Genomic DNA, 72,089 nt, shown 5'->3' on the forward strand with positions numbered 1-72,089 from the left:
AATTGAAGACCCAGAAATGAACCCACACACGTATGGTCACTTGATTTTTGACAAAGGAGCCAAAACCATCCAATGGAAAAAAGATAGCATTTTCAGCAAATGGTGCTGATTCAACTGGAGGTCAACATGTAGAAGAATGCAGATCGATCCATGCTTATCACCCTGTACATAGCTTAAGTCAAGTGGATCAAGGAACTCTACATCAAACCAGATACACTCAAAATAGTAGAAGAAAAACTAGGGAAGCTTCTGGAACACATGGGCACTGGAAAAAATTTCCTGAACAAAACACCAATGGCTTATGCTCTAAGATCAAGAATCGACAAATGGGATCTCATAAAACTGCAAAGCTCCTGTAAGGCAAAGGACACTGTGGTTAGGACAAACGGCAACCAACAGATTGGGAAAAGATCTTTACCTATCCTACAACAGATAGAGGCCTTATATCCAAAATATACAAAGAAATGAAGAAGTTAGACTGCAGGGAGACAAATAACCCTATTAAAAAATGGGGTTCAGTGCTAAACAAAGAATTCACAGCTGAGGAATGCCGAATGGCTGAAAAACACCTAAAGAAATGTTCAACATCTTTAGTCATAAGGGAAATGCGAACCAAAGAACCCTGAAATTTCACTTCACACCAGTGAGAATGGCTAAGATTAAAAACTTAGGTGACAACAAATGCTGGTGAGGATGTGGAGAAAGAGGAACACTCCTCCATTGTTGGTGGGATTGCAGACTGGTACAACCATTCTGGAAATCAGTCTGGAGTTTCCTCAGAAAATTGGACATTGTACTTCCTGAAGATCCAGCTATACCTCTCTTGGGCATATACCCAAAAGATGCCCCAACATATAAAAAAGACACGTGCTCCACTATGTTTCTAGCAGCCTTATTTATAATAGCCAGAAGCTGGAAAGAACCCAGATGCCCTTCAACAGAGGAATGGATACAGAAAATGTGGTCCACCTACACAATGGAATATTACTCAGCTATCAAAAACAATGACTTTAAGAAATTCGTAGGCAAATGGTTGGAACTGGAAAATATCATCCTGAGTGAGCTAACCCAATCACAGAAAAACACACATGGTATGCACTCATTGATAAGTGGCTATTAGCCCAAATGCTTGAATTACCCTAGATGCCTAGAACAAATGAAACTCAAGACAGATGATCAAAATGTGAATGCTTCACTCCTTCTTTAAAAGGGGAATAAGTATACCGTTGGCAGGGAATTAGGGGCAAAGATTATAGCAGACAGAGAAGGAACACCCATTCAGAGCCTGCCCCACTTGTGGCCCATACATATACAGCCATCCAATTAGACAAGATGGATGAAGCAAAGAAGTGCAGGCCGACAGGAGCCGGATGTAGATCGCTCCTGAGAGAAACAGCCAGAATACAGCAAATACAGAGGCGAATGCCTGCAGTAAACCACTGAACGAAGATTGGGACCCCCGTTGAAGGAATCAGAGAAAGAACTGGAAGAGCTTGAAGGAGCTTGAGACCCCTTATGAACAACAATGCCAAGCAACCAGAGCTTCCAGGGACTAAGCCACTACCTAAAGACTATACATGGACTGACCCTGGACTCTGACCTCATAGGTAGCAATGAATATTCTACTAAGATCACCAGTGGAATGGGAAGCCCTTGGTCCTAATAAGACTGAACCCCCAGTGAATGTGATTGTTGCGGGGAGGGCGGCAATGGGGGGAGGATGGGGAGGGGAACACCCATAAAGACGGGGAGGGGAAAGGGTTAGGGGGATGTTTGCCCGGAAACCGGGAAAGGGAATAACACTCGAAATGTAAATAAATAATACTCATGTTAAAAAAAAAAAAAGAATGGACTCGGTCTTGTGAGAATGAGAGCAGCGAGCAGCTTGTGCTTAGGTCTCCTTTCATGGCCACTTCCTTCTCATTACAATTTATTTTCACAGTCCAAACAAAATACTTACCGGGAAAAAAAAAGCCTATATTTAACAAAACTTGAAAATCTGGAGGAAATGGACAACTTTCTAGATAAACCCATATACCAAAGTTAAGTCAGGAACAGGTACACGATCTAAACCACCCCGTAATTCCAAAAGAAATAGAAGCAGTTATTAAAAGTTTCCCAACAAAAAGGAGCACAGGACCAGATAGGTTTAGGGCAGAATTCTAACAGAACTTCATAGAAGACCTCATAGGAATACTGTCCAATATATTCCATATAATAGAAATAGACAAAGCACTACTGAATTCCTTCTATGAAGCCACAATTACTCCTAGTCCTAAACCACATAGAGACCTCAACAAATAAAGAGAATTTCAGAACAATTTCCCTTATGAATATCGATGAAAATGCTCAATAAAATTCTTGCAAACAATATCCAAGAACACATCAAAAGAATCATCCACCATGGTCAATAGGCTTCAGCCCATGGATGCAGAAATGGTACAGAAATTCATCAACATAATCTACTTTATAGGCAAACTCAAAAAGAAAACCACACAAGCATCTCATTAGATGTAAAAAGCAAGCTACAGATTCAATGCAACCCCATCAAAATTCCAACTCAATTCGTCATTGAAATGGAAAAAGCAATTTGAAAATATATTTGGAATAAGAAAAAAACAAGATAGTGAAAACTATACTCAACAATAAAAGAACTTTTGGGGAAATCACCATCCCTGACCTCAAGTAGTATTACAGAGCAATAGTGATAAAAAACAGTATGGAGCTTCCTGGTTGCTACTGCCGCAGAGAGCTCGTGGGCAGCACCCTGTGAGCAAACTTGAGCCTCGGGACCACAGGTAAGACCAATTTTCTGCTGCAAGAGATCTGCCTGATGAACTCAGGACACACAGAGGCAGAATTCCTCTAGGACCGGGCACGTCCTGTGTTTACCAGGAGTCCCACACCCGCAGATCCCGGCACGCAGCAGCTCTCTGCTCCCAGACCCCGTGGGAGAGAGACCCCACCGCCTGGTCAGGTGAGCACTCCTGAGGCTGCAGAGCGGAAGAGACCACCAACACTGCCCACCCCTGCCCACATCCCTGGCCCAAGAGGAAACTGTATAAGGCCTCTGGGTACCCGTGGGGGAAGGCCAAGGAGCGGCAGGACCCCTGCACCTGAGACACCGCCGGAACCTGAAGGAACAGACCAGATAAACAGTTCTCTGCACCCAAATCCCGTGGGAGGGAGAGCTAAACCTTCAGAGAGGCAGACACGCCTGGGAAACAAGAAGAGACTGCACTCTGCACACATTACTGATTAAAGAGGAAAACACGAAACACCATCTGGAACCCTGGTGCACTGAATCTCCAGGAAACGGCGGCACAGATCTTCCTGGTTGCTGTCCCTGCAGAGAGCTCGTGGGAAGCACCCCGTGAGCAAACTTGAGCCTTGGGACCACAGGTAAGACCAACTTTTCTGGTGCAAGAGACCTGCCTGGTGAACTCAAGACACAGGCCCACAGGAACAGCTGAAGACCTGTAGAGAGGAAAAACTACACGCCCGAAAGCAGAACACTCTGTCCCCATAACTGGCTGAAAGAAAACAGGTAAACAGGTCTACAGCACTCCTGACACACAGGCTTATAGGACAGTCTAGCCATTGTCAGAAATAGCAGAACAAAGTAACACTAGAGATAATCTGATGGTGAGAGGCAAGCGCAGGAACCCAAGCAACAGAAACCAAGAATACAAGGCATCATCGGAGCCCAAATCTCCCACCAAAACAAACATGGAATATCCAAACACACCAGAAAAGCAAGATCTAGTTTCAAAATCATATTTGATCATGATGTTGGAGGACTTCAAGAAAGACGTGAAGAACTCCCTTACAGAAACACAGGAAAACATTAATAAACAAGTAGAAGCCTACAAAGAGGAATCGCAAAAATCCCTGAAAGAATTCCAGGAAAACACAATCAAACAGTTGAAGGAATTAAAAATGGAAATAGAAACAATCAAGAAAGAACACATGGAAACAACCCTGGATATAGAAAACCAAAAGAAGAGACAAGGAGCTGTAGATACAAGCTTCACTAACAGAATACAAGAGATGGAAGAGAGAATCTCGGGAGCAGAAGATTCCATATAAATCATTGACTCAACTGTCAAAGATAGTGTAAAGCAGAAAAAGCTACTGGTCCAAAACATACAGGAAATCCAGGACTCAATGAGAAGATCAAACCTAAGGATAATAGGTATAGAAGAGAGTGAAGACTCCCAGCTCAAAGGACCAGTATATATCTTCAACAAAATCATACCAGAAAACTTCCCTAACCTAAAAAAAGAGATACCCATAGGCATACAAGAAGCCTACAGAACTCCAAATAGATTGGACCAGAAAAGAAACACCTCCCTCACATAATAGTCAAAACACCAAACGCACAAAATAAAGAAAGAATATGAAAAGCAGTAAGGGAAAAAGGTCAAGTAACATATAAAGGCAGACCTATCAGAATCACCCCAGACTTTTTGCCAGAAACTATGAAGGCCAAAAGATCCTGGACAGATGTCATACAGACCCTAAGAGAACACAAATGCCAGCCCGGGTTACTGTATCCGGCAAAACTCTCAATTAACATAGATGAAGAAACCAAGATATTCCATGACAAAAACCAAATTTACACAATATCCTTCTACAAATCCAGCACTACAAAGGATAATAAATGGTAAAGCCCAACATAAGGAGGCAAGCTATACCCTAGAAGAAGCAAGAAACTAATCGTCTTGGCAACAAAACAAAGAGAAGAAAAGCACACAAACATAACCTCACATCCAAATATGAATATAGCAGGAAGCAATAATCACTATTCCTTAATATCTCTCAATATCAATGGCCTCAACTCCCCAATAAAAAGACATAGATTAACAAACTGGATACGCAGCGAGTACCCTGCATTCTGCTGCCTACACGAAACACACCTCAGAGACAAAGACAGACACTACCTCATAGTGAAAGGCTGGAAAACAACTTTCCAAGCAAATGGTCAGAAGAAGCAAGCTGGAGTAGCCATTCTAATATCAAATAAAATAAATTTTCAACTAAAAGTCATCAAAAAAGATAAGGAAGGACACTTCATATTCATCAAAGGAAAAATCCACCAAGATGAACTCTCAATCCTAAATATCTATGCCCCAAATAAAAGGGCACCTACATAAGTAAAAGAAACCTTACAAAAGCTCAAAACACACATTACACCTCACACAATAATAGTGGGAGATTTCAACACCCCACTCTCATCAATGGACAGATCATGGAAACAGAAATTAAACAGAGATGTAGACAGACTAAGAGAAGTCATGAGCCAAATGGACTTAACGGATATTTATAGAACATTCTATCCTAAAGCAAAAGGATATACCTTCTTCTCAGCTCCTCATGGTACTTTCTCCAAAATTGACCATATAGTTGGTGAAAAACGGGCCGCAACAGGTACAGAAAGATAGAAATAATCCCATGCGTGCTATCAGACCACCACGGCCTAAAACTGGTCTTCAATAAACATAAGGGAAGAATGCCCACATATACGGGGAAATTGAACAATGCTCTACTCAATGATAACCTGGTCAAGGAAGAAATAAAGAAAGAAATTAAAAACTTTTTAGAATTTAATGAAAATGAAGGTACAACATACCCAAACTTATGGGACACAATGAAAGCTGTGCTAAGAGGAAAACTCATTGCGCTGAGTGCCTGCAGAAACAGGAAAGAGCATATGTCAGCAGCTTGACAGCACACCTAAAAGCTCTAGAACAAAAAGAAGCAAATACAACTAGGAGGAGTAGAAGGCAGGAAATAATCAAACTCAGAGCTGAAATCAACCAAGTAAAAACAAAAAGGACCATAGAAAGAATCAACAGAACCAAAAGTTGGTTCTTTGAGAAAATCAACAAGATAGATAAACCCTTAGCCAGACTAACGAGAGGACACAGAGAGTGTGTCCAAATTAACAAAATCAGAAATGAAAAGGGAGACATAACTACAGATTCAGAGGAAATTCAAAAAAATCATCAGATCTTACTATACAAGCCTATATTCAACAAAATTTGAAAATCTACAGGAAATGGACAATTTCCTAGACAGATACCAGTTACCGAAGTTAAATCAGGAACAGATAAACCAGTTAAACACCCCCATAACTCCTAAGGAAATAGAAGCAGTCATTAAAGGACTCCCAACAAAAAAGAGACCAGGTCCAGACGGGTTTAGTGCAGAATTCAATCAAACATTCATAGAAGACCTCTTTCCAAAATTATCCAAACTATTCCAGAAAATTGAAACAGATGGATCACTCCCGAATTCCTTCTATGAAGCCACAATTACTCTTATACCTAAACCACACAAAGACCCAACAAAAAAGAGAACTTTAGACCAATTTCCCTTATGAATATCGTCGCAAAATTACTCAATAAAATTCTGGCAAACCGAATCCAAGAGCACATCAAAACAATCATCCACCATGATCAAGTAGGCTTCATCCCAGGCATGCAGGGATGGTTTAATATACGGAAAACCATCAACGTGATCCATTATATAAACAAACTGAAAAAACAAAACCACATTAACATTTCATTAGATGCTGAGAAAGCATTTGACAAAATTCAACACCCCTTCATGATAAAAGTCCTGGAAAGAATAGGAATTCAGGGCACATACCTAAACATAGTAAAAGCCATATACAGCAAACCAGTTGCTAACATTAAACTAAATGGAGAGAAACTTGAAGCAATCCCACTAAAATCAGGAACTAGACAAGGCTGCCCACTCTCTCCCTACTTATTAAATATAGTTCTTGAAGTTCTAGCCAGAGCTATCAGACAACAAAAGGAGATCAAGGGGATACAGATCCGAAAAGAAGAGGTCAAAATATCACTATTTGCAGATGACATGATAGTATATTTAAGTGATCCCAAAAGTTCCACCAGAGAACTACTAAAGCTGATAAACAACTTCAGCAAAGTGGCTGGGTATAAAATTAACTCAAATAAATCAGTTGCCTTCCTCTATACAAAAGAGAAACAAGCCGAGAAAGAAATTAGGGAAACGACACCCTTCATAATAGACCCAAATAATATAAAGTACCTCGGCGTGACTTTAACCAAGCAAGTAAAAGATCTGTACAATAAGAACTTCAAGACACTGAAGAAAGAAATTGAAGAAGACCTCAGAAGATGGAAAGATCATCCATGCTCATGGATTTGCAGGATTAATATAGTAAAAGTGGCCATTTTACCAAAAGCGATCTACATATTCAATGCAATCCCCATCAAAATACCAATCCAATTCTTCAAAGGGTTAGACAGAACAATCTGCAAATTCATCTGGAATAACAACAAACCCAGGATAGCTAAAACTATCCTCAAAAATAAAAGGACTTCAGGGGGAATCACTATCCCTGAACTCAAGCATTATTACAGAGCAATAGTGATAAAAACTGCATGTTATTGGTACAGAGACAGGCAGATAGACCAATGGAACAGAATTGAAGACCCAGAAATGAACCCACACACGTATGGTCACTTGATTTTTGACAAAGGAGCCAAAACCATCCAATGGAAAAAAGATAGCATTTTCAGCAAATGGTGCTGGTTCAACTGGAGGTCAACATGTAGAAGAATGCAGATCGATCCATGCTTATCACCCTGTACAAAGCTTAAGTCCAAGTGGATCAAGGACCTCCACATCAAACCAGACACACTCAAACTAATAGAAGAATAACTAGGGAAGCATCTGGAACACATGGGTACTGGAAAAAATTTCCTGAACAAAACACCAATGGCTTATGCTCTAAGATCAAGAATCGACAAATGGGATCTCATAAAACTGCAAAGCTCCTGTAAGGCAAAGGACACTGTGGTTAGGACAAAACGGCAACCAACAGATTGGGAAAAGATCTTTACCAATCCTACAACAGATAGAGGCCTTATATCCAAAATATACAAAGAACTCAAGAAGTTAGACCGCAGGGAGACAAATAACCCTATGAAAAAATGGGGTTCAGAGCTAAACAAACAATTCACAGCTGAGGAATGCCGAATGGCTGAGAAACACCTAAAGAAATGTTCAACATCTTTAGTCATAAGGGAAATGCAAATCAAAACAACCCTGAGATTTCACCTCACACCAGTGAGAATGGCTAAGATCAAAAACTCAGGTGACAGCAGATGCTGGCGAGGATGTGGAGAAAGAGGCACACTCCTCCATTGTTGGTAGGATTGCAGACTGTTATAACCATTCTGGAAATCAGTCTGGAGGTTCCTCAGAAAATTGGACATTGAACTGCCTGAGAATCCAGCTATACCTCTCTTGGGCATATACCCAAAAGATGCCCCAACATATAAAAAAGACACGTGCTCCACTATGTTCATTGCAGGCTTATTTATAATAGCCAGAAGCTGGAAAGAACCCAGATGCCCTTCAACAGAGGAATGGATACAGAAAATGTGGTACATCTACACAATGGAATATTACTCAGCTATCAAAAACAAGGAGTTTATGAAATTCGTAGGCAAATGGTTGGAACTGGAAAATATCATCCTGAGTGAGCTAACGCAATCACAGAAAGACATACATGGTATGCACTCATTGATAAGTGGCTATTAGCCCAAATGCTTGAATTACCCTAGATGCCTAAAACAAATGAAACTCAAGATGGATGATCAAAATTTGAATGCTTCACTCCTTCTTTAAAGGGGAACAAGAATACCCTTGGCAGGGAAGAGAGAGGCAAAGATTATAGCAGACACAGAAGGAACACCCATTCAGAGCTTGCCCCACATGTGGCCCATACATATACAGCCACCCTATTAGACAAGATGGATGAAGCAAAGAAGTGCAGACTGACAGGAGCCAGATGTAGATCGCTCCTGAGAGACACAGCCAGAATACATCAAATACAGAGGCGAATGCTAGCAGCAAACCACTGAACTGAGAATAGGACCCCCATTGAAGGAATCAGAGAAAGAACTGGAAGAGCTTGAAGGGGCTCGAGACCCCATTTGTACAACAATGCCAAGCAACCAGAGCTTCCAGGCAATAAGCCAGTACTTAAAGACTATACATGGACTGACCCTGGACTCTGACCTCATAGATAGCAATTAATATCCTAGTAAGAGCACCAGTGGAAGGGGAAGCCCTGGGTCCTGCTAAGACTGAACCCCCAGTGAACTAGACTGTTGGGGGGAGGGCGGCAATGGGGGGAGGGTTGGGAGGGGAACACCGTAAGGAAGGGGAGGGGGAGGGGGATGTTTGCCCGGAAAACGGGAAAGGGAATAACACTCGAAATGTATATAAGAAATACTCAAGTTAATGAAAAAAAGAAAGAAAAAAAAAGAATAGGAAAAAAACAGTATGGAATTGGTACAGAGACAGACAGACAGATCAGTGGAATAGAATTGAAGACCCAGAAATGAACTCACAAACCCATGGTTACTTGATCTTTGACAAAGTTACTAAAACCATCCAATGGAAAAAAAAAAGAATTTTCAACTAATGGCGGTGGTTTAACTATTGGTCAGCATGTGAAAGAATACAACTCAATCCATTATTATTGCCCAGTACAAAGCATAAGTCCAAGTGGATCAAGGAACTCCATATCATACCAGATACACTGCTACTAATAGAGAAAATTTCTGGAAACATTGGCACTGGTAAAATTTCCTGAACTAATCATCAATGACTTATACTCTAAGATCAAGAATCTACAAATGGGACCTCATGGAACTGCAAAGCTTCTGTAAGGTAAAGGACATTGTTATTAGGAAAAAACAGCTACCTTCAGATTGGGTAAAATTCTTTTCCCATCCTACATCTGATAGAGCGGTAATATCCAAAATACACAAAGAACTCAAGAAATTAGACTCCAGAGAGCCAAATAACCCTACTATAAATGGGATACAGAGCTAAAGAATTCTCAGCTGAGGAATATTGAATGGCTGAGAATCACGTAAAGAAATGTTCAACATCCTTACTCATCAGGGAAATGCAAATCAAAACAACCCTGAGATTCCACCTCACACCAGTCAGAATGATTAAAAATGACTATGATTAAAAATCTCAGGCAACAGCAGATGCTGGCACAGATGTGGAGAAAGAGTTATACTCCTCCAGTTTTGGTGAAATTGTAAAGTGGTACAACTACTTTGGAAATCAGTGGGGGGTTCCTCAGAAAATTGGATATTCCATTACCTGAGGACCCAGCTATACCTCTCCTGGGCATATACCCAAAAGTTGCTCCATCATACAACCAAGACACATGCACCACTATGTTCATAGCAGCCTTATTTATAATAGCCAGAAACTGGAAAGAACTCAGGTGCCCTTTAACAGAGGAATGTATTCAAAATATGTGGTACATCTACACATGAAGTACTGCTCAGCTATCAAAAACAATGACTTCATGAAATTCATAGGCAAATGGATTGAACTAGAAAATATCAATCTGTGTGAGGTAACCCAATAATAGAAAAACACACTTGGTATGCAATCACTGATAAGTGCTTATTAGCCCCAAATCTTGAATTACCCAAGACACAATCCCCAGACCTTATGAAGCTCAAGAAGGTTGACCAAAATGCGCATGCTTCACTCCTTCTTAAAAGGGGGAACAAAATTACCCATAGGAGTGGATATGGAGGCAAATTTTAGAGTAGAGATTAAAGGAACTACAATTCAGGGCCTGCCCCACATGTGGCACATATACCAAAACCTGATAAGACTGATGAATCTAAGAAGTGAATGCTGACAAGAACCGCATATGTGTCTCCTGAGAGACACACCAGAGCATGTCAAATACAGAGACGAACTCTAGCAGCAAATCACTTAACTGAAAACGGGACCCCCGTTGGAGGAATTAGAGAAAGGGTTGAAAGAGTTGAAGGGGCCTGCAACCCTATAAGAACAACAATGCCAACCAACCAGAGCTTTCAGGTACTAAACCACTAACCATGAACTGACCCATGGCTCCAACTGCATATATAACAGAGGATGGCCTTGCTCCCACTAGGGGAATGAGAAGCCCTTGGTCTTGCCAAAGTTAGAGCCTCAGTTCAGGGGAACGTCGGTGGTAGTGATAATGTCATGTGGATCGGGGGTGACAGTCTTATGTGGGAGGGGAGGCAGAGGGGATAGGAGGCTTATAAACATGAAAAAGGGAAAGGGAATAACATTTGAAATGTAAATAGCAAAATATATTCAATAAAAAAGAAAAAATAAAGATGTAGAAATTTAAATTTCTAGTAAAGTTAAGTTAATAGGTTTTTGTTAATGGCTTTGATATAGCAAACCTTGAAGAATAAATTAAAAATTCAGAAAGGAACACTTTTGATAATTTTTTTCTTTTTTTTTTTTTTTCGGAGCTGGGGACCGAACCCAGGGCCTTGCGCTTGCTAGGCAAGCGCTCTACCACTGAGCTAAATCCCCAACCCCCACTTTTGATAATTTAGCAAAAGATGTTTTGAGGACAGGGAATAAGGACAATGGCAGCCAACCAGTACTAGCACATGGGCTCATGATGTTGGTGATGATTAATTTCTTGTACCCATTTTTACCCTTAGCTTCCTGATATGTTTTTTTTAATGTCAGTGTGGAGATGGGGACAATAGAACCATAGGGGGGGCAGAGAGGAGGTATGGGATGTAGAACTCTTCGGGGGTGGACCGGGAACAAAATCTGGAGTGTAAAAATAGATAGATAGATAGATAGATAGATAGATAGATAGATAGATAGATAGATAGATAGATGGAGCATCTCATTTTCTCACTAATTTTTATTGCATGGATCCATTTGTACTATAAACATATATTCCTAAATATAACCTGTTCATTACATACAATGTTACTTGTATGTATGTTTTCAGAGATAATTGTTTGTCACTACAAAACAAACTGGTGTACTTCCCTAGGGATACATCTTTCCTGTACCCACCTCACCTCAATTGCTTCTAGTTGGTTTTTTTTTGTTTGTTTGTTTGTTTGTTTGTTTGTTTTATGATTGAATCCTCCTGGTGTTTTTCCAGTCCATAATGGCATGTCCTTTGGTTCTGTAGTCATATGCTTTTCCACCTGGCCATTTTGTTCCTAGAACAATGAATCTAAGACTAATCATTTTTAATTAATGGCTAAGTCCTAAGCTTTGGCTTGTTTATTGACTAGCTTGTAACCTATTGAAACCATCTATTCTATTTTCTGTCTTCCACATGGCTAGTTATCTCTCCTCAGTTTCATGCATCCAATCCCTCAGAGTCCTTAGGTATCCCTAACTCTTTCTCCAGTCTCTTCTCTTCTCTCCTCTTCTCTCTCTCTCTCCTTCTAATACTGCTTCTTCTCATTGTCTATAGATTTTTTATTGACAGTTGACGCTTCCACACAATACACAAGGAATTCTTTCCACAGTACCATCTTTGTTGAGCTTAGTCTCGGTATTATTTCAGCGAGACTTCATTGCCTTAGCATCTGATCTCACAGCAAACTATCTTTACCTTTGGCTCCTACTCTCTTATAATCCACTCATTCACAATAGAGTCTGACCTGAGCCTTAGGCAGGGGAGAGTCTTATACATGTCTCCCCTGAGACTGGGATCCTTCCTGTTCTTTTTTTTTTTTTTTTTTTTTTTGAATTGGTTTTTTTTTTTTATTAACTTGAGTATTTCTTATATACATTTCGAGTGTTATTCCCTTTCCCAGTTTCCGGGCAAACATCCCCCTCCCCCCTCCCCTTCCTTATGGGTGTTCCCCTCCCAACCCTCCCCCCATTGCCGCCCTCCCCCCATAGACTAGTTCACTGGGGGTTCAGTCTTAGCAGGACCCAGGGCTTCCCCTTCCACTGGTGCTCTTACTAGGATATTCATTGCTACCTATGGGGTCAGAGTCCAGGGTCAGTCCATGTATAGTCTTTAGGTAGTGGCTTAGTCCCTGGAAGCTCTGGTTTCTTGGCATTGTTGTACTTTTGGGGTCTCGAGCCCCTTCAAGCTCTTCCAGTTCTTTCTCTGATTCCTTCAATAGGGGACCTATTCTCAGTTCAGTGATTTGCTGCTGGCATTCGCCTCTATATTTGCTGTATTCTGGCTGTGTCTCTCAGGAGCGATCTACATCCGGCTCCTGTCGGTCTGCACTCCTTTGTTTCATCCATCTTGTCTAATTGGGTGGCTGTATATGTATGGGCCACATGTGGGGCAGGCTCTGAATGGGTGTTCCTTCACTCTCTGTTTTAATCTTTGCCTCTCCCTTCCCTGCCAAGGGTATTCTTTTTCCTCATTTAAAGAAGGAGTGAAGCATTCACATTTTGATCATCCGTCTTGAGTTTCGTTTGTTCTAGGGATCTAGGGTAATTCAAGCATTTGGGCTAATAGCCACTTATCAATGAGTGCATACCATGTATGTCTTTCTGTGATTGGGTTAGCTCACTCAGGATGATATTTTCCAGTTCCAACCATTTGCCTACGAATTTCATAAACTCGTTGTTTTTGATAGCTGAGTAATATTCCATTGTGTAGATGTACCACATTTTCTGTATCCATTCCTCAGTTGAAGGGCATCTGGGTTCTTTCCATTTTCTGGCTATTATAAATAAGGCTGCGATGAACATAGTGGAGCACGTGTCTCTTTTATATGTTGAGGCATCTTTTGGGTATATGCCCAAGAGAGGTATAGCTGGATCCTCAGGCAGTTCAATGTCCAATTTTCTGAGGAACCTCCAGACTGATTTCCAGAATGGTTTTACCAGTCTGCAATCCCACCAACAATGGAGGAGTATTCCTCTTTCTCCACATCCTCGCCAGCATCTGCTGTCACCTGAGTTTTTGATCTTAGCCAATCGCACTGGTGTGAGGTGAAATCTCAGGGTTGTTTTGATTTGCATTTCCCTTATGACTAAAGATGTTGAACATTTCTTTAGGTGTTTCTCAGCCATTCGGCATTCCTCAGCTGTGAATTCTTTGTTTAGCTCTGAACCCCATTTTTTAATAGGGTTATTTGTTTCCCTGCGGTCTAACTTCTTGAGTTCTTTGTATATTTTGGATATAAGGCCTCTATATGTTGTAGGATTGGTAAAGATCTTTTCCCAATCTGTTGGTTGCCGTTTTGTCCTAACCACAGTGTCCTTTGCCTTACAGAAGCTTTGCAGTTTTATGAGATCCCATTTGTCGATTCTTGATCTTAGAGCATAAGCCATTGGTGTTTTGTTCAGGAAATTTTTTCCAGTGCCCATGTGTTCCAGATGCTTCCCTAGTTTTTCTTCTATTAGTTTGAGTGTGTCTGGTTTGATGTGGAGGTCCTTGATCCACTTGGACTTAAGCTTTGTACAGGGTGATAAGCATGGATCGATCTGCATTCTTCTACATGTTGCCCTCCAGTTGAACCAGCACCATTTGCTGAAAATGCTATCTTTTTTCCATTGGATGGTTTTGGCTCCTTTGTCAAAAATCAAGTGACCATAGGTGTGTGGGTTCATTTCTGGGTCTTCAATTCTATTCCATTGGTCTATCTGTCTGTCTCTGTACCAATACCATGCAGTTTTTATCACTATTGCTCTGTAATACTGCTTGAGTTCAGGGATAGTGATTCCCCCTGAAGTTCTTTTATTGTTGAGGATAGCTTTAGCTATCCTGGGTTTTTTGTTATTCCAGATGAATTTGCAAATTGTTCTGTCTAACTCTTTGAAGAATTGGATTGTTATTTTGATGGGGATTGCATTGAATCTGTAGATTGCTTTTGGTAAAATGGCCATTTTTACTATATTAATCCTGCCAATCCATGAGCATGGGAGATCTTTCCATCTTCTGAGGTCTTCTTCAATTTCTTTCCTCGGTGTCTTGAAGTTCTTATTGTACAGATCTTTTACTTGCTTGGTTAAAGTCACACCGAGGTACTTTATATTATTTGGGTCTATTATGAAGGGTGTCGTTTCCCTAATTTCTTTCTCGGCTTGTTTCTCTTTTGTATAGAGGAAGGCAACTGATTTATTTGAGTTAATTTTATACCAAGCCACTTTGCTGAAGTTGTTTATCAGCTTTAGTAGTTCTCTGGTGGAACTTTTGGGATCACTTAAATATACTATCATGTCATCTGCAAATAGTGATATTTTGACCTCTTCTTTTCTGATCTGTATCCCTTTGATCTCCTTTTGTTGTCTGATTGCTCTGGCTAGAACTTCAAGAACTATATTGAATAAGTAGGGAGAGAGTGGGCAGCCTTGTCTAGTACCTGATTTTAGTGGGATTGCTTCAAGTTTCTCTCCATTTAGTTTAATGTTAGCAACTGGTTTGCTGTATATGGCTTTTACTATGTTTAGGTATGGGCCTTGAATTCCTATTCTTTCCAGGACTTTTATCATGAAGGGGTGTTGAATTTTGTCAAATGCTTTCTCAGCATCTAATGAAATGATCATGTGGTTCTGTTCTTTCAGTTTGTTTATATGATGGATCACGTTGATGGTTTTCCGTATATTAAACCATCCCTGCATGCCTGGGATGAAGCCTACTTGATCATGGTGGATGATTGTTTTGATGTGCTCTTGAATTCGGTTTGCCAGAATTTTATTGAGTATTTTTGCGTCGATATTCATAAGGGAAATTGCTCTGAAGTTCTCTTTCTTTGTTGTGTCTTTGTGTGGTTTAGGTATAAGAGTAATTGTGGCTTCGTAGAAGGAATTCGGTAGGGCTCCATCTGTTTCAATTTTGTGGAATAGTTTGGATAATATTGGTATGAGGTCTTCTATGAAGGTTTGATAGAATTCTGCACTAAACCCGTCTGGACCTGGGCTCTTTTTGGTTGGGAGACCTTTAATGACTGCTTCTATTTCCTTAGGAGTTATGGGGTTGTTTAACTGGTTTATCTGTTCCTGATTTAACCTCGATACCTGGTATCTGTCTAGGAAATTGTCCATTTCCTGAAGATTTTCAAATTTTGTTCAATATAGGTTTTTATAGTAAGATCTGATGATTTTTTGAATTTCCTCTGAATCTGTAGTTATGTCTCCCTTTTCATTTCTGATTTTGTTAATTTGGACACACTCTCTGTGTCCTCTCGTTAGTCTGGCTAAGGGTTTATCTATCTTGTTGATTTTCTCAAAGAACCAACTTTTGGTTCTGTTGATTCTTTCTATGGTCCTTTTTGTTTCTACTTGGTTGATTTCAGCTCTGAGTTTGATTATTTCCTGCCTTCTACTCCTCCTGGGTGTATTTGCTTCTTCTTGTTCTAGAGCTTGTAGGTGTGCTGTCAAGCTGCTGACATATGCTCTTTCCTGTTTCTTTCTGCAGGCACTCAGCGCTATGAGTTTTCCTCTTAGCACAGCTTTCATTGTGTCCCATAAGTTTGAGAATGTTGTATCTTCATTTTCATTAAATTCTAAAAAGTTTTTAATTTCTTTCTTTATTTCTTCCTTGACCAGGTTATCATGGAGTAGAGCATTGTTCAATTTCCACGTATATGGGGGCATTCTTCCCTTATTGTTATTGTAGACCAGTTTTAGGCCGTGGTGGTCCGATAGAACGCATGGGATTATTTCTATCTTTCTGTACCTGTTGAGGCCCGTTTTATGACCAATTATATGGTCAATTTTGGAGAAAGTACCATGAGGAGCTGAGAAGAAGGTATATCCTTTTGCTTTAGGATAGAATGTTCTATAAATATCCGTTAAGTCCATTTGGCTCATGACTTCTCTTAGTCTGTCGACATCACTGTTGAATTTCTGTTTCCATGATCTGTCCATTGATGAGTGGGGTGTTGAAATCTCCCACTATTATTGTGTGAGGTGCAATGTGTGTTTTGAGCTTTAGTAAGGTTTCTTTTACGTATGTAGGTGCCCTTGTATTTGGGGCATAGATATTTAGGATTGAGAGTTCATCTTGGTGGATTTTTCCTTTGATGAATATGAAGTGTCCTTCCTTATCTTTTTTGATGACTTTTAGTTGGAAATTGATTTTATTTGATATTAGAATGGCTACTCCAGCTTGCTTCTTCTGACCATTTGCTTGGAAAGTTGTTTTCCAGCCTTTCACTCTGAGGTAGTGTCTGTCTTTGTGTCTGAGGTGTGTTTCCTGTAGGCAGCAGAATGCAGGGTACTCGTTGCATATCCAGTTTGTTAATCTATGTCTTTTTATTGGGGAGTTGAGGCCATTGATATTGAGAGATATTAAGGAATAGTGATTATTGCTTCCCGTTATATTCATATTTGGATGTGAGGTTATGTTTGTGTGCTTTCATTCTCTTTGTTTTGTTGCCAAGACGATTAGTTTCTTGCTCCTTCTAGGGTATAGCTTGCCTCCTTATGTTGGGCTTTACCATTTATTATCCTTTGTAGTGCTGGATTTGTAGAAAGATATTGTGTAAATTTGGTTTTTTCATGGAATATCTTGGTTTCTCCATCAATGTTAATTGAGAGTTTTGCTGGATACAGTAACCTGGGCTGGCATTTGTGTTCCCTTAGGGTCTGTATAACATCAGTCCAGGATCTTCTGGCCTTCATAGTTTCTGGCGAGAAGTCTGGTGTGATTCTGATAGGTCTCCCTTTATATGATACTTGACCTTTTTCCCTTACTGCTTTTAATATTCTTTCTTTATTTTGTGCGTTTGGTGTTTTGACAATTATGTGACGGGAGGTGTTTCTTTTCTGGTCCAATCTGTTTGGAGTTCTGTAGGCTTCTTGTATGTCTATGGGTATCTCTTTTTTTAGGTTAGGGAAGTTTTCTGGTATGATTTTGTTGAAGATATTTACTGGTCCTTTGAGCTGGTAGTCTTCACTCTCTTCTATACCTATTATCCTTAGGTTTGATCTTCTCATTGAGTCCTGGATTTCCTGTATGTTTTGGACCAGTAGCTTTTTCCGCTTTACATTATCTTTGACAGTTGAGTCAATGATTTCTATGGAATCTTCTGCTCCTGAGATTCTCTCTTCCATCTCTTGTATTCTGTTGGTGAAGCTTGTATCTACAGCTCCTTGTCTCTTCTTTTGGTTTTCTATATCCAGGGTTGTTTCCATGTGTTCTTTCTTGATTGCTTCTATTTCCATTTTTAATTCCTTCAACTGTTTGATTGTGTTTTCCTGGAATTCTTTCAGGGATTTTTGCGATTCCTCTCTGTAGGCTTTTACTTGTTTATTAATGTTTTCCTGTGCTTCCCTAAGTGTGTTCATGTCTTTCTTGAAGTCCTCCAGCATCATGATCAAATATGATTTTGAAACTAGATCTTGCTTTTCTGGTGTGTTTGGATATTCCATGTTTGTTTTGGTGGGAGAATTGGGCTCCGATGATGGCATGTAGTCTTGGTTTCTGTTGCTTGGGTTCCTGCGCTTGCCTCTCGCCATCAGATTATCTCTAGTGTTACTTTGTTCTGCTATTTCTGACAGTGGCTAGACTGTCCTATAAGCCTGTGTGTCAGGAGTGCTGTAGACCTGTTTTCCTCTCTTTCAGTCAGTTATGGGTCAGAGTGTTCTGCTTTCGGGCGTGTAGTTTTTCCTCTCTACAGGTCTTCAGCTGTTCCTGTGGGCCTGTGTCTTGAGTTCACCAGGCAGCTTTCTTGCAGCAGAAAATTTGGTCTTCCCTGTGGTCCTGAGGCTCAAGTTCGCTCGTGGGGTGCTGCCCAGGGGCTCTCTGCAGCGGCAGCAACCAGGAAGACCTGTGCCGCCCCTTCCGGGAGCTTCAGTGCACCAGGGTTCCAGATGGTCTTTGGCTTTTTCCTCTGGCGTCCGAGATGTGTGTGCAGGGAGCAGTCTCTTCTGGTTTCACAGGCTTGTCTGCCTCTCTGAAGGTTTAGCTCTCCCTCCCACGGGATTTGGGTGCAGAGAACTGTTTATCCGGTCGGTTTCCTTCAGGGTCCGGTGGTGTCTCTGGCAGGTGTCCTACTGCTCCTGGGCCCTCCCCCACGGGAGCCCAGAGGCCTTATACAGTATCCTCTTGGGCCAGGGATGTGGGCAGGGGTGAGCAGTGTTGGTGTTCTCTTCTGCTCTGCAGCCTCAGGAGTGCCCACCTGACCAGGTGGTTGGGTCTCTCACTCACCGGGTCTGGAAGCAGAGAGCTGCTGCGGGCCGGGATCCTCGGGTGTGGGACTTCCGGTAAACACAGAACGTGCCTGGTCCTAGAGAAATTCTGCTTCCGTGTGTCCCAAGCTCACCAGGCAGCTTTCTTGCAGAAGAAAATTTGGTCTTACCTGTGGTCGCGAGGCTCAGGTTCGCTCGTGGGGTGCTGACCAGGGGCTCTCTGCAGCGGCAGCAACCAGGAAGACCTGTGCCGCCCCTTCCGGGAGCTTCAGTGCACCAGGGTTCCAGATGGTCTTTGGCTTTTTCCTCTGGCGTCCGAGATGTGTGTGCAGGGAGCAGTCTCTTCTGGTTTCCCAGGCTTGTCTGCCTCTCTGAACGTTTAGCTCTCCCTCCCACGGGATTTGGGTGCAGAGAACTGTTTATCCGGTCTGTTTCCTTCAGGGTCCAGCGGTGTCTCTGGCAGGTGTCCTGTTGCTCCTGGGCCCTCCCCCACGGGAGCCCAGAGGCCTTATACAGTTTACTCTTGGGCCAGGGATGTGGGCAGGGGTGAGCAGTGTTGGTGGTCTCTTCTGCTCTGCAGCCTCAGGAGTGCCCACCTGACCAGGCGGTTGGGTCTCTCTCTCCCAGTCTGCACTTCTTTGCTTCATCCATCTTGTATAATTGGGTGGCTGTATATGTATGGGCCACATGTGGGGCAGGCTCTGAATGGGTGTTCCTTCACTCTCTGTTTTAATCTTTGCCTCTCCCTTCCCTGCCAAGGGTATTCTTTTTCCTCATTTAAAGAAGGAGTGAAGCATTCACATTTTGATCATCCATCTTGAGTTTCGTTTGTTCTAGGGATCTAGGGTAATTCAATCATTTGGGCTAAAAGCCACTTATCAATGAGTGCATACCATGTATGTCTTTCTGTGATTGCGTTAGCTCACTCAGGATGATATTTTCCAGTTCCAACCATTTGCCTACGAATTTCATAAACTCCTTGTTTTTGATAGCTGAGTAATATTCCATTGTGTAGATGTACCACATTTTCTGTATCCATTCCTCTGTTGAAGGGCATCTGGGTTCTTTCCAGCTTCTGGCTATTATAAATAAGGCTGCGATGAACATAGTGGAGCACGTGTCTCATTTATATGTTGAGGCATCTTTTGGGTATATGCCCAAGAGAGGTATAGCTGGATCCTCAGGCAGTTCAATGTCCAATTTTCTGAGGAACCTCCAGACTGATTTCCAGAATGGTTTTACCAGTCTGCAATCCCACCAACAATGGAGGAGTGTTCCTCTATCTCCACATCCTCGCCAGCATCTGCTGTCACCTGAGTTTTTGATCTTAGCCAATCGCACTGGTGTGAGGTGAAATCTCAGGGTTGTTTTGATTTGCATTTCCCTTATGACTAAAGATGTTGAACATTTCTTTAGGTGTTTCTCAGCCATTCGGCATTCCTCAGCTGTGAATTCTTTGTTTAGCTCTGAACCCCATTTTTTAATAGGGTTATTTGTTTCCCTGCGGTCTAACTTCTTGAGTTCTTTGTATATTTTGGATATAAGGCCTCTATCTGTTGTAGGATTGGTAAAGATCTTTTCCCAATCTGTTGGTTGCCGTTTTGTCCTAACCACAGTGTCCTTTGCCTTACAGAAGCTTTGCAGTTTTATGAGATCCCATTTGTCGATTCTTGATCTTAGAGCATAAGCCATTGGTGTTTTGTTCAGGAAATTTTTTCCAGTGCCCATGTGTTCCAGATGCTTCCCTAGTTTTTCTTCTATTAGTTTGAGTGTGTCTGGTTTGATGTGGAGGTCCTTGATCCACTTGGACTTAAGCTTTGTACAGGGTGATAAGCATGGATCGATGTGCATTCTTCTACATGTTGCCCTCCAGTTGAACCAGCACCATTTGCTGAAAATGCTATCTTTTTTCCATTGGATGGTTTTGGCTCCTTTGTCAAAAATCAAGTGACCATAGGTGTGTGGGTTCATTTCTGGGTTTTCAATTCTATTCCATTGGTCTATCTGTCTGTCTCTGTACCAATACCATGCAGTTTTTATCACTATTGCTCTGTAATACTGCTTGAGTTCAGGGATAGTGATTCCCCCTGAAGTTCTTTTATTGTTGAGGATAGCTTTAGCTATCCTGGGTTTTTTGTTATTCCAGATGAATTTGCAAATTGTTCTGTCTAACTCTTTGAAGAATTGGATTGTTATTTTGATGGGGATTGCATTGAATCTGTAGATTGCTTTTGGTAAAATGGCCATTTTTACTATATTAATCCTGCCAATCCATGAGCATGGGAGATCTTTCCATCTTCTGAGGTCTTCTTCAATTTCTTTCCTCAGTGTCTTGAAGTTCTTATTGTACAGATCTTTTACTTGCTTGGTTAAAGTCACACCGAGGTACTTTATATTATTTGGGTCTATTATGAAGGGTGTCGTTTCCCTAATTTCTTTCTCGGCTTGTTTCTCTTTTGTATAGAGGAAGGCAACTGATTTATTTGAGTTAATTTTATACCAAGCCACTTTGCTGAAGTTGTTTATCAGCTTTAGTAGTTCTCTGGTGGAACTTTTGGGATCACTTAAATATACTATCATGTCATCTGCAAATAGTGATATTTTGACCTCTTCTTTTCTGATCTGTATCCCTTTGATCTCCTTTGGTTGTCTGATTGCTCTGGCTAGAACTTCAAGAACTATATTGAATAAGTAGGGAGAGAGTGGGCAGCCTTGTCTAGTACCTGATTTTAGTGGGATTGCTTCAAGTTTCTCTCCATTTAGTTTAATGTTAGCAACTGGTTTGCTGTATATGGCTTTTACTATGTTTAGGTATGGGCCTTGAATTCCTATTCTTTCCAGGACTTTTATCATGAAGGGGTGTTGAATTTTGTCAAATGCTTTCTCAGCATCTAATGAAATGATCATGTGGTTCTGTTCTTTCAGTTTGTTTATATGATGGATCACGTTGATGGTTTTCCGTATATTAAACCATCCCTGCATGCCTGGGATGAAGCCTACTTGATCATGGTGGATGATTGTTTTGATGTGCTCTTGAATTCGGTTTGCCAGAATTTTATTGAGTATTTTTGCGTTGATATTCATAAGGGAAATTGGTCTGAAGTTCTCTTTCTTTGTTGTGTCTTTGTGTGGTTTAGGTATAAGAGTAATTGTGGCTTCGTAGAAGGAATTCGGTAGGGCTCCATCTGTTTCAATTTTGTGGAATAGTTTGGATAATATTGGTATGAGGTCTTCTATGAAGGTTTGATAGAATTCTGCACTAAACCCGTCTGGACCTGGGCTCTTTTTGGTTGGGAGACCTTTAATGACTGCTTCTATTTCCTTAGGAGTTATGGGGTTGTTTAACTGGTTTATCTGTTCCTGATTTAACCTCGATACCTGGTATCTGTCTAGGAAATTGTCCATTTCCTGAAGATTTTCAAATTTTGTTCAATATAGGTTTTTATAGTAAGATCTGATGATTTTTTGAATTTCCTCTGAATCTGTAGTTATGTCTCCCTTTTCATTTCTGATTTTGTTAATTTGGACACACTCTCTGTGTCCTCTCGTTAGTCTGGCTAAGGGTTTATCTATCTTGTTGATTTTCTCAAAGAACCAACTTTTGGTTCTGTTGATTCTTTCTATGGTCCTTTTTGTTTCTACTTGGTTGATTTCAGCTCTGAGTTTGATTATTTCCTGCCTTCTACTCCTCCTGGGTGTATTTGCTTCTTTTTGTTCTAGAGCTTTTAGGTGTGCTGTCAAGCTGCTGACATATGCTCTTTCCTGTTTCTTTCTGCAGGCACTCAGCGCTATGAGTTTTCCTCTTAGCACAGCTTTCATTGTGTCCCATAAGTTTGAGAATGTTGTATCTTCATTTTCATTAAATTCTAAAAAGTTTTTAATTTCTTTCTTTATTTCTTCCTTGACCAGGTTATCATGGAGTAGAGCATTGTTCAATTTCCACGTATATGCGGGCATTCTTCCCTTATTGTTATTGAAGACCAGTTTTAGGCCGTGGTGGTCCGATAGCACGCATGGGATTATTTCTAGCTTTCTGTACCTGTTGAGGCCCGTTTTATGACCAATTATATGGTCAATTTTGGAGAAAGTACCATGAGGAGCTGAGAAGAAGGTATATCCTTTTGCTTTAGGATAGAATGTTCTATAAATATCCATTAAGTCCATTTGGCTCATGACTTCTCTTAGTCTGTCGACATCACTGTTGAATTTCTGTTTCCATGATCTGTCCATTGATGAGTGGGGTGTTGATATCTCCCACTATTATTGTGTGAGGTGCAATGTGTGTTTTGAGCTTTAGTAAGGTTTCTTTTACGTATGTAGGTGCCCTTGTATTTGGGGCATAGATATTTAGGATTGAGAGTTCATCTTGGTGGATTTTTCCTTTGATGAATATGAAGTGTCCTTCCTTATCTTTTTTGATGACTTTTAGTTGGAAATTGATTTTATTTGATATTAGAATGGCTACTCCAGCTTGCTTCTTCTGACCATTTGCTTGGAAAGTTGTTTTCCAGCCTTTCACTCTGAGGTAGTGTCTGTCTTTGTGTCTGAGGTGTGTTTCCTGTAGGCAGCAGAATGCAGGGTAGTCGTTGCGTATCCAGTTTGTTAATCTATGTCTTTTTATTGGGGAGTTGAGGCCATTGATATTGAGAGATATTAAGGAATAGTGATTATTGCTTCCCGTTATATTCATATTTGGATGTGAGGTTATGTTTGTGTGCTTTCATTCTCTTTGTTTTGTTGCCAAGACGATTAGTTTCTTGCTTCTTCTAGGGTATAGCTTGCCTCCTTATGTTGGGCTTTACCATTTATTATCCTTTGTAGTGCTGGATTTGTAGAAAGATATTGTGTAAATTTGGTTTTGTCATGGAATATCTTGGTTTCTCCATCAATGTTAATTGAGAGTTTTGCTGGATACAGTAACCTGGGCTGGCATTTGTGTTCTCTTAGGGTCTGTATAACATCAGTCCAGGATCTTCTGGCCTTCATAGTTTCTGGCGAGAAGTCTGGTGTGATTCTGATAGGTCTCCCTTTATATGATACTTGACCTTTTTCCCTTACTGCTTTTAATATTCTTTCTTTATTTTGTGCGTTTGGTGTTTTGACAACTATGTGACGGGAGGTGTTTCTTTTCTGGTCCAATCTGTTTGGAGTTCTGTAGGCTTCTTGTATGTCTATGGGTATCTCTTTTTTTAGGTTAGGGAAGTTTTCTTCTATGATTTTGTTGAAGATATTTACTGGTCCTTTGAGCTGGTAGTCTTCACTCTCTTCTATACCTATTATCCTTAGGTTTGATCTTCTCATTGAGTCCTGGATTTCCTGTATGTTTTGGACCAGTAGCTTTTTCCGCTTTACATTATCTTTGACAGTTGAGTCAATGATTTCTATGGAATCTTGTGCTCCTGAGATTCTCTCTTCCATCTCTTGTATTCTGTTGGTGAAGCTTGTATCTACAGCTCCTTGTCTCTTCTTTTGGTTTTCTATATCCAGGGTTGTTTCCATGTGTTCTTTCTTGATTGCTTCTATTTCCATTTTTAATTCCTTCAACTGTTTGATTGTGTTTTCCTGGAATTCTTTCAGGGATTTTTGCGATTCCTCTCTGTAGGCTTTTACTTGTTTATTAATGTTTTCCTGTGCTTCCCTAAGTGTGTTCATGTCTTTCTTGAAGTCCTCCAGCATCATGATCAAATATGATTTTGAAACTAGATCTTGCTTTTCTGGTGTGTTTGGATATTCCATGTTTGTTTTGGTGGGAGAATTGGGCTCCGATGATGGCATGTAGTCTTGGTTTCTGTTGCTTGGGTTCCTGCGCTTGCCTCTCGCCATCAGATTATCTCTAGTGTTACTTTGTTCTGCTATTTCTGACAGTGGCTAGACTGTCCTATAAGCCTGTGTGTCAGGAGTGCTGTAGACCTGTTTTCCTCTCTTTCAGTCAGTTATGGGGACAGAGTGTTCTGCTTTCGGGCGTGTAGTTTTTCCTCTCTACAGGTCTTCAGCTGTTCCTGTTGGCCTGTGTCTTGAGTTCACCAGGCAGCTTTCTTGCAGCAGAAAATTTGGTCTTACCTGTGGTCCTGAGGCTCAAGTTCGCTCGTGGGGTGCTGCCCAGGGGCTCTCTGCAGCGGCAGCAACCAGGAAGACCCGTGCTGCCCCTTCCGGGAGCTTCAGTGCACCAGGGTTCCAGATGGTCTTTGGCTTTTTCCTCTGGCGTCCGAGATGTGTGTGCAGGGAGCAGTCTCTTCTGGTTTCCCAGGCTTGTCTGCCTCTCTGAACGTTTAGCTCTCCCTCCCAAGGGATTTGGGTGCAGAGAACTGTTTATCCGGTCTGTTTCTTTCAGGTTCCGGAGGTGTCTCAGGCAGGTGTCCTGCAGCTCCTGGGCCCTCCCCCACGGGAGCCCAGAGGCCTTATACAGTTTCCTCTTGGGCCAGGGATGTGGGCAGGGGTGAGCAGTGTTGGTGTTCTCTTCTGCTCTGCAGCCTCAGGAGTGCCCACCTGACCAGGCGGTTGGGTCTCTCACTGGGTCTGGGAGCAGAGAGCTACTGCGGGCCGGGATCCGCGGGTGTGGGACTTCTGGTAAACACAGAACGTGCCTGGTCCTAGAGAAATTCTGCTTCCCTGTGTCCCAAGCTCACCAGGCAGCTTTCTTGCAGCAGAAAATTTGGTCTTACCTGTGGTCCCGAGGCTCAGGTTCGCTCGTGGGGTGCTGCCCAGGGCGATCCTTCCTGTTCTTATGTATAATAATTATATATCTACTACTGTTTTCCCAGCTTGCATAAAAGAGATAGTCTGTAATAAATAGAAAGCTCTACAAATTGTGGTGCTCTCACTTTTAAAGTTCCCTGCCTCTAACGGCTGTATTGAAGCTGAATTGATATATTAAAAATTACATGTAGTTAAGACATAAGGTCATGTTATCTGCTGCATGTACAGATTCATGCAAGCATTAGCAAAGTCATTGTAAGAAACAAAAGAGCAACAGCAACAGATTTAGTCTCAATGTCAGAAAACAAAAAAGTAGAGCATAAAAATACATTATATTGTTAATATAACAAGCTTATTAGAATTGCAAAGTTGATATCAGAGGTCTTCAATAAATTGAAACTAAATGATTTATTAAGCATAATATAAAGCATTCTTTAAAATAAATTTCCTTTAAAATTTTATATAAAATAATTAGTTAATTGATAGACAATATGTATTAATTTTATGCAGATTTGGTTTGGCCTTTAATGTACTGTTATATATATGTATATATTTATAATTATTTCTTCATATATATATTTTAAAGCCTGAACAGATACATTAATAGACATAATATCCTTTCTGAATTAATAGTGTAAAAATTACCTGTCTAAGGAAGCAAAAAAAAATTTGAATATCAGGATTATGTATGTGTTATATACCATAACCTTTAGCAAAAAATAAAATACAACCACACTATTTACAGTTAATAGTTCTATAAGTAACTTTGCAAATAATTTTATTATTTAGGTAATATAATTTGTTATATGAACATCATGTATATAATTAATGAAAAATATTCAGCAGTATTTCAGGTGCAGAATTCCAAAGGACTGAATAAACAATCTGTTTTCTAAATGTTTAAAATTTTCATGTTCTTAAGACATCTACAAATCTGATATCCTACAAAACTTATAACACTTGTAAGTAAACTTTCCTAAGAATAGAATTTAACCTATAGTTTGATTACATTATTAGTAGATGTCCAGTCAACATTAGAAAAATTTTATCAGAGAAAAAAATCAAATAAATCTTGTGTTGTTAGCTCATATATTTTCATATGAGAAATAATGGGTTTATTGACTCATATCTATTTATGGTTTCAGCTAAAAATAATATCTGTCTCATTTTAATCCTATCTTGATTAAACATTGATTATTAATTTCCTTTTTCAATTTTATTGGTTACTTTATTTTTTTACATTCCAAATGCTACTCCCTTCCCAGTTTTCCTTCCACAAACCTCCTATCCTCTCCCCATCGCGTGCCTCTATGAGGGTATTCTTCCAACTGCCCGCCCACTCCTGCCTCAGTGACCTAGCATTACCTAACCCTGGAAACCTCCACATGGCCAAGAGGATCCCCTCCCAGTGATGTCAGATAAGGTAATCCTCTAATTCATTTAAGCTGGAACCATGTTCCCTGTGCATGGGTATTCTTTGGTTGGTTGTTTAGGTCCAGGGAGCTATGGGGTTCTGGTTGGTTGTTATTTTTGTTCTTCTTATGGGGTTGTAAACCCCTTCAACACCTTCAGTCTTTGCCCTAACTTCTCCATTAGCATCCCCACTCTCAGTATGATGTTTGACTGCATGCATCTACATCTGTATTGCTGAAGTCTCGACAGAGCCTCCCAGGGGACAGATTTACCAGGCCTCTATTGGCAAGCACTTCTTGGCATCAGCTCAATTGTATCTAAGTAAACTTGAACAAAACCAAAATTAGGGAAATTCAAAATATACTACTTTAATATTTGGGGATTTTTTTTGTTTATTTTTGGTTTCATTTTTGCTCTCTCTCTCTCTCTCTCTCTCTCTCTCTCTCTCTCTCTCTCTCTCTCTGATTCATAAAGAAATTCCTTTTTATTACTTATTTTATTACTTTATATTCCAGATGTTGCCCCCTTCCCAGTCTCACTCTGTCAGAAACCCCTCCACTTTGCTTCTGAGAGGGTGCCTACCCCAACCTGGGGCAACAAGGATTAGGTTTATCCTCTCCAACTAAGGCCAGACAAGGGAGTCCTCTGCTATATAATATGCCTGGAGCCTCAGACCAGCCTGTGTTGCTCTTTGGTTGGTGGCTTAGCCTTTGGGAGCTCCCAGGGGTCTGAGTTCTTTGCTCTTCCAATAGGTTTGCCATCTCCTTCAGCTCCTTCAATCCTTCCCCTAGCTCTTCCATAGGGGTCTTCAACTTCAGTTCAGTGGTTGGATAAACTTATCTGCACCTGTCATAGCTGCTGGTACAGCCTTTCAGAGGACATCCATGCTAGGCTCACATTTGTAAGCATGGGATAGATCCCAAATTGGACCAGTCACTGAACAGCCTTTCCTTCAGTCTCTGCTCCATTTTGTCCCTTCATTTTTTTTAGACAGGAGAAATTATGAGTCAAAAAAAATTGAACGTGGTTTGATGACCCCATCCACTCACTAGGGGTCCTATCTATCTATTGCTGGTGGTCTCTTTAGGTTCCCTCTCCCGCTGTTGAGTATTATGTCTAAGGTCATTCCCATTGTCTCCTGAGAACCTCTCACATCTCAGATTTCTGGCACTTTCTAGACGTTCCCCCATGCCCCCATGTCCTCTTGTAGCTGCAAAGTTCCATTCATTCTCCTGGTCCTCTGGGCTTTTCTGCTGTTTACCCTCACGCCTAATCCTTGACCTTTTCCATTGTCCCTCCCTTTCTCAGTATCTCATGATTATTTTGTTTCTCCTTCTAAGTGTGATTGGAGTATCCTCACCTGGGCCTTCTTTCTTGTTTAACTTCTCAGTGTCTGTAAGTTGTATCCTGGATATTCTGTACTTTTTGGTTAATATCCTCTAATAACTGAGTACATACTATGCATGTCCTTTAGAGTCTGGGTTATCTCACTCAGGATACTTTCTAGTTCCATCCATGTACCTGCAAAATTTATGGTGCCCTTGTTTTTAAATAGCTGAATAATATTCCTTTGTGTTAGTAAACCACACTTTCTGTATCCATACATTGGTTGAGGGTCATCTGGTTTGCATCCATTTTCTGGCTATTATGAATCAGACTGCTCTACATAGTGGAGCATATGTCCTTGTGATATGGTGGAGCATCTTTTGAGTATATGCCCATGAGTAGTATAGCTAGCAACATTTCCAAATTTCTGAGGAACCACCAGATTTATCTCCACAGTGGTTATACCAGTTTGCAATCCCTCCAGCTGTGGAGAAGTGCTCCCCTTTTCTCCTCATCCCTGTCAGCATGTGCTGCCACTTGAGTTTGATTTTAGCCATTGTAATGAGTGTAAGGCAGAATTCCATGGTCTTCTTGATTTGCATTTCCCTGATGACTAAGAAGGATGTTGAACATTACAATAAGTACTTCTCAGTCATTCAAGTTATCTCTGTTGAGAATTCTCTCTTTAGCTCTGAGCCCTATTTTAATTGGCTTATTTGGATTCCTAAAGTTTAACTTCTTGAGTTCTTTATATATTGTGGATATTACCTGTCTATCTGATGTGTGGTTGGTGAAGATCTTTTACCAAACTGTAGGTTACCATTTTGTCCTATTGACTGTGTCATTTTTACAAAAGTCTTTCAGTTTCATGATGCCTCATTTGTCAATGGTTGTTAACATAGCCTGAGCCATTGGTGTCCTTTTCAGGATTTTTTTCCCATGCCAATACATTCAAGGCTCTCTCTCATTTTTTTCATACTAGATGCAGTATATCTGGTTTTATGTTGAGGTTCTTGATCCACTTGGACTTTAGGTTTGTGCAAGGTGATAAATATGGATCTATTTTCATTCTTCTACATGTAAAATGCCAGTTATGCCAGCACCATTTTTTGAAGATGTTTTCTCTTTTCCACTCTATGGTCTGGCTTATCTCACCAATGGACAGGTCACTGAAACATAAATTAAACAGAAACACATTGAAACTAACAGAAGTTATGAACCAAATGGATTTAATACACATCTACAGAATTTTTCACATCAGAACAAAAAAAATATATATAACTTCTCAGCAATACATGGAACCTTCTACAAAATTGACTATATAATTGAACACAACACAACCTCAACAGGCACAAGAAAATTGAAGTAATCCCATCCATACTATCACATCACTATGGAATAAGGTTGGAATCCAATAACACAAAATCAACAGAAAGTCCACATACCCCTTGAAACTGAAAAAAAAATCTTTGTTCAAGTATAATCTTCATTGAAAATTGCTTTAGCTTTCAGCAGCCCATCCCTGAGCTCTGAGGAATTTTGCCTTCTTTTGAGAAGCCCGGTCTTTCTTCTGAGCATGAGACATTTTCAGATGATTCCAACTCTTCTTCACTTCTCTCTTAGGCTTCTTTGATAGACTGGATTCTCTCGAATAGCTGCTTGGGATTTCTTATACATCTCCTCCATCATGTCTGGAGTTATGTTTTTCCTGATTCCTGAGAGAACTGTTTCTTATACTCATCTTCATCTTCCTCTGTTACATAGCATATGTAGTCTGCCACATTTTGACCCATGGTGTGTTTCTGATGCACCTCTGCATTGAAGTCCTTCCTTTCAGAGTCATAACCAGGAAATTGTTTGCTACTGAAAGGAATAGACAAGCCTCCATCCATACCTTCATTTAGGGGCCTGAAAACTTTATTGCCAGTTGTAGTTCCAGCAAGACCTGCATCCAAATAGCAAATGAAGGTACCATACCGACCTTCAGTGCTTTCCATATTGTATTTATCTCGATTCACCTCTACTTGGCCTTCATAGATCTTGTCCATGCCAAACCTATTGAGAAACATGCATGCTAGCAGCAGGCCAGGGCAATAGGCTGCAGAATAATTTGTCAGGCCAACTTTCACACTGTGTTTTGGAAGTTCATTTGCATATGCTCTGAAGAGACAATCAAATCTTCTATATGGGCATATGCAATTTAGCAGATGATATCTCTGTTAGTTACATGAACTATCATCCTATATTTGGGTCAACAGAAAAAGTACAACAGTACTTACTTTTGTCCTGAGTCATCAATAGTTTCTGTACATAGTAGTCAGTTTTACCCTCTTGCCGCCTGCTAAATCTTACTTGTTATCTTTTAAATAGGCCTTATTCTTGACAAATTCCATGAACCCCATCTTGCAGAACAGAGACATGTAACTGTCTCTCCATGCAGACTTGCAAATTAGGCCACACTAGAGAGAAAACGCAGTACTTTACTTTGTGATAATATATCCATCTAATCCTTAGCAAAACAATTTAGCATTTTTGTAATTAAATGTGAGTATTCCAATATTTTCAAACCTAAGATGAAGATACTTCTTTTTGGAAAATTGAATTTGATATTAGAATAATAATTAGAAATTATTTATGCTATGCTGCTTAAAAATTCATTGATCACAATCAATATTCCCAAAGGAATTTTTCTTTTTTAATAATATACTAAAACCTATGTATCTGATGCTCTTGGAAACAAGTAACTTCTACCTTTGATGTTTAAAGACTTCTGATACACATAGGTTTTCACTAATTAGCCAACAGGAGGGCTACAATTTTCTCCACAACTCTCCAGTATGATTTTTGGTTCAAAAGCTACAAACACAAATACAATTACATGAAACAGACTTCATAAATTTTATTTTATGAATCATAACATAAGTGAGGAATTATTAATGTTTTATAAGATTAAACATATCAAATCATGGCTTTATGTATTATTCTTTAAATCCTAAAGTAGTTCGTGTTTCATTGTTTATATAATTATTCTTAAATGTTTAAAATAGTATGTCTTATTACTTGAAAATTTCATGTAAATATACAATGTATATTGATCACATTCACTCACACATCCTCCTTTTACCTCAACTTAATATCCCTGGTCATCTCAAATCTGAGTTTCAGGTTGTCTTTTTATTTTATATTTTCTTATGGATGTTATAATATGTTAAATTATTCTTAGGTGTTTTTACAAAAAACAATATCATTTCACTTACCATTAACAGAACATGTTCGATTCACCTTTCTTGACTGTAGGAAGAATTATACAAAAGGCAATTATGCTCCTTGAAATAATATTTAATCTTCTGGACAGGAAAATTAACATTAAAAAATCATTCATGTTAATTAAAAGCAGACTACTACAATGTTAATTTTTAAAAATAAAGTTACATTCATTTCAACTGCATCTCTGAGCATCTTACCTTTTGCCGTAGACAACATTCCCTTTTAAAACACTTTTTAAAATATCAGAGATATCATGAGATAATACATATGCGTTCAACCAATTTATTCTTACATTTTCTTTAAAATTATGGTAGCTGAAATCATCTCCTGGAAATTAGCTAATACTATTTCCCACTTATTTAAACAGCAAAATAGCCTATGTATAGAAAATCTAAATGGAAAGTGGCCCTAAGTAAAGGAAAGAAAATAATTAAAAACATGCAAAACAATTTTCAAACCATCTTATCAGTTAGTTAAAATAATTTAGTAGCTGCAGGCTGTGAAATGCAAGGAAGCTGAGTTAGGAAGGTGGCAAGCTCAATTCATGTAATCTACACAATGAGACTTTATATTAACAGTAAGAGCTCTAATTAAGAACCTGAGGCAGGGGCTTGGGGATTTAGCTCAGTGGTAAAGCGCTTGCCTAGGAAACGCAAGGCCCTGGGTTCAGTCCCCAGCTCAGAAAAAAAGAACCAAAAAAAAAAAAAAAAGAACCTGAGGCAGTGGATTATGTTGATGGATTTCCACATATTGAACAATCTCTGCGTCTCTGGGATGGAGCCTACTTGATCATGGTGAATGATCATTCTGATGTGTACTTGGATTTGGTTTGCAAGAATTTTATTGAGTATTTTTGCATCAATATTCAAGAGCAAAAGAGGTCTGAAGTTCTCTTTCTTTGTTGCATCTTTATGTGGTTTGGGCATTAGTGTAACTGTAGCTGCATAGAATGTATTAGGTAGTGTTCTTTCTGTTTCTATTTTATGTAATACTCTGAGAAGTATTGGTATTAGGCCTTCTTTGAATGTCTGATATAATTCTGCACTAAAACCATCTGGTCATGGGAATTATTTGGTTGTGAAATTTTAATGACTGCTTCTATTTCCTTAGGGGTTATGGGACCATTTAGATGATTTAGCTGATCCTGATTTAACTTTGATACTTGGTATCTATCTAGAAAATCATCCACTTCATCTAGATTTCCAGTTTTGTTGAGTATAGATTTTGTAGTAGGATCTGATAATATTTTGAATTTATTAGGTTTCTGTTGTTATGTCTCCATTTTAATATCTGATTTTCTTAATTTGCATACTGTCTCTGGGCCCTCAGGTTAGGTTGACTAAGTGTTTATCTATCTTGTTGATTTTTTTCAAAAAAAAAAAAAAAAGCTCCTGGTTTGCTGATTTTTTTTCTATAGTTTAGCTTGTTTGTTTCTACTTGGTTGATTTCAACTCTGAGTTTGACTGTCTACTCCTTTTCCTGTATTTGCTTCTTTATATTCTAGAGATTTGAGATGTGCTGTCAGCCTGTTACTATATGCTCTCTCCAGTTTCTTTGTGGATGCACTGAGAGCTACAATTTTTTCATTTAGCACTACTTTTATTCTATCCCATAAGTTTGGGTATATTGTGCCTTCATTTTCATTAAATTCTGAAAAGTCTGTCTTTATTTCTTCCTTGACCAAGTTATGATTGAGCAGATAGTTGATCAGTTTCCATGTTGGCTCCCTGGTTTTTTTTTTTGTTGTTGTTGTTGTTGTTGAAGGCCAGCTTTAGTCTGCTGTGATTTGATAGGAGGCATGCGATTATTTGAATCTTCTTATATTTGTTGAGGCTTTTTTTTTGAATTATTACATGATCAATAACAGAGAAGGTACCATGAAGTGGTGACAGGAAGGTATATTCTTTTGTTTAAGGATGAAATTATCTGTAGATTTCTGCTAAGTCCATTTGGGTCATAACTTTTGTTAGTTTCACTATGTTTCTGTTTAGCTTCAGTTTACATGATCTGTGCATTGGTGAGATTGGGGTATATGGAAATCCATCAATGTTATCCAGACTATAAACAAACACACAGAAATAAAAAGCACATGATAATTTCATTACTTGCAGAAAAGGCCTTTCACAAAACAACAATTTTCCATGCTAAAATTATTGGAGAAAATAGAAATTCAAGGATCATAACTAAATATAATGAAAGCAAAATACAGGAACCCAATAGCTAATATCAAACTAAATAGAGAGAAACTTGAAGCAATCCCACTAAAATCAGGGACAAGACAAGGCTGCCCACTCTCCCACTGTCTATTCAATATAGTACCTGATGTTCTAGCCAGAGCAATTAGGCAAAAAATGGATATCAAAGAGATACAAATTGGATAGGAAGAAGTCAAGATGTCACTATTTGCAGATGATATGATTGTACATAAAAGTCCACAAGAGAACTCCTATGGATAATTAAACAACTTCAGCAAAGTGGTTGGATACAAAATTAATTCAAACAAATCAGTACCCTTCCTCTACTCAAAGGATAAGCGGGTGAGAAAAAATTAGGGAAATGACATCTTTTACAATGTCACAAGTAGTATGAAATGGTGTGATGCTGACCAAGAAAGTGAAATATCTATATGACAAGAACTTCAAATCTCTGAAGAAATAAATTGAGAAGATCTCAAACAAAGGAACAAATGGTGCTAGTTAAACTGGTGGTCAACATGTCGAAGAATGCAAATTGACCCATTCTTTTCATCTTTTACAAAGATCAAGTCTAAGTGCATCAAGGACCTCTACATAAAACAACATGTGCTGAATCTAATAGAAGAGAAAGAACCTGGTACAGGGGAAAATTTCCTAAACAGAACAACAATGACTTATGCTCTACATCAAGAATTGGCAAATGGTACCTCATAAATTGAAAAGCTTCTGTAAGACAAAGAAAACTATCCATATGACAAGATGGCAATCCATAGATTGGGAAAATATCTTTACCAACCCTACATCCAATAAGGACTGATATACAAAATATACAAAGAATTCAAGAAGGTAGACTCCAGAGTACCAACTAGCCCTATTAATAATTGAGTACTGAGCTAAAGAGAGGAATCTCAAATGGCTGAAGAGCACTTAAAGATATATTTAACATCCTTAGTCAGCAGAGAAATGCAAAGTAAAGAACCATGAAATTCCACCTCAAACCAGTCAGAAAGGATAAGACCAAATCTCAGGTGACAGCAGATGCTGGCAAAGATGTGGAAAAAGAGTAACACTCCCTCATTGCTGATGGAAGTGCAAACTGGCATAACCACTCTGGAAATCAGTCTGGCAGTTCAGAAAATTTGAAATAATTCTACCTGAGGACCCAGCTATACTACTCTTGGGCATATACCCATAAGATGAACCAATATATAACAAGGACACATGCTCCACTCTGTTCATAACCTTATTTATAATAGCCAGAAACTTGCAACAACCTAAATGTCCCTCAACAGAGGAGTATGTACAAAAATTGCAGTACATTTACACTATGGAGTACTACACAGCTATTAAAAACAATGATTTCATGAAATTCACAGGCCAATGGATAGAAGTTGAAAGTATCATCCTGAGTGAGTTAACCCAGTCAGATAAGAACAGACATTGTATGTAGTCACTGATAATTGGATATTAGCCAAAATGAAGCTTGGAATACCCACAATACAACTCATGGACCATATGAAATCCAAGAAGAATGAATATCAGACCAAAGTGTGAATGCTACAGTTCTTCTAGGGGACTGAGGCCAGAGTAGGCGGTGGGTGGGGGAGCACCCTCATAGAAGCAGAGAGAGGGTGAAGGGAAGAGGGGACTTGTGGAGGGGAACTTGTAAGGGGCATACTATTTGAAACTCAAATAAATGTAATAACCAATAAAAATGAGAGAAAAGTAAAAAAAAACAAAAATAAAACAAAAGATGCTGAGGCAGGAGAATTGTCACAACTATCAGTTAATTCTAGGTTATATAGTGATTACCAGATCATCAAGGACTAATATACTATGATGTTTCATAAACATTCATTATATAGTAATATAATGTCCTACATTAAAAATATCTTTAGGGACTAGGGAGTGGTCCAGTGGGGAATATATTACTAGGTTAGTGACCTTCCTATGCAAACACCAAAACATGAGTTTGCATCCCCTAAATCCATGTAAGAGCTGGATACCATGTGTCTGTAACCTAGGGATGCTGATCCAGGAATCTCACACACTGATCTCACAGTCAAGCAAAAGCAAGGAACTTCAGGTTCAACAAGAAGTTGTATCACAAAATATAGGTCAGTCCACCAAGCAAGGACATCTTGATGTTAGCCTTTGACTTCTATACATGCCTGTATAGGTGGATGCAGGCAAATATATGCATCACTGCCCTCCATACATACTGAAATTTATAATACTTTCAAGATCATTGTAGAAATATTGCAGCAAGCATGAAATAATGTATTCTATGACATGTATTCTATGACAATCATTACTTTGGAGATAATGTCAAATTAATCCCTTCTGAGGAATAATTACTTTGAGGGTTTATGTTTGTGTTCCCAGTGTGTGACTCTATCACTAAGACAACAGCATCCAAGTATCCAATAGAAACATTTCTCCTATATGCTTTCTCAAAACCTAAAATATGCTGTATTAATGAGTCAACTGAAACTGCACAAAGTGTGACTTTGGTATGAATATTGGAATATATTTTGTAATTCATATCTTCATTCAGATTACACTACAGCATATCTGTAAGACCAGAGTTATCCACTGAGCACTCTTGCCAGCCTAAGTTTGGGATAATTTCATCAGTGATCTATGGACACCTAAAGGCAACTTTATTCAGTTATTAATTGTTATAGTGTCTATAAGATACTTCCCACTGCTTTAGCACTTTTTTACTCATTTTCATTAGTTATTCTACTAGGAAAATTAGTATGATTATAAGCATTTATTGGATTTTGAAAATATAGAGAAATTGTATATAGTCATGGAAGAATCTAGAAATTATGGAAAAAGTAACAAGGAGACCTCTGATACAAGATATAGCTTAAAATGAATTATTGAAGAACTATAATAAAGCAAATGGTCAAATTGATGATTAGTGAATAAAATGCAGGCATATAGAAGATATTTAATAATATCTAATCGTAAATAATTGCTAAGATAAACTACGGAAATAGTAATGTAGGTAAGAGTTATTGATGTACAAATATTGTTTGGTTTTTTTGAATTGGGTATTTTTTAATTTTACATTTCAAATGTTATCACCTTTCCCGATTACCTATCCATAACATCCCTATCTCACCACCCATCCTGCTTCTTCTATGAGGATGCTTCCCCTCCCCAAGCACTCACCCCTTACCGCCTGCCCACCCTGACATTACACTACACTGGGGTATTGAACCTTGACAGGAACAATGGCTTCTTCTCTCATTGGTGCCCAACAAGGCCATCCTCTGGTACATATGGAGCTGGAGCCATAGGTCAGTCCATGTGTACTATTTGGATGGTGGTCTATTCCCTGAGAGCTCTGGTTGGTTGATATAGCTGCCCCTTCAGTTTCTTTAATCCTTTCTCTAACTCCTCCAATGTGGATCTCATTTTCAAATCATTGGTTGACTGCAAGCATCTGCCTCTGTATTTTTCATGCTCTGGCAGAGCATATCAGGAAACAGCTATATCAGGCTCCTATCAGCATGCACTTCTTGGTATCAGCAATATTGTCTGGATTTGGTAGCTGTATGTACATGGACTGGATCCCCAGTTGGTGTAGGCTCTATACAGGCATTCCTTCAAACTTTGCTCCAAACTTATTCTCCATATCTTCACCAATGAATATTTTTGTTACTCTTCTAAGAAGGACCAAAGCGTCCACACTTTGGTCATCCTTCTTCTTGAGTATTCTTAACCATGATTTTAAGCTCTCAGTAACCATGTAGATCTCTGTGTATCACCACATGTGCCTATTACCCCAGCCTATAGGGGCATTAAGACAGGAGGCTTATGGTCTTGTTGAAGACTTGTCTGGCTTTAGATCAGCTAAGAGACCTTCTCTAAAGTAAGAAAATTAAAAAGCCATAGAGCAGGACACTAATCTTGTGATTATACAGCAGACACAGATGCAGAAGCAGTAATTTATTATACAGAAAAAAATGTGAGAAATGATAGCTGGTATACAAATTTTACAATACATTTAACCTTATACATAGATTTAGGGTTAGAAGAATAATAGTATACTGGCCCAAGCCCAGGGAAATTCAAACTTTAAAATTTAAAACATGCTTTTTAAAGATAATCTTTTAAATTATAATTGCATATTTTCCTTTTCCTTGTTAAATCTCTAACCACCCCCCTACCCCTACCTTATTCTTTTTCAAATTCATTGATTCTTTGTAATTCATTAATGATTTATATAACCACACTTAAATACTGTTTGTATTTAGTTTTTGAGACTGAAGTTAGGGACCCCTATGGAAGGATAAGGGAAGGATTGAAGGAGCTGAAACAGAGGATGCACCATAGGAAAGTTAGCAATCTCAAGTAACCTAGATTCCTAGGAGATCCCAGAGACTGAACCACCAATCAGGCAGCACCCATGGACTGGTCCAAGGTCTCTGGCACATATATAACAGAGTACTGCCTAGTGTGGAGAAGATGCACCTAATCCTGGAGAGAATTGAGACCCCAGGGAAGGGAGATATCAAGAGTAGAAAAAGAGCAGAAGCATCCTTTCAGAAGCAAGGCTGAGAGGAAACGGGGTTAGGAACTGTGTGAGATGAACAGGGGAAGGCAGTGATTGAATATATATGTATATATATATATATACATATATATATATATACACACACATATATATATATATCAATAAAAATACATATGCATAAATTTCCATTAAGTTATGTACAAAGAAGTTATATATATATATATATATATATATGTATATACATCCAAGCAAACTTTAAAATAAAATTACTGCTTTTAAAGATTTAAAATTTTCATTTTTTAATTGATTTATATTTTTTAATTAGTTAAACACAGGTGTGGTGAGTATGCATAGCCCAAGAAGTGTCAATATTTGAATATATGACCTTGTTGGAGTAGGTGAGCCACTGTTGCCCTGGGCTTTAAAACCCTCATCCTAGCTGCTTTGGAAGTCAATCTTCTCCTTGCTGCCTTTCGATGAAGATGTAGAACTCTAAATATCTAAGAGTTGCTTTGGTCATGGTGTCTGTTGTTAGCAGTACAACCCTACCTGTCTAAATGGGCTGGTGTTAGCAGGAGATAACTTTAAAATGATTGTTTGGCATTCCATAAGATGGCTCAGTGAATGAGGATGTCAAGGAATCTTACTTCAACTACATGGCTATCCTGGCAAGGAATCACATACAAAGGTCTGTGTGACCCTGCTGGTGGTACACAAACATGCCCTTAATATACATCTTTAATCCTTCAAGCTGGAATACAGATTTGTCTTTAGTACACACCTTTATCTCCAAGAATTAAGTCTAATGAAGGACAGAGAATATGACAAATCAGAGAAAAATTTGACATAACGAATCAGAAATAAGAAAGGCCCTACTCTCATGAGAACATACAGGAAAGAATACATAAGAACAGAGAGGGAGAAAAGAGAGTTCATTTTGCTAAGTTCATTTCCAATAGTTTAGGGGAAGTTTTCCAGAAGAAGCTGCAAGTTGGTGCCAACTGTCAGGAGTCCTTGGAAGTAGCCAGAAACCACCAGAATGTCATGAAAATTTCTTAAGCATTTTTAAGATTTTTAAGAGTTCACAATAAGTTATGATCAGTGAGGAAGACAGTGTGAACCAATACCACACTGTCATCAGGTAACACTAGCATCAGCAAAGCCCAATAAGACCAGTGAAGAGTGGCAAGCGTAACCAATGCCATCACATTTTCTGCTGTCTCTTGGGTTAACTTATATCATTTCCAAACATCAAGTTTCTTCTCAAGCATCCTCTGTATCAAAACACCACATGCCTTTTTTTAGGCAGCTTCTACAAAAACTTCACATGTCTGTTTTCAACAAAATTATCCTCCGACATGCCTGCTTCAGCAAAATATTCTTTCTTAAGACAGCCTCCAGAAATATTTTACATGACACAACTGAGTCTCCGAAGAAATGAGAAATTTACATTACACACACACACACACACACACACACACACGCACACAGCCTTAAATGTGATAAAAATTTAATCTATTGTAAAATTATTGTTTTTAATATAGTAGAAATACTGGGGCTACAATGGAAACATTGAGATATTTACAAATAAATTGATTAACCTGTAAAGATGTGAGGCCCCCAAACACATCTACAGCAGAGGATGCAGGATCTGGACTGTCAGAGACGAAGCGCATAACCCTCAAGAGGTTGGAGCAAAGGTCAGGGGGGTGAGGAAATCTTTGTGGAGACAAGGGCTGGGGGAAGGAGTAATGGGATGTGGAAATGTCAGAGGGTAGACCAGGAGGAGGATAAATTCTGGACTGTAAAGGGACTAAATATTGTTTTTTAAAGGAAAGGACAAAGTGATAAAAAGGAATCTTATATTACCTTTTTAATCATTAAAAAATGAAATATGTATTTTATTTACAGAAAGGATCTTTTTATGTAGCCCAAGTTCACTTCAGATTTCTGATTAGCCTATATAAAAGTTCATGACTCTTATTCCAATTATAAGGCAGCAACATCTGGCCAGGGAGCAAGTCCTATCAATGCTTACACATTCCTTGACAGCCAAGTCACCAGCCTTGTGTCACAGGAAGGATTCCACAGAAGCCAGTCTTGGGAAGCTCAGGCAGACTCTTTTTTGGTAACATGGGATGAACACATCAGCACCCTAAATAAGACTTTAGTACTACAAACTAAGTCCCAAACAGTCTGGGCCATAGAAATCAGTTGAAATTGTCAATCTTCCAGGAGCCCAGACATTTGTTTACTTGGTAGAAGCTTAACATATTTGTGTATTCTAGTAACATTGTCCTGTGTTTTCCTTTTCTCTCAGTTGTCAACCAAACAGCTAAATTTAGTGTTTGCTCTCTCTATGTCTTTGAGCAGCACCACTGCTTGCATACTTATCTATTAGTATCAACAAAAAAAAGTTTGGATTGAATTTTGAAATTTTTAAAGGAATGATTTCTTTTTGTTTAAATATTATAATATAATGAAATCACCTCTCCACCCCCTTTCTCCATCCATACTCTTCTGTATAACCATCCTTGCATTTTAAAGTCTTGGCCTCTCTTATCAAAAGTTAAATGTTATCTATAATCTTATCTATCATGATCATGTGATTTACATATAATATGGAAAAATGAAGCTGCTAAGGATAAATTGCCAGTAAATCCTTAAAATTTAAAATTAGGACAGTTAGTAACTTAATAAAAACCATACTAAGGAATCCAAGGTAAGAATAAAGTGGAAAATACAGGTTAATTGTTCATCTAAATACCCTCTGAATACTAATCATAGATCTCAGCTTTCGCTATAGAATTAGATTTGCATTAAAAGTCCCACATTTAAAATAAGTCATTTTCACATTTTCTGAATTAAAAATATTTTACAGACCAAAAAGATCCAAAGATTTTAAAACATTGGTCAAAAATACAATGTTGAGAAGAGAAATAGATTTATTGCAATCCTTTTTTTTTTCTTTCTTTTTTTTTTTTTTTTTTTTTCGGAGCTGGGGACCGAACCCAGGGCCTTGTGCTTGCTAGGCAAGTGCTCTACCGCTGGGCTAAATCCCCAACCCTGATAAATACACTTATTAAAAGGACAAAAAATGTAAAAATACTATTAAAAGATTCTTATTAGGATACAGAAATTTAATTTTGAGTCTCCACTAGACTTTGACCTATAACAGAAAAATCTTGTAAAAGGATCAAATTCTTAAAATGCTTAGGTTTCACTGATGGGACGTAAATCAATATATGGGGATGTTGCTATATGTGCCATTCTGTTAAGATATATTACAGATAGGTCTGTTCTACAAAATAACAAGCAATACAGGTAGCAGTTGAATAATTATGATCATATATTCATACGTAATAATAGTAATAATAATAATGATAATAATAATAAAAACAAGAGTCTATAAACTTAAGAGTGAAAAAAGATGTGGGAGGATTTAGAGGGAAGAAGATAAAGGTTTGAGTGTTATAATTCTGTTTTGATTAAAATGGATAAAACTAATAAATACATACAGTTATTACTATTCTTTATATTTAAAATTTGTTGGAAACTATTATATAATCACATCAATTATTCTCCTCCCATATATTTCCAAATACCTCCTTTGCTCTTTTTAAGTTATGGCTTCTAATTCCTTAAATATACATCATATACATATACATAATGTACATATCCATATATAAATGTATTATAAGCATATACACATAATATATAATACACATAATATATACACATATGTATATATATTATACATACACACATACATATACACACATATATATATACATATATATATATATATATATATATATATATATATATTTCTAAAGGTATATAGTATATAAGTTTTTTCAAGGCTGATCATTTGGAATTGTCTAACCAATTGGTGTGCTTTTCTTCATGAAAGATCATTTCTCCATATCTCAACATTACTTAATTGCTGTAGTTTCTTGTTTAATGGTGATACAACATGAACATTTTCACTGTTAGCATGTCTAGTGGTATTTTCCTTATTAAGGTCATGTTTAGTTAGCCATGTTGGTTAGACTTATAAAATAGTTGCCTATATATTCACAGATCGTTATATTTGATCCTATTTCAAGGAAACATCATTTCAACATACAGAAATATTTACAGAAAAGTATACAGGAAGAAAATCAGAAATTTTGGTGCCCAGTCCCAATTGATATATCTATAGCAGAACTTCTCTCCCTAAGGCTCAAGGTTTCTGGCAGAAGAGAGGGATGTTTGTAAGAAATAGATGAATAAAGAGTTTGCTGTAATACTGTGCCTACAGAAATGTCATTAGCTACACACATGAATTCTCATACAAGGGTGCCTAAGCATTGTTTGTATTTAGAAAACAGTCAAAAATACTTTCCAGATAGGCTAAAGGATATCTTATACCAAACAAAGAGTATTTGGAAGTTTTCAGAGTATAAAAATGCACATAAATGCATGCATATGCGCAGAATACATAACACACATACATATATAAATCCATATTTATAGTTATTTAATTGCTGTTCCATGGTACACAAATATGTTTAACATATTTTTTCTTAAAAAGATAAAATCTGCAATTTTCAGGCAGCGCCAAATGAAGAACATCTCTAGGATGAATGGCATAAGTGCAGTAAGAACAGAGTAAGAGAAAACCCAACCACAAGAATCAGCAGTGTGAACTAGGACAGCCTGTTGCCAACACTAAAACTGTCCTTCGCTGCCTACACACAGTCCGAGTTTGAGGAGGCAATAAGAAGTACCTTGCCCTGAGGTTGGATGTGGGGAACTTTTCCTGGGGCTTTTTGTGTTGTACTTGAAAAACAACATGAGTGAAGAATTGCATTGTGCTTATAGACAGTACACTACACCAACAGTCTCACTATGCATTGCCCCTGGGTCACAATAAGGGAGCAAATCTGACTCCTGAGGAGAAAGAGATTTTAAACAAACAAACCAACAAACAAACCAAAAATGATAAAAGAAAGTCCAAAAGAAATACGACAAAAGAAAAAGTAATGCAAAATAAGCAGTCTTGTGGAGGAGCAATTCCAGCAGGGGAAGCTTCTTGTCTGTATTTTCTCAACATCAGGCTAGAGTGGCAGAGCAGATGGCTATGTGCTTGGAGGCAAGGACCTTGAGTTCTATCTGCTAAAAAATGAATTGTTGACTGAAGAATATCGAATGGCTGTGAAGCACCTAAAGAAATGTTCAACGTCCTTAGTCATCTGGGAAATATAAAACAAAATAACCCTGAGATTCTACTTCACACCAGTCAGAATGGCTAATACCAAAAACTCAGGTGACAGCAGATGCTTGCAAGGATATGGAGAAAGAGGAACACTCTTCCATTGTTGGTGGGATTGCAACATAATACAACCACACTAGAAATCAGTATGGAAGTTTCTCAAAAAATTGGATGTAGTACTACCTGAGAATCCAGCTATACTACTCCTGGGCATACACCCAAAATATGCTCCAACATACAACAGAGACACATGCTCCACTACGTTCATAGAAGACTTATTTATAAAAGCCAGAAGCTTGAAAGAATCCAGATGTCCTTCAACAGAGGAATGGATACAGAAAATGTGGTACAGTAACACAATGGAGTACTACTCAGATTTAGAAGCAATGATTTCTTGAAATTCTTAGGTAAATGCATGGAACTAGAAAATATCCTGGTTGAGGTAACCCAATCACAAAATCACAAAAGGATACACATGATATGTACTCACAGATAAGTGGATATTAGCCCAAAAGCTCAGAATAGCCAAGATAAAATTCACAGACCACATGAAGCTCAAGTAGAAGGAAGAACAAAGTTTGGAAGCTTCAATCCATCTTAGAACCGGAACATAATACTCACTAGAGGAAGTAGAGAGACAAAGTGTGCAGCAAAACCTGAAGGAAAGGCCATCCAAAATGGTACCACCTAGGGATCCATCACAAATACAGTCCCCTAACCCAGACACTATTGCTGATGCCAAGAAGTGCATACTGATGGGAGCCTGATATAGCTGTCTATTGAGAGGCCAGCAAAAGCCTGACAAATACAAAGGTCGATGCTTGCAGCCAACTATTAGACTGAGAACAGGGTCCCCAGTGGATGAGTTAGAGAAAGGACTGAAGGAACTGAAGTGGTTTGCAACCCCATAGGAAGAACAACCCCATCAACTTACGAGACCTGCCAGAGCTTCTGGGGACTAAACCACCAACAGAAGAGTATACATGGAGTGACTCATGGCTCCAGCCAAATATGTAGCAGAAGATGACCTTGTTGGGGCATTTCTGGGAGGAGAAGCCCTTGGTCTTGTGAAGGCTTGATGCCACAATATAGAGGAATGCCAGGGCAGGGAGGCGGGAGGGAGTAGATGGGTGTGTGGGTGGGGGAACACTCTTATAGAAGGAGGTGGAGGGTGCATGGGGAAAAATGGATGGTTCCAGCTCTGTATGTCCAATTTCTAGTAGTCTTAGCTAAGGTCACCCTCATAAATTTTTAGTAGTTTCCATTACCCTAAGTTTTTATATCATTCCAGAGACACCCTTGTTACAGTTAACTCTCTCAGTATTCACTACCTTCCTTCCCTGCCATCAAACCTCTCCAACTCCTACTCCTGCTCTCCCTCTGGCCAATATCCTTCTACCATCCTCCAAAAGTATATTCTGTCTCATGTACTCAGTGAGATTCAACTATAATTCATTGGTGCTACTTTTAAGTTACCCTTTGGTCCTTTTCCTATAATAATGCAAGATTTCCACTGAAGGCATTTGGACACCAACCCAGGCACAAACCCTTCAACCTCCAATTTGTTCTGCCTAGATGCACATGAGTAATGTTGGGACAGAAATTGAGGAAATGGCAAAAAAAATGACTACTCTAACTTGAGACCTAGTTGCCATAAGAGGGAAACTACAACTGATTTCAATGATATTCTGCTACACTTACAGGCAAGAGCCCAGCATAACCATTATCAGAGAGGTGTTGCCAAGAGACAGATGAAAACAAATGTTAGAGAACCACAGATAAATATTAGGCAGAGATTAAGGAATCCAGTGGAAGAAGAGAAGGAAGAACTATGGGAACCAGAATGGAAAAGGATACCACAGAAAGCTGAAAGATTCAACTAACCTGGCTGCATACAGGCCCAAAGAAACTGAACCAACAACCAGGGAGCAAGCATGGGACTAACCTAGGTCCTCTGACTATAAGTAACAGTTGTACAGTTTGGCCTTATATGAAACTCCTAACAGCAGGAGCAAGTGCTGTCTCTGACTCTGTTGCTTGCCTTTGAGGCCCTTTTCCCTACTGGGCTGCCTCTTTTGGCCTCAATTAGAGATGATGCTCCTAGTCATAAGGCAACTTGATAGGCCAAGGAGGGTTGTATTCTTAGGTGGGGTTCTCCTTTTCTGACGGAAAGGGAGGAGGAGTGGATAAGGGGGATATAAGAGGGTGGGGAAGGACTTGGATTTGTGGAGGGAGGGGAAACTGAGGTCAGGAAGTAAAGTAAATAAATTACATAATTAAAAATAAAACTATCATTGTTCCCATTGGCTATACAAACAAATAAACAAATAAACATAAATACAACCATAAACACAAAACTAAAAAAAAAAAAATCATGTTCCTAGTTGCAAGAAAAGAAGATAAAATTCTTTAAAATAAATGTAACTGAGATGTTTTCCTCTATACTGAAAACTGCATAAACTGAAGAATAAAAAGATTCAAGTAAATATAATTCCGATCAATGACTAGAAGACAATATTTTAATGATGCATGCATTCAATTCAAAATCCTACGAAAATTCTTACAGAAGTTTTCACTGAAATAGAAACTTTAGTCATCATGGATGGCCCAAAGAGTACAAATCAGAAAACACCAAGCATCCTGATTTTAAACTACACTAGAAAGACACAGTGATTAAAACATTCTGGTACTTAACAAAATTGAAAACTCATAAATGAATTCATTTCTGAATAAGTAAATTTTTTAGGATTTATTTTCAGTTTTAATTCTGTATATTTAAGTTTCACTGTGAAGGCTTGTATACTAACTTGAGAAATAAAAAAGAAGCATTTTTAAACCTGAAAAACGAGCTGAATGCATATTTTCCAAGTAATGTGGAATCAAGGGCAGTGGAGTACATCTGTAATCCTAACATTCAGGAGTCTGAATCAGATACCATATGCCTGGAGCACATAGCTCGAAAATGTTTTTATCAAGAAAAAGCAAAAAGTTGTGAGACTGTTATTTCCCATGTAAAATAGATCAAGGTGTTGAGTATCAGAGGAGAAACTGTGTATGTGTGTATGTGCCATTGGGAATGTTAAAATGATGCAAATCTTAGAAAAATATCCTCACTGTTCCTCTGAAAACATAAAATCAGAGCTAACTAAGGTTGCCAGGGTCAATCAAGCAGGTAAGGATATTAGACACCAAGCCTGACAACCGGACCTTACAGTATGAAAGAACAGAATTGACTCTTTCCAGTTGTTTTCAGGCCTGATGCCAGTGTCCTGTGGAGCATGACACATACTCTTTCGAATATACATGTAAATTAATAAATAACTCTGAAAATCATTTAAAAGATAGAGGTATCAATGATGCACTAATCACATCACCATACAATAATGTTATGTATTCAAAATTTACAAGAGTCAAGACATACCTATATGCACATTACATCATCTTTCACAAGAATCAAAATGGTCAAACAAATTTAATGTTCATTGAGAAGTTAGTGGATAAAAATGTGTCATATACATAGGCTTGAATATTATTCAGCATAAAACAATAAGGAAATATTCCCATGCAACATGCCATAGATGAACTTGGAAGACACTATACAAACTCAATGATACTCTGCATTTCCACTACCATACAATAATGAAAATATTCAAACTTGGAGAGTAGAATGATGTCATTGGGTATGGATGAAGACTTTGAATGTGGAGCTGATTTTGAAAATTTAAATTTTCAGTTATGACAGGTACATAACTATAGAGAGATACTGTATAAACCTTTGCTTATAATTGACACCATTATGTTGTGCATTTACTTGTGTGAGGAGAGTGGATTTATTGCAAAGTTTACTAACCAAAGATTTAAAAAACACATAAAAAACTAAGTGGAGAGAAGAATCTTTGTAAGAGTAGTTGTTTATTACTTTAACTATGCTAACGGTTGAATGGATGTGTACATTCAAATGATAATATGGTTTTCTGTCTTAGCTAAGTGCAATTTTTAATATATCAATTATGCTTCAATGCCCACGATAAAGGTCGAGAACTTTAAAAGTGAAAACATTGCAGTTCTTATAGAAGATATAAAATTATTGTACATAAAACAGGAAGGAGCCCAGTCCCAGTGAAGACATGTTCAATACTCTTCCACACCTAAGGCTCAGGGTCATTTGTGAAAGAGTGGAAAGAAAGACAGTAGGAGCCAAAGGATAAGGTACTTTGCTGTGAGATCAACAAAGATGATACCTGTAGAGAGAATTTTTTTGTGCATTGTGTAGAGACATCGCCTGTCAATAAAAAACCTAATGCCAATGGACAGAAGCAGGTAGCCAGAGTGAGAAAGGGTGAAAGAGAGAGAGAGAGTGAGAGAGCAAGAGAGAGAGAGAGAGAGAGAGAGAGAGAGATGGAGACAGAGAGACAGTGAAAGAAACAGAGAAAGAGACAGAGACAGAGAACAAGAGAGAGGGGAGTGGTAATTGATTCTGAGAAAGAGTCAGACATGGGAGATTTGCCCAGACTCTGAGGAAATTACATATACAGAGGTAACAAGACAAAGCTTATGGCTTAGTCATTTATTAATAAATGATTAGTCTCAGAGTCATTATTCTGGGAACACAGAGGCCATGTAGAAAACCATATGACTACATATACCAAAGGCACACCATCATGGATAGGGAAAAAACCCTGGAAGCTTGCACCATATGCAAAAACATTGAGGGAAGCTGGGTTCAAGAAAGGTGGTCATCCCTAGGGAAGAGGACACAAATTTGTTTTCTAGTGACAAAAGGTCATCCAGGAAAATATACATACAAGTAACATTGCATGCACTGAGCAGGTTATATTTAGGAATATATGTATTCAATTCATATGGATGCATGCAATAAAGATAGTGAGAAAATGAGATACACTTGAGTGGGAATCGCAAGGGTTATATGGAAGGCTTGGAAGGGAATAAATGGAAAAGAAAAATATAATTATATTATAAGCTTAAGGTAAAATTAAAACAATGGTGAACAAAAACAGGAGAAGCTGCATGAGCAAGGACTAACATAACATGTCCTGGGCACAAGAGCATCTGCTCTCACCTGCTAAACTAGGCAAGATTTCTTAGAACTTCTGTGCTTCTCCTATGTTTTCAATTGGTCAGATTGTATTTTCCTCTGTATTTCAATGTTTATTTGGAAACTCTCTCTCTCTCTCTCTCTCTCTCTCTCTCTCTCTCTCTCTCTCTCTCTCTCTCTCTTGGCTATGGGGCACAGGGTTTCTCCTTTGTAGCCCTGCTGTCCTGGAACTCACTCTATAGACCAGGCTGAATAACTTGCCTCTGCCTCCCAACTTCTAGCAGTAAAGATGTGGTCCACCACTGTCAAACTCTAATATTTTAGGTAATACTGAGCACCTTTATTTACACCTCTCATCTGGGATGTCAGCATGCTGTCTGTGTGCCCCTCAGGGTAGGGAAAATGCAAGGGCAATAAGGGGCATTTTTTTCCATACTGCTGGGGTGCCTGAGTGCCAACATGTGCCATTCAGGGGAGGCAAAACCCAGCCTAAGATAGGTGTCCCAGCAGGTGTTTCTCCAGGTAAGAAACAGCAGGGGCTTGGAAAGAAGCTGTGTTTCTCAAACCCCTGTACACCTAGACACTGCTGGAAACTGTGAAGAGTTGAGAATGGTGTTTCTCATCCTCCTGTATACCTAGTCACTACTTGGGGATCTTAGGAGTTGGGAACAGAAGTCCTGGAAAGTATGAGCCCAGGATAGAGGGAATCCAGCTGGAGTGACAGGAGTTTATAGGGGCTTCTATGGGAGGCTTAGGTGTGGCTCTAAATGATAAATGGCTTCTCCTTTCTCCCATGGCAATCCTTGATGGGGACAGTCCTTGCTTGTCCGAACTGCTCTATTCGTGGTGGATGGGGATGTATACATCTTACTCAGGGTGAGCAAGAGATTAAATACCTTTTTCAGGAAGGCATGCCTATGAAGGGAAGCTCATTGTCTAAGCACGTGGGGCCTATTTAGATACCTCATTTACATGGAGAACTTTAAGTTCTGTGTAACATGACTGGTTGTCATGTTCTTAGTGGAGTGTTGTGGTCACATGTTCCAGAAGAGGATCCTGGCTCAGAGCTAGTTTGAATTCCTGTTGTTCTCAATTATGAGATTTACCAGGGTTCTGAACTTGCTACTACTACCTTACCAGTTCTTCTGCTTGGTGACATATTGTGTAGTGGGACACTCCACCAGTCCCACTTCAATATACAAACCTTTCAAAAGTAGACTAGGACACCTGAAATGAAGACAATAGATTTAGCAAGGACACAGTACAGATACTAAAATTACTAAATCACTCCCTTTGGTAAGGGAGATATCTGGAGAGGTTTATACAGAGACTTCGGGTTTTCCCAAAATTTAAGATTTTTTTAAATAAATATGTTATTGCCCATGTATTTCAGTAATAACTGTAATTAGAACATTTTGGCAAGCATAAAATTATTCTTTTTCCAATATATTTTAATTGAAGCAAAATCACATCCCTTTCACTTCTCTTTCCTTCCCGAGGAAATAACAACTAAACAGTTATTCTTAATACTGTATTTTATTTTTTTTGTTTAAGCTACTATAAAAATAAAATTACAATAAATATGAAAATGTTCTAAAAACAATAGCTTGCAAAGTAAACATTTTTCTGTTACTTTGCTATCATCAACATAAATAGAATCTATTTTGAATCTTTAAGTGTATTTTAATAAATTTTAAGTTGTTTCATAATCAGTACAAAAACTTGTATCTCCCTTTTCCTTTGAATATTGTATTGTTTTTGTTTTTCTTTTTTCTTTATTGAGAAATCCATACTATTAATGTACTATTTATATGTATTGGTAATTCTTATTTCCTATATTGTATTCCTCAATTGGCGCAGTCATGTCCATTGGAATTAGTGAGAGCTATGAAGCCAGCACAGCTACTTGACACATTTCCAGCAAAGCTTAGCAAATTTCTCCAATCCCTGTACCTCATTCTCTAAGTTTTGGATTTTGGTATTTGCATGTTATATTTTTTTGGGGTGGACTCTCTGCAATATGATTTACTTCCTGGATTTCTTGAGAAAATTTTGTCTGTGTTTTTTTTTAAAAAACCTTAGAATTCACTTAATATGACCCATGTTTGGAGTCTTCCTTTTTCTCTCGAGATCAGTAAACAGAGAAGAGTACATAGCTAGATGAAGCCATTATTCCAGGTATCTTCCATTGTGCAAACTCAAACAGTATAATTGGTGCAGGGTAACCAGGGTCAACTGAAAAATGCTGACAGGCCAGATAACAGATTCAAGGTCTTAATTTTTATACCCTTAGAACTCTCTGAAAATGTAGTTCAAAGATATAGGATTGTACTGGGTACACTCAAGGAGGAATAAATATTAGTAAATAAGATTGATTGACTAAAATAAAACTTTTGTACTTTATAGCACAGATGGTGAAACATCTATTTTAAAAAAGCTAGGTATTAGTTTTCTATTCATAAAAAACTTGATTCAGATAATTTTGTTTGTCTAAAATGCTTTAAATACACAAACATTGCTAGCCAAAAAGTAGACTGTCATACATAAATGTATTTGCTTGTTTCATTTGTAAGCTAAATAAGATCAGCATTTTGAAGAAGCTTTCTTCTCACAAGATCCTTAAATGCTTGTTTCACCTGTTGGTTCCTAAAAGTGTAGATAAAAGAATTCAGCATGGGAGCAACAGACGTGTTGAGCATAGCCACCCCCTTTGTCAAAGCAACTCCAGCCTTGGCAGATGTTTTCACATACATGAAGATGCAGCTTCCATAGGATATGGAGACAACAATCATGTGTGAGGAGCAGGTTGCAAAGGCCTTTTCCCTTTGTTTGACTAAGGGAAATTTCAGAATAGTTCTGAGAATACAGGTGTAAGAGAGAATGATCAGCATCAGTGTGGTCATAAGTGTGACCAAAGCTAATATAAAGCTCATAAGCTCCAAAGTGCTTGTGTCTGTGCAGGATATTTGCAGCAAAGGGGCAGAGTCACATGTGAAGTGGTCAATAATGTTGAAGTCACAGAAATCTAACTCTAAGCCCATGGCCAGTGGAGGAAACATTACCAAGAAACCTGCCAGCCAAGAGCTGATGATGAGCTGGTGGCAGATCTTGTTACTGATGATGGTTGTGCAGTTTAGGGGCTTGCAAATTGCCACATAGCGATCATAGGACATGGATGCCAGAAGGAAAAACTCTGTTGAGCCAAGGAAGATAAGGAAAAATAGTTGGGCAGCACAAGCATTATAGGAGATGTACTTGTCCTTAGTTAGGATGCTGACCAAAAACCTAGGGTTACAGACAGAAGTAAATGAAATTTCTAAGAAGGAGAAATTCCTGAGGAAGAAATACATGGTGTCTTCAGGTGGGAATCCAGCAGTGTGAGTGTAATGATGGTTACATTTCCAGTAACGCTCAGCACATATGTGAGAAACAGAAGAAAGAAAATCACAACCTGAAACTCAGGATCATCTGTCAGACCCAGAAGGATGAAGTATGTCACTGAAGTTCTGTTCCTCATCTCTGATGGTTTGGCTACAACAAATCTAATTGATAAATTAACACAGAAAAAATGGAAACACAAACATGAGTCACAACAAGTGAAGCATCTCTCTCTCTCTCTCTCTCTCTCTCTCTCTCTCTCTCTCTCTCTCTCTCTCCCCTTTCTGTGTGTGTGTCTGTGTGTGTTTGTGAGTGTGTGTGTGTGTCTCTGCCACTTTATCTCTCTATCCCCCTCTTTCTGCATTTATATTGTCTACATTTGATCGTATCTCTGAAGATACATTTTCCATATTTAAAGGAAGAATATTCTTTGTTGTCATTCTGTCACTATCAATTTTAATATTATATAAATAGTACAAATTGAATATAAATTCTTTTAATACTCATTATTGACATTCTTTTCCTATGTCATCTTTTCTATAAAACAAAATACGTTTTTTGTGAAAATCAGTGGTCAATTTAATTATATAAAGGAATAGTCTACACATCAAAGTACAAAAGTAAGCAATGTAGTTTCTATTATTATTTTTTAAACAAAACAATAAATGCCAGTATGTCTTTCTATTTGAAACAATTAAATAATATTCCTCTTTTTAAAAGGCTCCACTATAAATTTTGCCTTTTTGCATTATTAGAAACCTTGAACTTTTAAGATTCATTCTTGACCTCGGAAATAAAACTCCCAGTAGTTTTAGCCAATATGTATATAATTGCTGAACAAAGTTTTGAGGTTAAGTTAATCATCAAAGAGCAATACTTACCTTACATCATGCATGCATAATTCATAATGACAACTGAAATGTGCAGATCTTTTCATTTGCCCTTTATAAAGATCTTAAAAAGCTATACCAGTAACTCAAACTTGATCAATACAATAGATGCTCAGATGGTAAGGAAATGTACCACATTCTCCACATTGAATAGCTGATATCTTCAACTGTACAAGCTACATATAGAACTGCATGAGAAGATGTTAAATAGACCTGCAATATTGTTTATGAACAGCTTGAAAATATGTACTAATTTAAAGTATCAAGAACACAATAATAGGCTAAGATCTCTTAAAGCAAATTCATGCCATGGCCCTGTAGCACAAAGAGAAAGATGTGTTTTATTTCCTACCACAAACCTGTGCATTTCCTCACAGCACCCCTGATATTTAATCTCAAATAATGCAGTTAAACATCTTCTTTACATGTTTTCGCATCTAACATCTAGGAATCTGACAAATTCCTTACAATATCTTGACAAGACATCTCTAGATGAGGGATTCATTCCTATAAAATTATTCAAACAATTCTAATATTTCCCCAAAGAAATTCGCATTAAGATTCCCAGGGGAGGCAGAAATTATACAGTTAGTAAGACATAACTTCAAAAATGTTCTATAAACATGAAAATACATAATGACCTCTGGGATAAATGATAATAGGGCACTAGCATATACAAATAGAATATTTTTCCAGCAATCATATTTAATTGGTTGATTATGTGACCTACATGCCAAGAGATTGCAGAACTTATCGGTAAATAATCAACTAGGCAATTTTCAAGGGATGATATCTAACAACAATGTATAATTTTCTTACCACATTGATTTTCATAGGAGAATGTTGAGATAGACTACGCACCACTCTGAGTTACTCCACAGTCTCTAAAACAGTACTGCATTTTTAGGCTGTGCCTACTGAAAGACTCCATTCCAAAAGCAGCCTGTGCCTCCGTTTTAAGGGTGGAGGAAAATTGAAGGATAGGAAAGAGAATATGTGTTATCCCCAACACAAGGAAAATCAGTTATAAACATGGAAGTAAAGGTACAGTAGAGGTCTAAGGAGAAAATGAAGCTGGTCATGAACCTGCTATATAGGAAAGGATTGGCTTAAAGTTCTTATCCTCCTACCTAGTCCATCCAAAACCTATGATCATAGGTGTCACTACTGTGTCACGTTCAATATATTTCCCCACAATTTGGACATAGCTGTTTTTACATATGTATTAACTGAAGGTGTGGTTCTATTTTTCATTGAGAATTTGTGGTGAATAATATATTTTATGATATTTTCATTCTTTTTTTGATCTGATATTTTAAAAGCAAAATATGATAAACCATGTTAACAAGTTCCCTCAAAATCAGATATCTTTGTGATTTATTTTTTCTTTTCTCAGATATTTTCTTTTTTTTTACATTTCAAGGATTATCCAGTTTCCCAGTTTTCCCTATGGATGCCCCCTATCACATCTCCCCTCCCCCTGCTACTACGGTGTGCTCCCCACCCAGCCACTTCGTCCCTTCAATGTCCCAGTCCTGGCATTCCCCTACAATGGACAATCGATCCTTCACTGGATAAAGGACCTCTCCTCCCATTGATGTCCAACAATGCCATCCTATGATACATATGTGACTGGAGCCATAAGTCGCTCGGTATGTGCTCCTTGGTTGGTGGTTTGGTCTCTAGTAACTTTGCGGTGTCTGGTTGGTTGATATTGTTGTTCTTTCTGTGAGGTTGCAAACCCTTTCAGCTCCTTCTCTCCTTTTCTAACTCCTCCACTGCGGACCCTATTTTCGGTCTAATGGTTGGCTGCAAGCATCGGCCTCTGTATTTATGAGGCTCTGGCAGAGCTTCTCATGTGACAGCTGTATTAGGCTCCTGTCAGCATGCATGTCTTGGCATCAGCAATAGTGTCTGGGATTGGTGACTGTTTATGGGATGGATTCCAATGTGGGCCAGTCTCTGAATTACCTTTCTTTCACTCTCTGCAACACAATTTGTCTCTGTAATTCCTCCTGTGATTATTGTGTTCCCCCTTTTAAAAGGACAGAAGCATTTGCATTTTGGTCATTCTTCTTGAGCTCCATGTGGTCTGTGAATTGTATCTTGGCCATTCTGAGATTTGGGCTAAACCACTAAGTATACACTAAAGTTAGTTGGTGGCCTTTTTGGAGGTGGCCCACCATTGTTTCATGGTCTGCGATGGTTGAGGTTGATGGCAGTTTCTCAAAGAGACTTCATCTCAGATTTGTTCCTTGCAGCTAATAAGCCTTTCCTGTCATTATCCAATTAATATAATAATCCCTGGGCATTATTGCCTACTCTATTAAACAGATTTCCTGCACATCAACATAAAGCTGAACTTTCATGAATTAATGGTATTTAGATAAATCAATTCTATAAAATTTATGATTTGATTAAAGAAAATTTAGGGAGAAAATTTTAAGTGATTTTCTGAGTTGTTTCTTAGAAAGATGTAATATATTTAGAATCAGGGATATTACCCCATGAGGAAATTTAAAAATTATCAGATCCTGCTACAAATGCCTATATTCAATAAAACTTGAAAATCTGGAGGAAATGGACATTTCCTAGACAGATATCAGGTACCAAGGTTAAATCAGTAACAAATAAACCATTAAAGCAATCCCATAACGCCTAAAGAAATAGAAGCAGTCAATAAAGGTCTCCCAACCAAAAAGAGCCCAGTTCCAGATGGGTTCAGTGAAGAATTTTATCACACCTTCATAGAAGACCTCATACCAATATTATCCAAACTATTCCACGAAATTGAAAAAGATGGAGCACTACCAAATTCTTTCTATGAAGCCATAATTACTCTTATACCTAAACCACACAAAGACCTAACAAAGAAAGAGAATTTCAGACCAATCTCCCTTATAAATATCGATGCAAAAATACTCAATAAAATTCTTGTAAACCAAATCCAAAAGCATATCAACACAATCATCTATCATGATCAAGTAGGCTTCATTCCAGGGATGCAGGGATGTTTTAATATACAAAAAAATCAATGTAATCCACTATATAAACAAGCTGAAAGAACAAAACCACATGATCATTTCTTTAGAGGCTGAGAAAGCATTTGACAAATTCAACACCCCTTCTCGATAAAAGTTCTGGAAAGAACAGGAATTCAAGGCCCATATCTAAAGATAATAAAAGCCATATACAGCAAACCAGTAGCTAACATTAAACTAAATGGAGAGAAACTTGAAGCAATCCTACTAAAATCAGGAACTAGAAATGGTTGCCCATTCTCTCCCTACCTATTCAGTATAGTTCTCAAAGTTGAAGTCAGAGCAATCAGGCAACAAAAGGAGATCAAAGGGATACAGATTGGAAAGGAAGAAGTCAAAATATTACTATTTGCAAATGATATGTTAGTATATTTAAGTAACTCCAAAAGTTCCACCAGAGAACTACTAAAACTGATAAACATCTTCAGCAAAGTGTCTGGGTATAAATTAACTTATATAAATCATTAGCCTTCCTCTACACAAAAGAGAAACAAACCAAGAAATAAATTAGGGAAATGATACCCTTCATGATAGTTCCAAATAATATAAAATACCGTGGTGTGACTTTAACCAAGCAAGTGAAAGATCTGTATGATAAGAACTTCAAGTCTCTGAAAAAAGAAATTGAAAAAGACTTCAAAAGATTGAAAGATCTCCCATGCTCATGGATTGGCAGGATTAACATAGTAAAAAAAAAATGCCCATCTTACCAAAAGCGATCTACAGATTCAATGCAATCCCCATCAAAATTCCAATCCAAGAGTTAGACAGAACAATTTGCAAATTCATCTCGAATAACAAAAAACCCAGGATAGCTAAAACTATCCTCACCACTAAAAGGATTTCCAGGGGAATCATTATCCCTGAACTCAAGCAGTTTACAGACCAATAGTGATAAAAAAACTGTATGGTATTGGTACAGGGACAGGCAGACAGACCAGTGGAATAGAATTAAAGACACAGAAATGAACCCACCCACCTATGCTCACTTGATTTTTGACAAAGGAGCCAAAACCATCCAATGGAAAAAAGATAGCATTTTCAGAAAATGGTGCTGGTTCAACTGGAGGTCAACATGTAGAAGAATGCAGATCGATCCATTCTTATCACCCTGCACAAAGCTTAAGTCCAAGTGGATCAAGAACCTCCACACCAAACCAGATACACTCAACCTAATAGAAGAGAAGGTGGGGAAGAGTCTCGAACACATGGGCACTGGAGAAAATTTCCTGAACAAAACACCAACGGCTTGTGCTCTAAGCTCAAGAATCAACAAATGGGATCTCACAAAACTACAAAGCTTCTGTAAGGCAAAGGACACTGTTGTTGGGACAAAACAGCAACTAAAAGATTGGGAAAAGGTCTTTACCAATCCTACAACTGATAGAGGGCTTATATCCAAAATATACAAAGAACTCATGAAGTGAGACAGCAGGGTGACAAATAACCCTGTTTAAAAATGGGGTTCAGAGGTAAACAAATAATTCACAGCTGAGGGATGCCATGTGGCTGAAAAGCACCTAAAAATGTTCAACATCTTTAGTCATAAGGGAAATGCCAATCAAAACAAACCTGAAATTCCACCTCACACCAGTGAGGATGGCTTAAATCAAAATCTCTGGCAACAGCAGATGCTGGAGAGGATATGGAGAAAGAGGAACACTCCCCCATTGTTCATGGGATTGCAGACTGGTACAACCATTCTGGATATCAGTCTGGAGGTTCCTCAGAATATTGGACATTGAACTACCTGAGGACCCAGCTATACCTCTCTTGGGCATATACCCAAAAGATGCTCCAACATATGACAAAGACCCATGCTCCACTATGTCCATAACAGCCTTATTTATAATAGCCTGTAGCTGCAAAGAACCCAGATGCCTTTCAACAGGGGAATGTATACAGGAAATATGGTACATCTACAAAATGGAATACTACTCTGCTATCTAAAAGAATGGCTTTATGAAATTCAAAGGCAAATGGATGGAACTGGAAAATATCCAGAGTGAGGTAACCTGATCACAGAAAAACACACATGGTATGCATTCATTGATAAGTGGCTATTAGCCCAAATGCTCAAATTACCCTAGATGCATAGAATTTGTGAAACTCAAGAAGGATGACCAAAATGCATATGCTTCACTCCTTTAAACGGGGTACAAGAATACCCTTGGGAGGGAATAGGTAGGCAAAGTTTAGAACAGAGGCTGAAGGAATGCCCATTCAGAGCCTGCCCCACATGTGGCCCATACACATACAGCCACCAAACTAGATCAGATGGATGAAGCAAAGAAGTGCAGGCTGACAGGAACTGCATGTAGATCTCTCCTGAGAGACACAGCCAAAATATGGCAAATACACAGGCAAATGCCAGCGGCAAACCACTGAACTGAGAGCAAGACACCCGTTGAAGGAATCCGAGAAAGGACTTAAAGAGTTTGAAGGGGCTTGAGACCAACCAGAACTTCCAGGTACTAAGACACTAACCAAAGACTATGCATGGACTGACCCTGGGCTCCAACTGCATAGGTAGCAATACATAGCCTACTAAGTGCACCGGTGGAAGGGGAAGCTCTTGGTCCTGCAAAAGCTGGACGCCCATTGAACAGGATTGTTGGGAGGCAGGCGATAAGGGGAGGAGGATACTGAGGGGGAACACCCATATAGAAGGAGAGGGGAATGGTTAGGGGGATGTTTGCTTGGAAACCTGGAAAGGTAATAACAATTGAAATATAAAGAAGAAATAACCAATTTAATAAAAATGGAGAAAAGAAAAAAAGTATATTACTCCATAACAGTAAGCAAAGGCTGCAAAATAATAAATACAAAGAGTTTTTATAATCACACTAAAAAGAGAAATAGGCTTGGATCAAATTTGTGCTCAAGGAAAAATATTTAGATCCAAGGTATACCCACAGGTATGCACTATGTTAGAGCAAGACCATACAAAACTATTTGTTTGAAGTTATAATAAGCATATCTGAATGGAATAACCCCTCAAACTTAATATCACCATCCTTCTGGAATTCCAATATTATGTAACATTTTAGCCCTGAGGTAATGTTCTAAAGTACTTTTTCTTTAAGAATGCACAATAAGGACAGAAAAAAAGAATAAAGCTATTAGTAGGATGGTTTTTCTTTGTGAGCTCCACACCACCCATTCACTTATACATGCATACATACATAAATAAATACATACATACATACATACATATATACACCTATACATATTTTCCATTTGTCTATATGTTCATATGTTGGTATATGTATGTATGTTAGCATACATGAATACATGTGAAGTGTAAAAAAGTGGTGGTTGGGCCAAACAAAAACGTGAACGTGTTAATGAATAAAGGAGAATGTGAACGAAAATATGTGTTTATGAATGTTTATATGTCTGTGAATATTTGTCTTTATAAATCATTTTAGTTCTATTTAGTCTATAAATCATTTAGTAGGATTGGTAAAGATTTTTACCTAATCTGTTGGTTGCCATTTTGTCCTGATGAAAGTGTCTTTTGCTTTACAGAAGCTTTGAAGTTTTATGAAGTCCACTTTGTCAATTCTTGATCTTAGAGCATAAGCTATTGGTGTTTTGTTCAGGAAATTTTCCTCAGTGCCCATGTGTTTGAGACTCTTCCCCACTTTTTCTTCTAATAGTTTGAGTGTATCTGGTTTGAAGCCAAGGTCCTTGATCCACTTGGACTTAAGCTTTATACATGGTGATAAGAATGGATCGATTCACAATCTTCTACATGCTGACCTCCAGTTGAACCAGCACCATTTGTTGAAAAATGATTTCTTTATTCCATTGCATGGTTTTAGCTCCTTTATCAAATATCACGTGACCATAGCTGTGTGGGTTCATTTCTGTGTCTTCAATTCTTTTTTTTCTCTTTTAAAAGACTTATTTATTTATTATACTACAGTACACTGCAGCAGATATTCCACTTATGTATCTGACTGTCTCTGTACCAGTACCATACAGTTTTTATGACTATTACTCTGTAATACTGCTTGAGGTCAAGGACGGTGAAGTATAGTTTTTGCTATGCAGGGTTTTTTTGTTATTCCAAATGAATTTGCAAATTGATTTTTCTATCTCTATAAAGAATTAAGTATGAATTTTGATGGGAATTGCAGTGAATCTGTAGATTGCTTTTAGCAAAATGGCAATCTTTACTGTATTAATCCTGCTAATCCATGAGCATGGGAGGTCTTTCCATCTTCTGAGATCTTCCTCAATTTCATTCTTCAGAGACTTATAGTTCTTGTCATACAGATCTTTCACTTGTTTGTTTAAAGTCAAATCAAGTTATTTTATATTTTTTGGGAATATTGTGAAGGGTGTCATTTCCCTAATTTCTTTCTCAGTTTCTTTATCCTTTGAGTAGAGGAAGGGTACTGATGGGTTTGCATTAATTTTTTATCCAGCCACTTTGCTGAAGGTGTTCATCAGGTAAAGTAGTTCTTTGGTGGAAGTTTTGGGATCACTTAAGTATAGTATAATATCATCTGCAAATAGTGGTATTTTAATTTCTTCCTTCCAATTTCTACTCTTTTGACCTCCTTTTGCTGTCTGATTGCTCTGGCTAGGACTTTGAATACTATATTGAATAACTAGGGACAGAGTGGACAGCCTTGTCTAGTACCTGATTTTAGTTGGATTGCTTCAAGTTTCTCTCCATATAGCTTAATGATAGCTACTGGTTTACTGTATATTGCTTTTACGATGTGTAGATATGGGCCTTGAATTCCCAATCTTTCCAGGGCTTTTATCATGAAGGGGTGTTGAATTTTATCAAATGCTTTCTCAATATCTAGTGAAATGATTATGTGGTTCTAATCGTTGAGTTTGTTTATATTATGGATTACATTGATGGATATTCGTATATTAAACCATCCCTGCATCCCTGGGATGAAGCCTATTTGGTCATGATAGATGATTGTTTTGATATGTTCATGGACTAGATTTGCAAGAATTTTATTGAGTATTTTTGTGTCAATATTCATAAGGGAAATTGGTCTGAAGTTCTCTTTCTTTGTTGGTTCTTTGTGTGGTTTCCGTTTAAGAGTAGTTGTGGCTTCAAAGAAGGAATTTGGTAGTGCTCCATCTGTTTCTATGTTGTGGAATTGTTTGGACAGAATTGGTATGAGGTCTTCTATGAAGGTCTGATAGAATTCTGCACTGAACCCATCTGGACCTGGGCTCTTTTTGGTTGGGAGACTTTTAATGACTGCTTCTATTTCTTTAGGAGTTATGGGATTGTTTGGATGGTTTATTACTTCCTGATTTAACTTTGGTACCTGGTATCTGTCTAGAAAATTGTCCATTTCCTCCAGATTTCCCAGTTTTGTTGAATATATGCTTTTGTAGTTTGACCTGATGATTTTTTTTATTTCTTCAGATTCTCTTGTTATGTATCCCTTTTCATTTCTGATTTTGTTAATTTGGATACACTCTCGGTGACCTCTGGTTAGTCTGGCTAAGTGTTTATCTATCTTGTTGATTTTCTCAAAGAATCAGCTCCTGGTATTGTTGATTCTTTGTGTAGTCCTTTTCATTTTTACTTGGTTGATTTCAGCCCTGAGTTTGATTATTTCCTGCCTTACATTCCACTTGGGATTATTTTTTTTCTTTTTGTTCTAGAGCTTTTAGGTGTGCTGTCAAGCTGCTGACATATGCTCTTTCCTGTGTCTTTTTGCAGGCAATCAGGGCAATGAGTTTCCTCTTAGTACCACTTTCATTGTGTCCTATAAGTTTAGGAATGTTGTATCTTCATTTTCATTAAATACTTAGAAGTCTTTAATTTCTTTCTTTATTTTTCCTTGAGCAAGTTGTCATTGAGTAGAGAATTACTCAACTTCCATGTATATGGGGAGTTCTTTTCTTATTGTTATTGAAGATCAGCCTTAGCCCGTGGTGATCTGATAGGATGCATGGAATTATTTCTATCTTCCTGTATCTGTTGAGGCCTGTTTTGTGACCGATTATATGGTCAATGTTGGAGAAAGTTCCATGAGGTACTGAGAAGAAGGTATATCCTTTTGATTTAGGATGGAATGTTCTTTGAATATCTGTTAAGTCCATTTGGTTCATAAATTCTGTTAGTTTCTCTATGTCTCTGTTTAATTTCTGTTTCTATGATCTGTCCACAGATGAGAGTGGGGTGTTGATTCTCCTACTACTATCATGTGAGGTACATTGTGTGTTTTGATCTTTAGTAAGGTTTCTTTTCTAAGTGTAGGTGCCCTTGCATTTGGAGCATAGATACTTAGGATTGTGAGTTCATCTTGGTGGATTTTTCCTTTGACGAATATGACGTGTCCTTCCTTATCTTTTTTTAATGTCTTTTTGTTGAAAGTCAATTTTATTTGATATTAGAATGGCAACTCCAACTTGTTTGGGCCATTTTCTTGGAAACTTGTTTTCCATCCATTTAATCTGAAGTAGTATCTGTCTTTGTCTCTGAAGTGGGTTTCCTGCATGCAGCAAAATGCTGTGTCCTCTTTACATATCCAGTCTGTTAGTCTGTGTCTTTTAAGTGGGGAAGTGAGTCTGTTGATGTTGAGAGCTATTAAGGAACAGTGAATGTACTTCCTGTTATTTTCCTTGTTAGAGGTGGAATTACGGATTGTTTTTTTTTTTTTTTTTGTCTCACTTTCAGTTTCATTGCAAGGAAATTGTATTCTTGCTTTGTGTACGGTGTAGTATCTCTCCCTTTGTTGGAGTTTTCCATTTATTATCTTTTGTGGGTCTGAACTTGTAGAAAGACATTGTGTAAATTTGGTTTTGTCATGGAATGTCTTGGTTTCTCCATCTATGTTTAGAGTTTTGCTGGATACAGTAAGTGGGCTGGCATTTGTGTTCACTTAGGGTCTGTATGACATCTATCCAGGATCTTTTGGCTTTCATAGTCTCTGGTGAGATGTCTGGTGTAATTCTTTACAGGTCTGCTTTCATATGTCACTTGACCTTTTCCTCTTACTGCTTTTAATATTCTTTCTTTGTTTTGTACATTTAGTGTAATAACTTTTATGTGATGGGAGGAATTTATCTTCTGTTCCAATTTATATAGATTTCTAAAGGCTTCTTGTATACTTATGGGCATCTTTTTTTTTAGGTTAGTGAAGTTTTATTCGATAATTTTGTTGAATATATTTACTGACCCTTTAAGTTAGGAGTCTTTATTGTCTTCTACACCTATTATCCTTAGGTTTTATCTTCTCGTTGTGTTTTGGATTTCCTGTATGTATTGGGCTAGGAGCTTTTGCCTTTTACATTATCTTTGACAGTTGTGTTGATGTTTTTTTCTACGGCACCTCTGCCCCTGACATTCTTTCTTCTATTTCTTGTATTCTGTTGTTGATGCTTGTATCTAAGGCTCCTTGTCTCTTCTTTAGGTTTTCTAAATCCAGGGTTGTCTCCGTTTATGGTTTCTTTATTGTTTCTATTTCTATTTTCAATTTGTTCACCTGTTTGGTTGTCTTTTCCTGTAATTCTTTTAGGGATTTTTGTGTTTCCTCTCTAAGAGCTTCTACTTATCTTTTCCTTCATTTCTTTAAGGGAGTTCTGTATGTCTTTCTTAAAGTCCTCCATCATTACAAAAAATGTGGTTTTAAATCTAAATCTTGCTTTTCTGCTGTGTTTGGATCCAGTATTTTCTTCGGTGCAAGAACTGGGTTCTAATGTTGCCAACTAGTCTTGGTTTCTGTTACTTAGGTTCCTGTGCTTCCCTCTAGCCATTGGGTTGTCCCTGGTGTTTGTTTGTCTTGTTTTTCTGAGAGTGACTTGACCCTGCTGTTGGCCTGTGTAAGCACTTCCATAGAACTGTTTCCCTTTTTCTTTCAGCCTTTCCTGAGAACAGGTGCTCTGATTTCACATGTGTCAGCCCTTCTGCAGACTGTCTTCCAGTTCTAGGTGTGGGCAGGAATCAAAGGTTCCTGCCCCTGATTGCTCCTAGAATCTTTCATCCAGTGTGCACAGTTGGCACTATGCTATTTCCTCTTGGGTCTGGGCTGTGGGCAGAGGGTAGTCTCCTCTGATTTCTCAGAATGAACCACACTTCTGAGGGTACAGCTCTCCCCCACAGAATTTGGGTGTAGGGAGCTCTTTGGCCGGTTCACTTCGGTCCTGGGTGCAGTCCCGAACCACGGGTACTGGTGGCTGTCTTTTCCTGTATCCCTGTGTCTAAAACATGGATTCTAAAAGACTGAAAGGACATTTAAAATGTATATTTAACTTCCTCTATGTAACTAAAAGCATAGGTAATTTAAATATCTCTTAGAAAATAGAAAAAAATTCCACTCATTAAAGTTTTTCACCAAAAAGTTAGTTTGAAATGACATTTTGTGAAAAGAAGAACAAAATCAAAATGGAAAAATTCTCTTCAAACTCTGCTAATATGATATTAATCTCCTTTCTTCACTTCCTTCATATAATTAAATAAAACAGTCATTTCTTTGAGAAAGATGCAATCCTGTGCACCATATTAATGAATGCATTATTCATGTGCTGATTCATCAAGATATAGAAAAACGGATTCAGAAGTGGAGCCACTGATTTATTGAGCACAGAAATTCCCTTGGAAATAGATACTCTCTGCTTGACTGATGGTTTAAGGTACATGAATATGCAGCTGCCATAAGAAAGGGATATCACAATCATGTGAGAAAGCATGTAGAGAAAACCTTCTTCCTCTGTGTGGTTGAAGGGATTTATAGAATTGTCATAGCAATTACCAATGTGAATAAGAGTGTCACCAGAGCTGAGACAAATCCCAGGAACCCAGGAGCTGTGTGTCCATGCAGGAAAGCTGCAGGAGTGGAGTTCTGTCACAGTAGAAATGATCAACAATGTTGGAAGCACCGAAGTCAAGATTCAAACCTAACAGGAGTGATGGAAAGATGACAAAAAAATCTGTAATTACTGTAATTTTGTAGAAGCATATTTCTCATGTCAATACTTTCATGACTGTGGTCTTGTATCCAAAGGCTAAATGAAGTCTATGAATTGTTTTCCTTACACTTTTAATACATTTCAAAGGCTTTAATTTCTATTGTTATCCTATATTCTTAAGTATCTTCTATTCCAATACAAAGACATTAGAAATAGTCTGGTAAATCCACTGTTAAAAATAAACAATTGTGGGCACTCAACTTGCTGAGCTCTCACAGTCCAGATACCACTCTGGTTTGAAGGGAATCCTTAAATAATTCTCTGCACCCAAATCCCATGGGAGGGACAGCTAAACCTTCAGAGGGGCAGACACGCCTGGGAAGCCAGAAGAGACTATACTCTGCCCACATTTCTGACACCAGAGGAAAACACCTAATGCCATCTGGGACCCCGGTGCACTAGGGCTCCGGGAAAAGGCAGCTCAGACCCTCAAGGTTGCTGCCCTCATCGAGAGCTCAAAAGCAGGCCCCCATGAGCAACTTGAGCCGCAGGACCACAGGTAAAACCAACTTTACTGCTCCAAGCGACCTGCCTGGTGGACTCAGGACACAGGCCCACAGAAACAGCTGAAGATCAGTAGACAGGAAAGACTACACACCAGAAAGCAGAACACTCTGTTCCCATAACTGGCTGAAAGAAAACAGGAAATCAGGTCTACAGCACCCCTGACACACAGGCCTATAGGACAGTCTAGCCACTTTCAGAAATAGCAGAACAAGATAACACCAGAGAAAACCTGATGGCAAGAGGCAAGCGCATGAACCCAAGCAAGAGAACCCAAGACTACATGGCATCATCGGAGCCCAATCCTCCCACCAAAGCAAACACTGAATATCCAAACACACAAGAAAAGCATGATCTAGATTTAAAATCACATTTGATCATGATGCTGAAGGACTACAAGAAAGACATGAAGAACTCCCTTAGAGAAACGCAGGAAAATATAAAAAGAAGCAGAAGCCTATAGAGAGGAATCACAAAAATCCCTGAAAGAATTCCAGGAAAACATAATCAAACAGTTGAAAGAGTTAAAAATGGAAATAGAATCAATAAAGAAAGGACACAGGGAAACAACCCTGGGCATAAAAAACCAAAGGAAGAGACAGGGAGCCATAGATACAATCATCACAAACAGAATACAAGAGATAGAGGACAGAATATCAGGAACAGAAGATTGCATAGAAATCATTGACACAACGGTCAAAGAAAAGGTAAAACAGAAGAAGTTACTGGTCCAATACATATAGGAAATCCAGGACTCAATGAGAAGATAAAACATAAGGATAATAGGTATAGAAGAGAATGAAGATTCCCAGCTCAAAGGACCAGTAAATATCTTCAACAAAAATGGAGAAAACTTCCCTAACCTAAAGAAAGAGATGCCCATAAACATACAAGAAGACTACAGAACTCCAAATAGATTGGACGAGAAAAGAAAATCCCCCTGTCAGATAACAGTCAAAACACCAAATGCACAAAATAAAGAAAGAATATTAAAAGCAGTAAGTGGAAAAGGTCAAGTAACATGTAAAGGCAGACCTATCAGAATCACACCAGACTTCTCACCAGAGATTATCCAGAATATCCTGAACATATGTCAAAGAGACCGTAAGAGAACAGAAATGCCAGCCCCGGTTACTGTATCCTGCAAAACTATCAATTGACATAGATGGACAAACCAAGATATTCCATGACAAAACCAAATTTACATAATATCTTTCTAGAAATCCAGCACTACAAAGGATAATAAATGTTAAAGCACAACATATGGAGGGAAGCTACACCCTAGAAAAAGCAAGAAACTAATCATCTTGGCAAGAAAACAAAGAGAAGAAAAGCACACAAACATAATCTCACATCCAAATATGAATATAACGGGAAGCAATAATCACTATTCCTTAATATCTCTCAATATCAATGGTCTCAACTCCCCAATAAAAAGACACAGATTAACAAACTAGATACACAATAAGGGCCCTACATTCTGTTGCCTACAGGAAACACACCTCAGAGACAAAGAGAGACACTGCCTCACAGTGAAAGGCTGGAAACAATTTTTCAAGCAAATGGTCAGAAGAAGCAAGCTGGAGTAGCCATTCTAATATCAAATAAAATCAATTTTCACCTAAAAGTCATCAAAAAATATAAGGAAGGACACTTCATAGTCATCAAAGGAAAAATCCACCAAGATGAACTCTCAATCCTAAATATCTGTTCTCCAAATACAAAGGCACCTACATACATAAAAGAAACCTTACTAAACCTCAAAACACACATTGCACCTTAAACAATAATAGCAGGAGATTTCAACACCCCACTCTCATCAATGAACAGATCATGGAAGCAGAAATTTAACAGATATATAGACAGACTAAGAGAAGTCATGAACCAAATGGACTTAACAGATATTTTTAGAACGTTCTATCCTGAAGCAAAGGGATATACATTCTTCTCACCACCTCATGGTACTTTCTCCAAAATTGACCATAAAATTGGCCATACAACAGGCCTCAACAGATACAGAAAGATAGAAATAATCCCATGCGTCCTATCAGACCACCACGGGCTAAAGTTGGTCTTCAATAACAATAAGGGAAGAACACCCACATATACATGGAAGTTGAACATTGCACTACTCAATGATAACCTGGTCAACAAAGAAATTAAAGACTTCTTAGAGTTAATGAAAATGAAGGTACAACATACCCAAACTTATGGGACACAATGAAAGCTGTGCTAAGAGAAAAACTCATAGCTCTGAATGCCTGCAGAAAGAAATAGGAGAGAGCATATATCAGCACCTTGACAGCACACCTAAAAGATCTAGAACAAAAAGAAGCAAATACACCCAGGAAAAGTAGAATGCAGAAAATAATAAAACTCAGGGCTGAAATGAACCAAGGAAAAGCAAAAAGGACCATAGAAAGAATCAATAGAATCGAGAGTTGGTCCTTTGAGAAAGTCAACAAGATAGATAATCCCTTAGCCAGACTAACGAGAGGAAACAGAGAGTGTGTCCAAATTAACAATATCAGAAATGAAAAGAGAGACATAACTACAGAATCAGAGGAAATTCAAATAATCATCAGATTCTACTACAAAAGCCTATAATCAACAAAACTTGAAAATCTGCAGGAAATGGACAATTTTCTAGAGAGATACCAGATACGGAAATTAAATCAGGAACAGATAAACCATTTAAACAACCCCATAATGCCTACCAAAATAGAAGCAGTCATTACAGGTCTCCAACCAAAAAGAACCCAGGTCCAGATTTGTTCAGTGCAGAATTCAATCAGACCTTCATAGAAGACCTCATACCAATACTATCCAAACTATTCCACAAAATTGAAACAGATCGAGCACTACCAAATTCCTTCTATGTAGCCACAATTACTCTTATACCTAAACCACACAAAGACCCAATAAAGAAAGAAAACTTCAGACCAATTTCCCTTATGAGTACTGACGCAAAAATACTCAATAAAATTCTGGCACACCGAATCTAAGAGCACATCAAAACAATCATTCACCGTTATCAAGTAGGCTTCATCCCAGGCATGCAGGGATGGTTTAATATACGGAAAATCATCAATGTAATCCATTATATAAACAAACTGAAAGAACAAAACCACATGACCATTTCATGTGCTGAGAAGCATTTGACAAAATTCAACACCCCTTCATGATAAAAGCCCTGGAAAGAATAGGAATTAAAGCCCGTACTTAAACATAGTAAAATCTATATACAGCAAACCAGTAGATAACATTAAACTAAAGGGAGAGAAACTTGAAGCAATCCCACTAAATCAGGGACTAGTCAAGCTGCACACTCTCCTACTTCTTACCCAATATAGTTCTTGAAGTTCTAGCAAGAAAAATCAGACAACAAAAGGAGATCAAGGAGATTCAGATTGGAAAAGAAGATGTCAAAAAATATCACTATTTGCAGAAGATATAGTATATTTAAGCAATCCCAAAAGTGCCACCAGAGATCTACTAAACCTGATAAACAACTTCAGCAAAGTGGCTGGGTATAAAATTAAGTCAAACAAATCAGTAGCCTTCCTCTACACAAAAGAGAAACAAGCTGAGAAAGAAAATAGGGAAACAATACCCTTCATTAGAGTCCCAAATAATATAAAATACCTCAGTGTGACTTTAACCAAGCAAGTAAATGATCTGTATGATAACAACTTAAAGCCCCTGAATAAAGAAATTGAAGAAGACCTCAGAAGATGGAAAGATCTCCCATGCTCATGGATTGGCAGAATTAATATAGTAAAAATGGCCATTTTACCAAAAGCAATCTACAGATTCAGTGCAATCCCCATCAAAATACCAATCCAATTCTTAAGAGAGTTAGACAGAACAATTTGTACATTCATGTGGAATAACAAAAAACCCAGGATAACTAAAACTCTCCTCAACAATAAAAGGACTTCTGGGGAAATCACTATCCCTGAACTCAAGCAGTATTACAGAGCAATAGTGATAAAAACTGCATGGTATTCATACAGAGACAGATAAATAGACAACTGGAATAGAATTGAAGACCCAGAAATGAACCCACACAGATGGTCACTTTATTTTGACAAAGGAGCCAAAACCGTCGAAAGGAAAAAGGATAGCATTTTCAGCAAATGGTGCTTGTTCAACTGGAGGTCAGCATGTAGAAGAATGCAGATCAATCCATGCTTATCACCCTGTACAAAGCTTAAGTCCATGTAGATCAAGGACCTCAACATCAAACCAGATACACTCAAACTTATAGAAGAAAACATGGGTAAGCATCTTGAACACATGGGCACTGGAGAAAATTTCCTGAACAAAACACCAATGGCTTATGCTCTAAGATCAATAATTGACAAATGGGATCTCATAAAACTGCAAAACTTCTGTAAGGCAAAGGACACTGTTGTTAGGACAAAACGGCAACCAACATATTGGAAAATATCTTTACCAATCCTACAACAGATAGGAAATTTTGTTTATATCCAAAATATACAAAGAACACAAGAAGTTAGACGACAGGCAGACAAATAACCCTATTAAAAATGGGGTTCACCGGAAGGGGCGGCACAGGTCTTCCTTGTTGATGTCGCTGCAGAGAGCCCCTGGGCAGCACCCCACGAGCGAACCTGAGCCTCGGGACCACAGGTAAGACCAAAATTTCTGCTGCAAGAAAGCTGCCTGGTGAGCTTGGGACACACGGAAGCAGAATTTCTCTAGGACCGGGCACGTTCTGTGTTTACCGGAAGTCCCACACCCGAGGATCCCGGCCCGCAGCAGCTCTCTGCTCCCAGACCCGGTGAGAGAGAGACCCAACCGCCTGGTCAGGTGGGCACTCCTGAGGCTGCAGAGCGGAAGAGACCACAAACACTGCTCACCCCTGCCCACATCCCTGGCTCAAGAGGAAACTGTATAAGGCCTCTGGGCTCCCGTGGGGGAGGGCCCAGGAGCGGCAGGACCCCTGCCTGAGACACCGCCTGAACCTGAAAGAAACAGACCAGATAAACAGTTCTCTGCACCCAAATCCCATGGGAGGGAGAGCTAAGCCTTCAGAGAGGCAGACAAGCCTGGGAAACCAGAAGAGACTGCTCTCTACACACACATCTCGGACGCCAGAGGAAAAAGCCAAAGACCATCTGGAACCCTGGTGCACTGAAGCTCCCGGAAGGGGCGGCACAGGTCTTCCTGATTGCTGCCACTGCAGAGAGCCCCTGGGCAGCACCCCATGAGTGAACTTGAGCCTCAGGACCACAGGTAAGACCAAATTTTCTGCTGCAAGGAAGCTGCCTGGTGAACTCAAGACACAGGCCCATAGGAACAGCTGAAGACCTGTAGAGAGGAAAAACTACACGCCCTAAAGCAGAACACTCTGTCCCCATAACTGACTGAAAGAGAGGAAAACAGGTCTACAGCACTCCTGACACACAGGCTTATAGGACAGTCTAGCCACTGTCAGAAATAGCAGAACAAAGTAACACTAGAGATAATCTGATGGCGAGAGGCAAGCGCAGGAACACAAGCAACAGAAACCAAGACTACATGGCATCATCGGTGCCCAATTCTCCCACCAAAGCAAACACGGAATATCCAAACACACCAGAAAAGCAAGATCTAGTTTCAAAATCATATTTGGTCATGATGCTGGAGGACTTCAAGAAAGACATGAAGAACTCCCTTAGAGAACAAGTAGAAGCCTACAGAGAGGAATCGCAAAAATCCCGGAAAGAATTCCAGGAAAACATAAATAAACAAGTAGAAGCCCATAGAGAGGAGACACAAAAATCCCTAAAGAATTCCAGGAAAACACAATCAAACAGTTGAAGGAATTAAAAATGGAAATAGAAGCAATCAAGAAAGAACACATGGAAACAACCCTGGATATAGAAAACCAAAAGAAGAGACAAGGAGCTGTAGATACAAGCTTCACCAACAGAATACAAGAGATGGAAGAGAGAATCTCAGCAGCAGAAGATTCCATAGAAATCATTGACTCGACTGTCAAAGATAATGTAAAGCAGAAAAAGCTACTGGTCCAAAACATACAGGAAATCCAGGACTCAATGAGAAGATCAAACCTAAGGATAATAGGTATAGAAGAGAGTGAAGACTCCCAGCTCAAAGGACCAGTAAATATCTTCAACAAAATCATAGAAGAAAACTTCCCTAACCTAAAAAAAGACATACCCATAGACATACAAGAAGCCTACAGAACTCCAAATAGATTGGACCAGAAAAGAAACACCTCCCATCACATAATTGTCAAAACACCAAACGCACAAAATAAAGAAAGAATATTAAAAGCAGTAAGGGAAAAAGGTCAAGTAACATATAAAGGGAGACCAATCAGAATCACACCAGACTTCTCGCCAGAAACTATGAAGGCCAGAAGATCCTGGAATGATGTCATACAGACCCTAAGAGAACACAAATGCCAGCCCAGGTTACTGTATCCAGCAAAACTCTCAATTAACATTGATGGAGAAACCAAGATATTCCATGACAAAACCAAATTTACACAATATCTTTCTACAAATCCAGCACTACAAAGGATAATAAATGGTAAAGCCCAACATAAGGAGGCAAGCTACACCCTAGAA

At 38.5% G+C, this 72,089-nt stretch overlaps 4 pseudogenes; 1 reads left to right on the forward strand and 3 right to left on the reverse strand.

Moving 5' to 3' along the window:
- Positions 1–29,905: 29,905 nt before the first annotated feature.
- Rpl5-ps8 (ribosomal protein L5, pseudogene 8) lies at positions 29,906–30,806 on the reverse strand (annotated as a pseudogene).
- A 5,086-nt stretch (positions 30,807–35,892) lies between these two features.
- On the forward strand, positions 35,893–46,674 carry LOC148004434 (small ribosomal subunit protein eS8-like; annotated as a pseudogene).
- Olr1053-ps (olfactory receptor pseudogene 1053) lies at positions 51,284–52,227 on the reverse strand (annotated as a pseudogene).
- On the reverse strand, positions 64,477–64,975 carry Olr1054-ps (olfactory receptor pseudogene 1054; annotated as a pseudogene).

Source organism: Rattus norvegicus, chromosome 7 (assembly GCF_021556685.1).
Source record: "Rattus norvegicus strain SHRSP/BbbUtx chromosome 7, alternate assembly SHRSP_T2T, whole genome shotgun sequence".
In the NCBI taxonomy this organism is placed as follows: Eukaryota; Metazoa; Chordata; class Mammalia; order Rodentia; family Muridae; genus Rattus; species Rattus norvegicus.